This window comes from Leuresthes tenuis, unplaced genomic scaffold, assembly GCF_036924035.1.
Source record: "Leuresthes tenuis unplaced genomic scaffold, fLeuTen1.0.hap1 SCAF_24, whole genome shotgun sequence".
NCBI classification, from domain to species: domain Eukaryota; kingdom Metazoa; phylum Chordata; class Actinopteri; order Atheriniformes; family Atherinopsidae; genus Leuresthes; species Leuresthes tenuis.
Genome location: NW_027325378.1, coordinates 10872461 through 10944549, shown reverse-complemented (window position 1 = coordinate 10944549; position 72089 = coordinate 10872461). Strand labels below are relative to the sequence as shown.

Below are 72089 nucleotides of genomic sequence, written 5' to 3'. Positions count from 1 at the left end.
AACAGTGTCTGTTTCCTCCGAATGATATTATCTTGGTCAACAGTGCAAAATGTGAAAATTCTTACATTTCCGAGGCACGTCAATTCCAACCCTCAACACACACTCACCACCTTTGCACTGATTAAACAAAAATCTCAGTCTTGGGCCTATTAATCATAAAGTGGTGCAGTGCTTAAATAAAACCTATGATGCTGCCAGCATTAAAACTGTCTTTACCAGCATTCACTTATATATAGCTTAAAGCAAACTGCAAATTATTCTTTAGCAAACCTAAAGAATAATCAAAATCATTTAGAATTGCTTTAAAAATCGACTGATAATCAAAACTGTTGGCAGACACGCTAACTTTAATTATTCAAGCAATAAATATTGAAAAAGTACAATCAACTGTTGTGCTGAATTGCAAATCAAAAAGGATGGATCTTTGAAATGAATACACATGCTTATATCATGATGTTGGAAAGCATCATATCTGAAAGGTGCCACTGTTTATGTCAGAGCTGAGAGTCAGCCTGTAACACAGATCACTCCCTCCTACTGTAAGAGGCAAGCACAATTACCTGTTCTTGTCGAGGTATATGGGCCCTGTCAGCGGCACCTCGTGCATAATACATACCTGACATTCTGCAAACGTTACCTGCCACATGTAACCAGTCACACAGTAAAAGGTGTTTGTCTGCACCCCCGTCGCTTCAAATGCTAGATATTTTAAATTAATGGCAGAGATTAAGATACTTTAAACCCACAAATGGTATATTTAAATATTAAGTCACTTGTAATTAAGCAGGGAGAAATATTCATCCCTGTTGTTAGGGTAATTATAACAATTTCCATCAAGGGATTTCTCAGCTTGACTTTTGTTCTGAGCGATAGCGATTAACATTATGGTTAATTGAAGTCATTTTCCAAGACTTGGGGTATTTCTCATCCCTGGCCTTAGAAAAGAGGAAGCTGGACAGAGCGAAGGCAGTAGGCCTGGTGGAGTCTTAACTACATGATTTTCTCCTCTCGGGTACCTTCCTGTGAGCATATTTAACTGTGCATAGGGGGGTCATCCACAGGTGGCTGAGGAGGTCAGTTTTCCCCAGAGGAAGCGGCGATTCAGCGGACAGTCGGAGATGAGGACTCAGTGGGGAAACGCCACTTGGGTTAGCAGCCATTTCCTTACATCACTTAGGAAAAAAAGGGGGGATTTGATGGTGTGATGTCCGCCTTGTTGGAGATCAACACCTCGTTAAAACTCAACATGTAATGTTTTTTTTCCCCCATCAGGCCATCCTATCAAAGCTACACCAGTAATCAAGCTATTAAGTTAGTTTTGAAAATACATTTGAATGGAAATTTCCAACCTTGAATCTGACCTGCAGAAGTTCATAGAAGAGCATGTTTTCGTCAATTTAGAAGTGGATTGAAAGCAAATTACTTACACGGCTGTGATGTAAACAGTTCAGCCGACAATATCTGAACTTAGAGAAATAAAGGAGGGATATGCTGTATGTTTTTTGCACCTCATCAGATGAAATAATCACGTCCATGAGTTTAGGCTTCAGGTTACACCAGAGAAGATAAATCTTACACTAAATGCATACCGGACCAGACAAGTTGCCACAACGTTAAACAAAGGAACAAGAAAAATGACACGTACAGAGGCAGAGAAAATCCTTGTTAGCTGCACCTTGACATAATAAAGAGTTGTTTACTGCTTTACTCCGGTTCAAAATGTCATACTGACATATGGGGCTTTTAGATTCATACAACTTTAAATCTTCACTTCAAATCAGGGTCGTTGCAATATTTTGGTATTGATGATCATCGCAACATTAAAAGAGTAAAATATCAATACTGTTTTGATATCACACAAGTGACAATGTTTTGATTTGATATCAGCTGGTTAAATCCAAACCGTTTTTAAAAATTGTCCTTATCCTCTACATTGACTTTAATTCAACAACACCCCCCTAAAAGGAGACAAAAAAACCTCAAGAAACAAAAATCAGTTTGACAGCAATATATTTTCTACTGATAATGCATTTCTCTCATTATCATGAATACTTTTGACAGTAAATGCTTAGTGACATATCATTTTGCATTATAATGAGTCCAAATTCTGTTATTTGCCAAAGCAAGTCCACTTTCATTTTTTTTCTTTTTTTTTTTTCTAAATGGAAAACATATACAAATGGTTTTACCTCATGTTTCAAATCTTGTCAAACTTTTCCAATCACGACAGCTTTTGGTGCTCTGCAGTCTTTCTGTGTATCGATGTTCCTCAATATTTCACCAGCTTATCAACTAAAAGTGGGTGCAGGAAAGTGTGTGAAGCCATTAAGCTAAAACTTATTTTGGTGAATCGCCCGTCTGGTGACAAGTATGAGCATTTATTGAGAATAAAGTCTCAAAGCCTGTTACTGTCTTGTTGTGACCGCAGTATAAATCTTAGAACCAGCAGTTGTGAACCTTAAATTAGACGCCAGCCTCTAATCTCCCATTTTTATCTCTGTTTCATTCACAATTTGGTTATGTTCAAACAAAAAAGACAACTTCTTGGTAAGGCTTGAGAATCAAAACTACCAGGTTTGATTTCGGCAGAGATGATGGTTTGGGCTAAAACACCTTATTTCATAATATTAAAGTCAGCTTAAAAGATCCAACTTAATATGTAGCCTGGTTTAAATCTCCCGACGAGATTTCACATGCATTTATTGTCATGATAGCAGTTGCATAATTTTGTATAAATATAGGTCCTAAAACACTTTTTGACAAGATGACCAAACAGGTCAATGAACTGATCAAATCAACTGATTTGAGCTCTGACATTATATAATAAATGCTGAGTAAATTTGAGCCTTTTTTAAAATAAAATACTCCGCTTTCATTGGAGGAAGAGTTTCATTTGCCTTAACTATGGCGTATTGAAAACTTTGAAGTTGAGTTGCAGTTTCGGTGCTGCACTTTTACCCACTGCTTTATGTGGTATTAATAACTGAATTTTCTGTGCTGAGATTAGGTTTTGGAGGTGATGCTGAGTTTTGCAAATTGTGTGACGTGAGACAAGAGTAAGTAAAGCTGAAGCTGTCAGTCTAACTGACAAACTGTCATATTGAATTTCCATTTGAGCGACAAAGTTCTCCACTGGCATTTTGTCATTTGCCAAACTTGTTATTTCATTACTCTAAATCTGTTTACATGATGATTTGTATATCAGCTGATTGCTCTTGCGCAGAGAGCATGCTGTCAAACAGTGGCCCCTCTGTTAAGTTGCTCAAATCAAGATATAATTGTCAACCCATGTTCATGCCAGACAGTACAGCTCCATTTCCAAATCTGTCTTGGTGTAAGTAATATGCCTGCTCACTGTCATGAGTGACACGGGCCTCGTCTCTGCAGCGCCATGACCCGTTTTAAAGATCAACGCCAACCCATGAGCACACACGCAGCAGTTGTCCTCCCACTGAATGTTATTACAGAGGGAAGCAAGGTCAGATTGCAGACTTGATGATACATGGGAAGCACTTTTGAAATAAGAAAGTCTCCTCTCTTTTTCTTTTTTTATTTGCCGCTGTGTCGCATATTGACCTTGGCATTTCTGACAATAGCATCCATCACACACATGAAACCTTTCCAACAGGCAACACTGGTCTGCCGAGCAGCCAAGTGAATCAGATTAAGGAATAACACCAGTAGATGGATGCCTGACGTCAAAGCAGCAGACGGATCAACCTTCCCGTTCCTCATGCATTCCACTTCCTCTGCAACCCCCCACATACACACAGCCTGGCTGGGTTATGTTTCTCTGATTTTGACACTAATGATTAATGGCCACAAAATTACTGTGTTTTTGATCGATACTACAGCATTGTAGCAGTAATTAATTTAAAGGAGCATTGAGGGGCTGTCGACTGAATCGACTGCTAAACGCATGGTACATCGGCTTAGAAAAAACTGAAGAGTTTTTTTTTTTTAAAGAGTAAAATTTATTTTATCACAATGTACTATAATGTGAAAAGCTTACCTTGTAATAAAGTGAACTTGAGTATCTTTATGGGTTTCCCAACTCATCACTGCGGGACATCCCTTTTAGGACTAATGAAATACCCATTCACTGCACAAACCTTGCTTTCAAATATGTGGTTTGTCTGGTTTCAATTCCCTGAACCTTAATGGCTGCAGTATTGTGATATAAAAAAAATAAAGGATCTCACAAAGAAACGACTTATTTTACCTTGATCCAAAAGTCAAATTCCAGAATAAAGGACATTTTGATTTAAGCTTGGAAGCAGTTACATTTTGTAAGGTGAAACACAGAACATCCTTCAACATCTCTATGACAATAACAATGACACTAATCTCTGGGAAAATGAGTTGACTCCATTAAGAAGAAAAAAAATACATCAAGAAAGCAAACATGGACTCTTTATGAGACAAGAAAAAAATCTTCAATCAAATTTCAGGACACCTTCAGGCATATTGTTTTTTAGTAAAGGCAGAGTTTGGATCCTCTTGGCTGTGACAGTATATTTGTGAAACAGTTTACACCGATTATTCAATGACTGAGAACAAAATTTATTCAGCTAATGCTGGAGTTACAGAGAGACATGCAGGACATATTGCTCCATAGCTTTGCTCATGGAGGCTGCACGGAAAAAGACATTAGCACAGTACATGTTGCATGCGTGCATGTGTCAGAGACGAGCTGCACTGAAGTACTCAGTTGGGAGCATCCAGTCAGTGACCCCTGCATTTCCAACTGTGTGGAGAGAACTCTTCAGAGTGCATGCACATGTGTGTGTGTGTGCGTGTGTGAGATAGAGAGAGAGAGAGAGAGGAAGAGGAGTCTTCTGGACAGAAAGGCAGTGAAAAGTACAGCACAAAGAACAGAGAAGCACTGTGCAGAGTCGAACCTCCACAGGTCCTCTCCGAGCACCTCGTCCACATGCTCGAGGTGCTGAACCTCACTGGCCTTTGCACTTTGCTCTGACTCTGACTCTTATAGGGCAACGTGGAACCTGACCAGCTTTAACACTGTCCCTTAAACTGTGAAGAAACAGAGCTCTCACTGAACACCGTTTCTCATTTAATGTTTTGTACCCACACATTGTTTTTTTTTTTCCTTTGAAAAAAGAATTTAATTGTATGCACTGCATAGAAAATTTCAGCTGAAAATCCATCAAATGTATTCTAATATTTAGATAGTAAATTGTAGTAAAATGTGTACACTTCTGGATAAACACAAAATATCAAATATTAATTCATACTAAACATTAAATTTTTTAAAAATGAAATCAACCACCTGCTCTTTTATACAATCAGTTTCAAATTGCATTTACAAATGTAAACCGCAGTAAAATATGTTATCATTATTAAATATCATTTTCATATACTTTTCCAAGCATCTGATTTTTATTTCTTTTTAAAAACCAAATTACTGTTGATTTTTTTTCAGGCAATAATATGGACACCAGTTACACTGCTTGATAAGAATATGTACAGGAGTGCAATATACAAAATGATGCACTGTGTGAAATGTGATAAAAGTGTCTCTATTCTAAACAACCCTTACTGTCATTAATCAAAAATATTTTGTTCTGTTTAGATAAAATTAAATAAAAATAGCATTTTCTAAACAGTTTCTTTCCTGCTCTGCTGTTGCAACCACATTTAAAAATGAAAGCATCTCCTACTTTTCCCTTTATCAGTCTCAGCATGATGATGTTTTCCACAATCAAGTTTTATGGTGTGCCAGCAGGACACCGCGTCCACAGGGACTCTCTGGAGAAAGAGGTGAGTACCAGGTGCTGCATTCCCCCTCTCATGCTATTACCACCACACTGTCATGGCTTTCTGGCCCATTTTACCTTGCGTACACCCTCCCCCCAGCTTGCAAGACAACAGGATGGCACCATAACAGCTGCATGTTCTGCAGCTTTGTCCATTTACAACATTTTGTAGTCTTCATGGAAGCTTCTCCTCCATCAGTTTTGTGAAATGGAAACCGCAAAGTACAGAGGACTCATTTTGTGCGAGAAACTTACAAGCATTAAGACAAAACTAAAATGGAGAGGAGGCTTTCATTTTTTGGAGGGGGAGGAGAGACGCTAATGAAGGGTCGTAATGCACGGCACAGCATTTTTAGTCAAACGTGGGCTTGGAGCACCCTCTACACATCACAAGTCATAATGCAGGACTCCAATCCACTCCAGAGACCTCCCATTCCTACGTCTGTAATTGTCTGGGAGCCAGGCCATGGTCCCGCTCTCCAGAATTTTAACAGAAACCATGAGAAGGGAAGCTGCTTTAAAGGCTTCATCAACTGTGACCAACCGCCGTCAGCAGTAACCCATGTTATACAGGCTACAGTTATGACACCCTCAAAGGGCTACCCCTGAGGAGGCAGGCGACAGGGAGGGGGGGTACAAGGGGAACAGGGCCTCAGAAGTTTCCCACCTTCCCTTGAACCGCAGCCGCACACCCTCGGCAGGAGGTGGACAGGGCCAGCTTTGAAAAATAACACCTTTGTGATCCCTCGTGTTTGGGGATGGATAGTGGTCTGCAGATGGCTCTGGATACTCTGTGTGGATGTTTGAGGAAGAGAACAAGAGACAGAGTGGAGGAGGACATCAGAATGAAGTCTTTATCATGCTTCATCGTGCTTTTCTAATATGTGGATTGCTACTCCACTGTTTCCCATAAGATGTCCTCTAAATATCACCTTGAAGTATAATTAAGTTTTTGTTTTACACTCTGCTATTTTCAGGTCATTCCACTCGCAGCGTGTATCAAAAAAACTAAAAGCATATAAAATAGCCCAATCAATCGCAATAACTCAATAACACGTACACAGAGACTGTACAGCCACACTGGATGCAGTTTTACAAAACGCCTCCCCTAACACCATCATGACAATAAACATGGCCGTCAATTAAGAGATACAAAAAGCTGCCATCATCCTGAAAGTTCACACGTGTCCTGCATGTGGCCAGCTAACGGTCATGAGAGGCAGACACAGGAAGACAGAGCTAACAGAGTTTTGTACAGCGGGGAATAAATTATCATAGGCCAAGCAATGCTGACAGTGGGAGGAGAAAACGGTGAGCTGAACTTCTAACCCCGGATTGTGAAATCATTTTTAGCTTCAGTTGACAGTCGGTATAAGCGGCGCTGGACAGTAAGCTCTAGAGGGCTGGTGACTCTCTCCGGCGGCCCAGCAGGGGCCTCGATTGGTCCGTCCCACTTGAAAGGTGATCATCTGTTTTACTTTTCGGAGTAGAGCAGGTTTGATCCCCATTCCACCTCATTTATATCTTTCTGCCTTTCTCCCTTTTTGTTCTGTTGCAGGTATCAAGTCAAGATCCAGTAAGTGAATGAAAATGTCACAATATGAGTGACAAAAATGTTCTTTTCAAGCAAAACAGCTTGACAAATTTGAATAGTTTCACCTCTTTGAAACTTGAAATTTCACGTGGCCTTCATCTTGCACGGGTTACTACCCACAAATTTAACATTATGATTGTGTTACTGTATTCATCCAAGAACTCTGCTTACAAAGTCAGCGTGAGTGCCAGTCTGGGAGAAGACAGTGCCTCATGTAGGCTTGTGTTGCCTCCAAACAGCTGTGGTGCCTCTTTTGTGTTATTTGGAGGGCCTGTTGCCCCTGCTCTATTCAGGGCTTTCACACCAGTCTCACTCACTTCTCACTCCCTGGGTTCCTCCTCACAGGTCATAAATTAAGCGGAGGGAGGGGAGGCTTGAGATCAGTGGAAAAAAAAGATCAGTCAGGGCCTTATTTCAGTTCAGTTTTAACGCATAATTCTGAGATAGAACAGTTCAAAGTTTCCCGAGCAACAGTGAGAGGCAAACACTCCGCTCGAAGGAAAAACCTCCCAGACTGTGGGTTTGTGAGTTAAGTCGGAGCATTTGGGCTCATCCACTTGGGGCCACACTGCTGTTGACACTATATGTTATTGTAATGAGTGTTGCAGCATTGTGGTTAATGTGGCTACAATCCCACAGCTCAGAGGTGTATATATCTGTATGTGTGTGTGTGTGTGTATGAGAGGGACAGAGCTGCTGGGGAATGGGGGAGGGGTCGTCGCAATATGGTTATAGTGACAAGCGCTGGGATCACTCATACTGTCTCTCCTGTCAAAACAAAGATTGCTTGAAGTGAATGAGGCCAGCAGCAACATACTTACAACCTTTTGTTGCCAAAGACGTTTATTTTTCCTTCATGAGGTCAGATGGAACTAATTGTTATTTTCAGTTCTCTATTTACTCTTTTTATTTTTTTCAAAGTATCATGATGGACATATTGCATTCAGTAAGGTTGCCATACTCAACCAGCAATACATACTGTGACAATGACTTAATGGCATGAATAGAAGAAATATTGCACAGTTCAGTGGCTTGTACTGCACGCCATTATCCCTTTGTGATACAGAAAGATCAAAATTATGAAATATCATGCGACACATGTGGGATCTATTCAGCTGTATCACAAAACTCCCATTGAAGAACGGTTAAATGGCTTTGCGTGAGGCTGTGTACAGAACCATATGGACGCCTCCACATCTCCTCATTTCATACATGTTTCTTTTGACATCAATAATGCCTCGGTATCCAGTGGCGTTTGGAACACATCCAAAACAATTATAAAGTTGCCGTGGAAACTGAGGTCCTGTGCCAGGGTGAGGCATACTGTCTCTGCTCAGATAACCACATGGAAAGTCACAGCAAACAAAGCACTTGACAGGGGTGCAGAAATGAGAGAAATGAAGGGAGGGAGGGAGGAGAAGGATGGGCAGAGGTGGGGACACAGAGATGGAATAACAAAAGCAGTGTTCTTGGACAGGAAAATATACACACGTAATCTACATTTTTTGCATAAAGAGGCAATTTATACAGACATATTACACAAGAAAACTCTTGTAACCTGAATATTTATTAGACTAATTCTCCAGACCTCACTGGAAAAAGCTGATTTAAAGACTGAGGATCAATGTTATGTCCAGGTTTAGCTTAGGCAGGTAACAATACATGTGTTGGTGTGTTTGCTTGAATGAACATTATCATGGCAAACTGAAACACAGCCTCCTCGGTGACATGTGCAATTTTGTGCATACAATATAGGAGCTGGGGTAATGTATTGTAACCTTATGCTAACCTAATGAACAAGAGGATGAAAGCGGTGTAATGGAGGCATTTTTACATTCATCTTTAGGCTCCTCATTATGCGGCGAATCTGACAACCTCGTTAGGAGTGCACAAAAGATTACCCATGCGGATAAAGAGCACTACCTACAAAAAGAAAGGAAAAAAAAAAGAAAACACAAACACAGAGAAGAACTATAGAACAGGTAGGAATGTCAAGATCAGAGATTTTTACAATTGGTACACACACATTTGCACACACGCGAATATGATCCCCCCGGTGGGAGTAGCTGCGCTCAGGGAGTCAGAAAGACAATCTGACTGACTTTCAAAGACCCCTGACCGTCAAGTCTGTTTATTCAGATGAGAGTGGAGAATGCCACCATTTCAGAGTCACTGCTTTACTTTGTTTTGATCATACTGATGAAGACCATACGTTCCGTTGCTCTGTGTAGGCGGTTAAGATAATGATAAAAAAAAAATATCCTTAATGTCGCCAATTGTTCTGCTTTGTATCACATGTGATTTTGTTTATTTACAGCTGATTCAATGGAACACCTTTAATGTTTAAATGGATACTCCGACTTTCATTCATAACCTTTTATTTCGCGGCAGACAATACACTTATACTACACCGGGCCACTTTGTAGAACTGCTGTAACATGAATCAATTAAAACGTGTTTTAGGTGTTTGTGCCTGAAGTGTCAGCAGATCTCTGTGCGAGTCATCATTTGTTCTCATTAGTGTTGCTTGGAGAAATCAGTAGCGCTTGAGGAAATCAGGTAATTTGTATTCACAAATAAGGATGCTCGACCCAAACCACATCATGTCATTTGTAACACGAGGGCAAGAGTGTTTGTGTGTACGTCGGCGTTTCTATATTTCCTTTTGGAATGAAGAGGCAATTTCTGCATTAGTCTTAGAAACGGCAAATGGGCCGAGCATCATTAGCTCAACACTGCTCTCCAGTGGATGTAAAGTATAGCAACACACATTTAAAATTCGGTGTCAAAGTTATCTGTTGATTTTTGTTTGGTTTTTTAGTATTAAAGCTGCAATCATGGAGCTGTCCTGAGAACTTCAACAACATACTATATAAACACATTATACAACAGTGCAACATCTGATGACCAGATGGTGCTGTGGTCATTGTAATTCCTCCATTTTACTTTACAAAACGATAAGTGTTCAGAGATTGATGATCGACAGATGTTATCAGTTTTCCTCTGAACATACAAGTCTGACATCACAAACAGTTTGAAAGTCATTCCTGGTCCACTACGCAACTCGATATGATGTGAATTTTTTAAAGCTGCATTGCACAAACACTGAGAATGAACCTCCAGGGATGCGATGGACACATCTGGTATCCACAATAAGATTTGAAATATATATAGATGTCATCTGTTTTTTCTATGATACAGGAGGCATGCTGCAGAATGGGATTTGGCTTGTGTTGCTGAAATGAAGAGAAGTAATAACAGCTCCAAAACCTCTATATGTTGTATTGTATAGCTTTTAAAAGGGATGAAATCTCAAGCAATTACAACTGAAAATATTTTATAACATGCCTGGTGGGGAGGTTGCTCTGTATCTCTGTATTGGATGCTTTAATGTTATGGCTCTTCTTGTTGTGAGCCACGGAATCATATTTTTCTTTGCAAATTGTTTTGTGATTCCTTATGTTATACAGTTCTGTGCAAAATTCTTGAGCCAACCCTATGTTATTTATGATTTACTTCTAAAGAGTCAGACTTCATTGTAATCTTTAAAAAGTGCTTTAAAGCAACATTTTTCCAGGCTTTCTAATGGTCTTTCAACATTTTTTTTGGGCCATTTCACTTATTTTCAGGGCAGTCCTTGAACCCAACCATTTTCAGATTAATGTATTTTTTTTATGTTTGTTACAACACTTATCTGAGATATGATTCAAGCATAAAAACTAACTGAAGAGATGAACCAGTGTCGTGTCTATATACGACCGACAACTTATCATGTAACACATGCACACTGTCACAATAACAGTATCTGAATGTGATGTTCTTAAGAAATAGGCAAAAATCCACCCGACACAGGACCTGAGAGATTCTTATGTTCCATCAGTTGAATCATCTACTGTTCACTGAAGCGTCATCAGAAATGGTCTCCACGGAAGGTTGGCTGCACCCAGCGGAATAAAAGGCAGCAAACATCCAAAGAAGAGATTTGAAATGTCCTTCAAGAAGCCTGGAGAACTATTCCCGAAGACTACTTAAAGAAATGACAAAAAAGTTTCTCTATGAGGGTTCAAACAGTATTAAATCCATTAATCCATCCATGTCTGTTCATGTTTCAATAAAGTGCTGCACCTAGTTTTGCACAGCACAGTACTTACTTCACAGCTTACAAGTCATATTTTAATAGATGGTAGCTTAAATGGAAGGTTGGGATGTTTCAAACTTAAAAAAAAAGAAACAAGACAAGGTGAAAACGTAGTGTAAGGCTGGATGGCTGGATAGCATACGATCAAAATTACTTTGTTTTTAGGGATAGTCAGTGTCTAATAAGGCATCGTGATTATTCAGAGCCTAATGCAAATGCGCTGCCATGCAATCAAATCACAGACAACAATGGCATTAAGTCAGCTCTACACAGAGATAACAACAGTACTCTTACTAAGACTCTGTATTCAGCACTTTTGTTTGTTCTCTTGTTGCCGTGATTGGCTCGTTTTGCTACAGTTTTAAGGAAAAAAACAAAATCAGAAAATTAAGGACAGAAGTAACCCTGCAATGTTTTCTTGTATGTACCGTCTATGAATAAATATTCAACAGATACTTTAATAACAGTTCTGAAATTCAGTGTAGAAATTTGCCTTCTGATCAAAGCAGTACGGATAGAGCATCGTAGATTTTACACACAAAACTCAACAAACAAAATTACTATTTGTTCATGAAATCATCCAGGCATGTTTGTAATCGAATATCTGAACAAAGACTCAGTTAGGCTCTAACCATTTCACGTGGAAGTTATAAATTAACCCATTCATAAAACTTCATAAAAAAGGCAATGAACTCATTCTGGAAAAGTAGAGTTTTAAATTCTAACTAAACAATCAAATAAACATACCTCTCCCTTAGGCTGTAAAAAGATGTTCTTTTCTCATTAAGATTCCCAGGTAGAGAAGCCATTAAAAGTATGTAATTATCCTACTGTTATATACAATCTTCAGCTTATTGGTCTTTGCAAAGGTCTTCTCGCTATTATTCAGAAAAGTTCACTTCAACATGACTTAGAGCGGAAAGAAAAGACACAGAAAATGTCACACAACAGGGGAGTGAAGCTGACTTTCTTTTATTTCCAAACACTGAGTTAAGCTCCATCAGTTCCCATGTGGCTAACCCAACTCTGGCTGGATCACATCCACTGACGAGTCCATTCTTATGTGGATAATCCTGATCGGAAACAGCGGTGTTGGTCATCCATCTGGGAGAACCATGGTAAGGAAAAGAGTGGGTTTCTGCAGTCTCTCACCCTGGCTCTACGTGTTCAGATGTTTGTTGCTGCCAAAAAAATCATCCACTATAAAATATCAGTTCAGAAAATCCCAGAATTTAATCTCACAGAAAATGTGTAGAGATCTATGGCGCTGTTCTGTGCACACAGGCACCTGATGCGTGAAAGCTTTTTGTCCTTCTTCCCATCTGTACGCAGAACACCCGTTGGAGCCAGCGCCAGAGATGTCACATGCTGCTGGACCATGAGGAGACATTTGCTCCGTCTAACAAAACATGTATTTGACATATGTTTCTGCAATGGCGCCGTACTAGTGTTGTTTTATATGAAAACATAACTATGATGCATCACTATGGCAAAGGGAAAAATTGTCTGCATGTTGGAGCAGCCGATTGAGCTTTATGAAGTGTTAGTAACAGCTGGAATAAGACCTCAAAACCAGGCTGGCCGTGGAAGGGATGCCGTCGTAGTAAAGCAAAGACAAAATAGAGAAAAAGGAAGAAGAAGCTCAAACCACTTCTTCTCCTAATTCTCATGGGAAGTGTGAGCAGACTGGTGGATAAAACAGATCAACGCTGACAAGAGCGCAGCAGGAATATCAGGAAGGCAATATTTGTTTCACTAAGACATGGTAGATGTAACAACAACCTCTTTACTCAGCTTTCAGATTATATGGGATGACAAACACTGCAAATAGAGAGATGTTGAAGTTTTGGCTGAGTTTATGTCCATGTTGTCTACTAATCTGCCAACGCTGTGTGTGACTTCATCAGCTAAGTTGTTGCCAAGCTACGAAAACAGACCAATTCATTCATGGCGATCTCTGAACCTTTCTGCTGCTCTTCCAAAATGTTTGCCAGTTGATTTTTATTTGATTTTGTTATCCATCTATCACAAATCATATTTTTAAATAACACTTCACACTGTAGCAATATAATTCTCTCTATAATATATTCCAGGTTTTCTTCCACTGGTGTAACCAGATTCTTAGATTTAGAAGCCTCCCACAAAAAAAGAGGAATAAGAAAAGAGAGAAAAATGCTGAAGGGTGCATTTTTTTTTCTAGCAGGATATGTATGGAAGAAAAGTTCCAGCCAAACACCATACACTGTAATTCAACCCAAGTAATTCGAGCTTGAGGGCCTCCAATATGGGGTTACTTCATCTCAAAGTCCTCAGAACACAGTGCACTTAAATTCATTCCTTAGCCGAGGCAAAAGACAGGGTTTGTCTGTCTCCCATCAAGACGATGCCAAAACTACCAGCTTGTTTTTCATTAAACTTAGTGGGGAGGTAGTTTTGTTTTCCCTTCCACTTACCCATCTTTGCAGATAGGTTAAGTCGTGTCAGTATCACTGATGCGGGTCTGATTTGCTGGTTTTCTTTGCCGTAAGTTAAAGTTAACAGCACATTTTCCATTGTTCCTGTGTCTTCCACCACAGCGGTGTATCCTTTCACCCATCTGTGCGCAGAACACCTGTTGGAGCCAGCGCCAGAGATATCACATTATCAAATCTGCGTGTCACAGCTGAAGAGTGATGATCCAGGCCCATAGTCCTGTGGTGTCTCAGGTAACTCCTTTTTTATGAACATCAATATATCTAAAACTAAAGTGATGGTCATTGTTTTTTTTTGGAAGAATTACTTGTCCCTCTCCGCAGTGATGATCAGCGATCAAGCATTAGAGGTGGTACAGCAGTATAAATATCCGGGTAGTTTTTCGAGAACAAACTCGCTTATAATTTCAAGTGGATGCTGCAGTCAAGAGCCACCAGTGGAAAACTTTGCATCTTTAACGTTGGTATTTCATCAATATTTTATCTGTGTTTTATTAACTCAATCCTATCGTCTCCTTTGTGTGCTGGCTGGTGTTACTCTCCCTAAAGAACAAAAACAGGAAGCAGGGCATCTTAAAAATATGAAGCAAAACTGTGGGGATACTCTTAAATGACTTGACAAGTTCAGGATGAAAGAAGAAAATTCAGGTAGACCTCAGCCATTCACACTATATCAGGTTCTTTTGTCTGACAGTATGCTAAGATGTACAACAGATTGATAAACTCCCCTTTCCCACCTGTGATATCACTAAATTACTAAATTGTATACTAAATTATAAGTGAAAAACACTTCACTAAGTTATTATATTTGAGAAAACCTGCTGATTTCCCACCGATTGGTCTGGTGGTTGTATATTTGGCACAGAAAGTGACGAGGCAGAAAACTAATCTTACATTTCGATTCACGTCTGGGCAGATTACACAGCATATTTGTTATTACTGACTTTGCAAGGTTGATTTTTCAGATTTTACCGTTTGAATCAATTTTTCTGAAACGTTTAGGAAATGGTCTATGTTGCCAATGTGCACTTACAGGCTAGATGTAAACAAAGAAAAAAATGGTTAAATTAAACCCCGATTAAAATGGCACTTACTGATACTTTTGATTTGCTCTATTTTATTCAGTACTAGTCCGTTCTGCCTGCTTCTGTTGTACTTGGTTCTATGTTACCGTGTCGCCATTGGCGGATGGAGATAGGAAGTGTAATGACGCAGACCAATGAGATGTGTGGTTTATTCCATAGAGTTGGTTCCGTCCTGACTGGTCCGTTATTATATTAAGTAGCAGGTTAAAAAAAAATCCGGTGAGTATTTCTGCTTCTGACCTCACATTTCTGCGTCTTATTTCGTGATGTGTCAGCGTGTGACGTGTATAGATAGAATTGAACTTTCGAGTTGACAGTGACTCGTCGCTTTCTACGACTCTCCGTCTTTGAATAAAGAAGTGAGCATACCATTCGTCCGCGTGCGCTCTCCCGAGCAGCTGACGAAACGTTCACGGGCAGTAAACACATTTATCCCGATCTATCATCGATATCTGCACCGGTTGGACCCACACACTGAGGCTTGACTTGTCTAAAGGCCTCTTGCTTTGAGCGAAAACACAAGTAGTAAGAGGATTTCGGCTGGTGGTGTCTCCCTGTCAGAAGCTCGTCACTTCCAGATACAACCAAGAATATCTGTGTCGCCCACCAACACGAAGACCCGCGGCAGTAAGCTTCCCCCAAGCTGTGGACTCGAAGGCTGCTCCTTTGCGGTTCGTTTATATATGAAAAACACAATGACACTTAAGGCTGTTTTAGTCTGCGAAAAGAAAAATATGAAGAATCTGACAAACAAGCTGCTGAATGTTGTCCGTCTGTATCAGCATTTGTTTATGACTGTGACCTAAATAAGCACAAGATGGCGCCAGTCTTCTGTTTCAAATATTCCTCTCTTCAACAGGTCCTCCACCAATCTGACGACATGAATATGTATGCTGTGCCCAGCCCGGGAATACCAGGCTGTCCACCAGGATTAGAATACCTTACACAAGTGAGTCTTTTTATTTTCCTCTCCCCTCATAAAGGTTTAATGCAACTGATTCATGTTAGTACCGCTTACGCTGTCTATTGCTGGATTGAGTCTGAAATTGTTGCTCAGGCAATAAGGAAATTACAACTAATCACCTTCTGTTCCTCGTGTATTTCACATTAGCCCTTTTCATTATAGTCAAATAACAAACTCATAAAGCAGTAAACACTATCAGTCCCCCATTCTGATGTGTGTTCGGCCTCCTGTTAGATGAACATATGGATAATTTCTGCAAGTTCCAGCAATAATTTGCCTCTCCTTTAAATTAGATGGCTCATTCTATCACGACAATCCGATTCATTATGATGATTTGCATGTATACCATTCACTGTTTTTTCAAATGATGTTTTTTTTTTATTATTATTCCCAGAGCTACTGTTAGATGTCACAGCAGGAATTAAAGCATTACAGGAATAAATAGCTGTCTTTTTTTGTAGAGTTTCACAGTCTTGGTATTTTTACAATCTGATACACTATCCAGTCCATTAGAGTTCATTATTATGCTGCATTTGAGACACCTTGGCTGTCAAAACTTGAAACTAGGTTATTTTCAGCCTCTGCACTTGTTTACATGCTGTTGGGGGGAAAAGTCTGGCTTCCACCAGGTTAAGCTTTGTTAGCAGGTCTCAACTGGAGAAACGGGAGCACTACATGTTACGTTGACTAATCAGACTTCTTACAAGGGTTTGCAATCACAAAATAGAGCTGAGAACAAAACTCAGAGATCCTGCATTAAAAAACTGTTCAATGGAAGTGTGAATCCTTGGGTTGTGCTTCCTCTCATGTAGGAGTCGATTATTGTTTTTTCTGTCAGTTGTCATTTATATGATTTTGCCTTTACCCATGCTGCAGTCTTGCTCTATAGGCTTTTGTGTGTTTTATCGATCAGTCTTGAGTGGCTTAACGAGCTAAACTCATTCCTGTAAAAGATGGTGAGGTAGAAAACTTTGACAGACCTTCAGAAAGCTTTTGCACAGCACTATAAATCTTAATAGGATTCGTATGATGTAGCCTCTGTTACACATTGTGATAAGAATGCATTAGAAGTAGTACCTAAAGTGCTGTTTGGGGAATATATTTTGGACATCTCCAGCTTCAGTGATGCAGACCCACATCACAGCTTAGCGTAAGAGTTGTTGGATTCTCATTTGAGTGCTGTTGTATTTTCCTAAGTCCTTATGAATTTTCTCCTGCCGTCTTGCTTTAAACTCATGGCATTATCCACCGAGCTTAGGAAACAATGATCAGAGGCTATTTTTATACCCCATTTAAATTTTGGGATTACAAACCTATTCTGCTAGATTGTATGATAAAAATCTAAACGTAACTCTATAGAATTTAAGAAAAAGGGGAAACAAAAGTAGTGGAAGTAGGGTTTGGGAAGCCTATGTCATCTTATCTCATCTTATCAAGTAAGAAGTTGACACATGGAAGCGTTCTCTTTGATTTTTCCTGGTCGTCACTGAATGCAGCACTGGCAGAACTTGTGCTATTCGTGCGCTTGATGCGTTTGATTTTCCTCATTTATTATTCTTTATCGAAACATCTGATAACATCCCGTATCTTTTATTCATTCTCGGCTCTTGTTTTTTTTCAGGTCAGGCGAAGTACACGATAAATCTGTCACTCGTTTGTAGAAAAGCAAAAAGAAAAAGCTATCACAGGGACAGACGTGTTTTGTTTCCTCCGTTGTGAAATGAACATTTGGAGAGCTAAAATGCCATCATTTCAAGGTCTGACTTCCTTTAATAAGCATCAAATCCAGCATTTTGCCACACTGACACATCAACTGTCTCCCGTTAAATTGGGAAGCGAGTTGCCGCATCAGTCTCTCTCTCGCTTACGCAGATTCAGGTCATAGACGATGTAACCTGTAGACAGTTTCTCTGCCGGTGTATTCATACACCTTGCTTGTTGTAGCCACAGAAAAACACTAGACTTGTCCAGAGGTTTATCTCCTGCACTACACCCCGGCTGCTCAGTGGCTCACATTAAGACGTGTGTTTTTTTTTTTTACTGACTGGATGCATAATGTCTTCATTTTTAATAATGAATAATAAAATCGGAAATGTGAATCAGGTATGTGTGGGTTCTCTAGGTGGATCAGCTCCTCATCAAACAGAAAGTCGAGCTTGTTGAAGGTAGAGTACGTTTACACGTTTACTTAAGCACAGAAGCTTTTTTTATTTATTTTTTTGACAGCAGCAGCCACCCACTTTTTATTTTTCCATCCCTTTACAGCTCTTGTTGGTTTTGAAAGCAACAACAAGTATGAAGTCCGAAACGTCATGGGCCAGAACGTGTTCTATGCCGTCGAGGAGAACGACTGCCTGAGTCGACAGTGCTGCGGGCCCCTGCGCTCCTTCAACATCCACGTCCTCGACAACTTTGGCCAAGAGATCATCACCATCACCAGGCCACTTAAGTGCATGTCTTGCTTCTTCCCTTGTTGCCTACAGGAGGTGAGTGTCATCGCTGTAAAACTACAAGGTGATGATGGAGGTGCGTTTAATTTGCCACGTTTATTATTGTTAATCGTTCATAGTTATTCCAAAAGCAGAGACACAAATGACTTTCTTCCATAATGCTTCGCTCAGCTTGAGGTGCAGGCTCCACCCGGTAACACGGTGGGCTACGTGATACAGCAGTGGCATCCGTTCTCCCCTAAATTCATCGTTGCAAACGAACACAACGAGCCTGTGCTGAAGATCAATGGGCCCTTCTGTGGCTGGAGCTGCCTTCCAGATGTTGACTTTGAGGTGGGTTTACTTAAACAAAGACAATCCATTAAATCGGTGAAAACACAACGCTGTTACCCCTCTGGACATGGTTTTTGTTAGGGATACTATGAGTGCTCTGAAGGGAGAAATATGTTTCCAATCAGACTGGGCTGCAGCTCGGATGAAGTCACTGCCCAGGACACACTCTTGTTTGGTGCTGTGTGGCCATCGTGCCACGGCTCACATACTTTTATTAAACTGAGCTGCGAGGGGGATTTGGGTCAGTGATGCAGATCGTTTACGGAGCCCATAGGAGCAAGGAGCTGAAGCATGATATAACCATCATGGTTCCTTGTTAGAGTCTTTGAAGTCATTACAGGGAAAGAGAAGTCAAATTGCTGTGGTTACATATAAAAAATAAAAGTTGGAAATATGAATTGTGCCACGATCTCCTTCCAATAACAGCAAACAAGTTTACGGGCTAATCTGTAATCTAATGCAACACATCAGTAGTTTGTCTTTTCTGTCTCCATCTTCAGATTTTGACAATGGACGAAGTCAGTAAGATTGGGAAGATCAGTAAGCAGTGGACAGGACTGCTGCGGGAGGCATTCACAGACTCAGACAACTTTGGGATCCAGTTTCCCATGGATCTGGATGTGAAAATGAAGGCTGTGATGATCGGCGCATGCTTTCTCATTGTAAGCACAACACCAAACATTTGTTATGCACTTACAGTTGTGAATCAACGTGACAAAAAAAACAACATGGTGACCAGTAATGTTTAGATCTCGTTAAGGATGTAGTTTTTGGGCTGTCACATTGCAATTTGGGAGAAACAGCCGGCACAATGTGGCCACCGCAGACGCTGTAGCCTCAGATGACCCTGCTCTCAATGGGGATGTGTTTCTTGTCACTGGTAGTCGGAAATTTCCTACTGCCTACTAATTAAATTACCACTTAGCCTGCATTTAGTGGGAAATGTGACCTAAGATTATCCCAATCCCCACAAATGCAAACCATCTTGTCAGAGTTACTTATAATAGCACAAGGTACGTTGGCTAAATGTTAATCCCTGCACATGTTTACATGGGAATTTGCCAGAGACATATCAGTGAACAGCTCCTCTACCTTTGGCTGATAGATTTTATTACAGAATTAGGCTTTAAGTAGATATCCCTTTCATTAACACTTTCTTTGTTTTTGAATACAGGATTTCATGTTCTTTGAGAGCACCAACTAGGAAGTCAAACGAGAATTCCGTGTTACATTTCTGGAGGACAAAAAGGTCACAAAGCCATGACGATCAGTTCCAAAATGCCCTAGCATCGAACAACCTTCCCATGGACAGTTTACCGAGAGTACAAAAAAGTACCCAAATGTTGTAATATTGCATGAACAACGAAATAGAAGGTTTGTTTTAGTCTTAGCTGCTCAGGTTGATCATAAAGTCGTGTTACTGGACTGTGAGTGCACGATGCAAGTTTTTATTCATTTATTCTTATTTTTACAATGATTGGTTGGATTTTTTTTCTTTCGCATTTTGGTGTTTGTGCACATCATGGTGAAAACTAAATTTTAACTGAAGGTAAACATCCGTATATGGGTAAATGTAGAGGAAATACAGCCCAGTGCTGTTACACTGTGTGAAATAAATGATTGCCTGGATTATGGTTAGTATGCAAAGGGGTCTGCCCTCATTTGTACCTTGGTTATATAAATGTTGATTTAAATAATTCATTATGTTTGTACCTACATTATGTGAGAACTAAAGCACTCATGTAACGTAGTAGTTTATAGTTCCAATATTTATTGCCCTTATTTGTTTGTTGATTTCTATTTTTGGTCAGTTGAACACTTTGTTAGCTTAAAGCAAAGTGTCGGTGCACTGCTTTGTGCATGTGTTTGCGTGTCTGTGTGCTCTGTGCAAACACGTGTATGTTAAAGCTGAAACATAGTTTACCATACTTTAAGATACAAAGTGTTTATATTTTCATGCCACAAAAATGATGCATTGTCAACTCTGTATTATTATTAATATATATTTTTTTCTTATTGAGTTATAGCTTGACATGCCATCTCAGTTTTGACCACAGGAGGGAGCTAGATATTCACTTAGTATCTGTTCACAGTCCAAATGAACAATTTGAATAGCTGCCGATGCCATAGAAGCTTATCCAGATATTAGTGTCTGAGGACAGTTGTATATTTTTGGACAAACTCAGGTTGAAATGCATACTACTGTGTAATAGTATTTGGCTACTGATAGTTCTGGTAGTTATACGCCTGCACCTGATTCTATGGCTATAAAGACGGGTTTTTGTGGAGAGCGTTTTGCACATAAAATCATCCTAATATCAATATTTATTCTGTCACATTACACATGAGTCAGTTCTAGACTCCAAACAGATGATAAATTGTTAATTGTTTCAAATACTATTAGAGATTATGGCTTTGAACTGAATTAGAAATGGTGTAAAGTCTTAGAAAGAAGTTATATGACATTAATGCCAGTAAGTGTTTTTGTAGTCATGGCAAAATAGAGTTTTTCTTCACATCCATCTTATTTATCACTCTGCAGACCTGCAGAAAAAATGTCCATCTTAAGCTTCCTTTTTTTTTCCCTTTAACATATTAAGTCTTTAAAGCTTAAAGACTTTTATTTTTGTAGAAATAACTAAACACTGCCAGTTAGAAAAAAAAACTGATGTTGCCTGTGCAAACCGTCTGGTGTCTACAGTGTTTTATTCTGCCTTCGGTGTACTGACATGTGTTTGTAGAATTACCATAAGTGGATTTATATCACTCCTTTACGATTCTTGATTTAACGACTGATGACTAACGTGCCGAATTTCTTGAGATGGATGTTTTTTGATGCCCGTTTTGTTTTCATGGGATAAATTCTATTGAGCAGCTCCTCTGTTTTTGGTAAATTTGGATCGTAGCACTCCTTGTTTGTTAGAATGCAGTAATAGTACTGTGAAAGATGTCGTCCGCTCAAGGCTCTTTGATTGTGTTTTTTTTTTTTTTTTTTAAAAAGCAAATATTTGGGTCAGACAGCAAATTTTGCTATTTCAAGGTCAAAAGCAGTTAAAAAAAACAATCTTTACTCTGCCATTTTTGCACTAATACTATTAACTAACAGACTGTTTTGTCATGCAGTGAATGAAAACTGAGCTTAGCTTGAATTGTGCAAATAGTCCATGGACACACTTCAATAAAAATCTAAATTGTGCTGTCTGCAGTTCTTTTTTTTAAAACTCTTTTTCCATTAAGCATTAAAAACAAGTGATCTTCAAAAGTATGTGCCAGGGCCCTTCTTCGCTATAGTATATTGTAATTCTTATTTTACTTTTACTTTTGACATTTTACTGCTCACTTTACAAGCTGTTGAAATGTATCAAAGTTATGGTTTTTGGTTGCAAAAAACCTGGCGCAAGAGTAAACAGTCAGAATGATATCAAACAAAAATAGCACTTCAAATATAGCCATGTGGGAGAAGAACACCCTCTATCAATTCTAAGAATTTACACATAAGGAATTAATAGAATTAATCTGATTCCCTCCAGCTCTTAGAATGAAATACAAACAACCTCAGATGGACGCCATGACGCCTGTTATATGTCAATATCTGAGAAGAAACTAAGCCAAATGCAGATGCAGTGTGAGGAGAACTAGGTCTCGTCCATGATTCAGTAGCTTGTAGAACCACCTTCAGCAGCAGTAACATGGAAGTAATTATTTTCTGCATGTTATTCTCAGTCTCTTGCGCCACGAGGGAGGAATTTAGGCCGACTCGCCTTTAAAACATACTTCAGTTTATTCAGCTTTTTGGGCATTCGATTATGCACAGCTCTTTTAAGGTCCCTTCACAGCATCAGTCATCAATCAGGCTGCGGTCTGGACTCTGACTGGATCATTGCAACACATTGCAATCATCTTATCCCTTTTGGCCAGCCTGCTATAGACTTTCTGCTGTGTCTGGGCTCACTATCCTGTTCGAATGACCCGATTTACCAAAGTTTTAGCTGTCAGACCAATGGCCTTACATTTGACTCTAGAATACTGCAGAATACAGAGGAGTTTATTTTCGACTAAATGACTGCAAGGTGTTCAGGTCCTGCGGCTGGCAACGAGCCAAAATGATCACACCTCCACCACCATGCATGACAGTTGGTATGAGGTGTTTATGTTGATACACCGTTTAGTTGTTGTTTTTTTTACCAGAGATGGCTTTGTGCATCTTGCAAAAAAATTGACACACCTGAATGCCCCAGATGAGCAAACTGAAAAACACTTCTGCTTTTATAGAGGTGCTCACATCTGCTAATGATAACTTAATCAAGTGCATTTCATTAGCAGCATATGGCTGCTGCTTCCTCTCTTAATCCCTACTGAATAAGTAAGAATGTACTTACTTTTTCACACACCGCTTGTGCGCTCTGTCTCGACACTGTAAAAGTATCGACACTGTGAAATATGTTCTTTTGTTCATTCAAGGTCGTGTTTACCTCATTTTAAGACCTGGTAAGGACCAGGTGATGTTTCTTTCAATCAAGTCCTGGCATGTAAAACCTTGGAATTGAAAAGATGTACTCTTATCCATTATCCTGAAACTCCAACTTTTACTCCAATTCCTACTGAAAACAGACTTTTTTTCACATGCCTTTGAGAGGAAATACTTTGGGGTTTCACAAAGTGCAGAATGAAAGGCTATGCTGAAATCATCGCTTTTTTATTGTACAGTTTGGAACAGCTAATAGAAATTTCTACACAAGCTATTCAAATCTATGAAATAGCTGCTTTTCATTGAGAATACTTGCTGCAATGGAAATGTTGTTCAACATCTTAGTCTGTCTGTATGTCAGGAACATTGTCTATTTACCCTTAATAATAAAACAATTATTGTTAGAATAGAGACATTTGAGGCCATGGTTCTCTTACATTTTAGGTTTCATCTGAACAGACTGCAGTATTTCTTTGCCATGAATCACAAATTCCAACAATTAGCTTTCTTTTGTGACTGATTATGGAACATATGAGGCAACACATCGAGTGGTTTGAACGGCATGGAGACATGTACAGGCAGGGAGGAGAGGTATCGAGAAAAGACATGAGTAAGAATGATGTTTTCTTCCCATTTTTGTAATCATGAGAGCATTTAAATGCTAATGATGTGGCCACAGGGGACGGCAATGATGATGTTAGCAGAGCTGAAGTTGATAGGTGGTGAAAGTGGTGATCAGTCAGAGCTTTGGTCTCAAATAAAAAAAACTAAACTATGGAAAAGAGTGAAATTTGAGATTGTCCTTTATTTGGATTCATTTGAAAAAGAAAAAAAAATACTGGCATTATCATGACCCTCAGCTGTACTTTATTCGGTGGTAGTTAGCCGAGGTTTCTATGATAATGCACTAAACATTCATGGACTTGGTCTACACCTACATTCTACATTAAAGATGGAGACATTCACTGTCATGTGACACACCATTTACTGTGTTTCTTTGCTGAATCCTCAATTTTGGTATTTGGCTTTTGACATTTAGTGACCACCAGGCCTGTGTGGAAGTGGTTAAGGAGGTTAAAGGAGGTTAAAGGTTAAAGAGGTTAGATTGGCTGCTCGGGGGTGGAATCCTGAACAGTCAGTTCCCTCAGACCCTCATGTTAAAACGCCAAATTTGACAACATAATAATAATAACAGCCTCTGCCTCTGTTGAGGTTTAAAACTGTCATTTATCAAGGGAAAAGTTACCTTGAGCAACAGATAAGCGCCAAGGCCACAACTAATTAGGTGGACATCAGGTTCTCAGATTCTGAGTTCGATCACTAACTTCCATAGCAACAGCTAAATGCTAAACTAGTAGCTTTAAAACACTAGTCCTCAAACCAATCACTGATATGACAGACAGTATTACACGCATTATACACAGTATTTTTACTTTCATTTATTCATGAGCTGGGAAGTGATCCTTGGAATCTGATTGAACAAACATATTTGTCCTGGAGGCCTAATTTGTACTTACAGAAATATTTTCTAAATGACCAGAGATAGGGATCTTGGTGAATTCAGATGTGAGTGATGAACATATTGGGGGGGTTCAGTGTCTAACCGAAGGATACTGTGGTGGAAAAAATAATAATGATTATCCAAGCACTGTTAAGGTGAAAAGCACTGTTAAGGTTATTTTGAATAGTTCTTGTTCAAGAGAGAGCAAGACTTCAACACAGAGCACCTGTGTCAGAGTGGAGCTCTGACTTACAGTTTCAGTGCATGTCATATTATACCAAGCACAGGAGAAGGAAAAAATGTCTACGTATCAGACTATGCAAGCTAACCTCTTCTTATCTCTCGATGAGCCAGACTGCCTTGTGGAGTGCGCAAAACAGAATGAACAATGAAATGCAGAAATGTTTGATTGGAAACATCTTGTGACTGGGAAAAGGTTCACAAGAACAAAATAAATATTCTACTGGAGCATCTTGTGCATCTAGTGCCTGGGAAAGAAGATCAAGTCTTACAAATGGTTTAAACATGATGAGACACAAGCATAAAGCTAATTAAAGTTTTCCATTACAGTTCTCCATTACAACACGAGGATCAAACGCTGGCTTTCTGGTTGGAAGATGACCACTCCTCCAGCTGAGCCAATGGCACTCGGTAAGTGAAATTTGACTTGTAGTTTAAAGCTATTTGACTAAAGAAGCTCTCTCTATATAAATCTAAAATAGATAACAAGGAATATATCCCTCCAAGGTGAGTATTAAAGCCTACTAAAGCTGTGCATGCCCTTTCTGATCAGCGGAGAACTTTTTCCTCATTTTGAGTTCACTTTAAGTGCATTTTTCAAAATGATAATATCTTTCTATCAGACATCAGGGTCTGTTTTCTAATTTAACTTTTCATCATTGTAACTTCTAACTGTTTCTGGTTTCTGTATTCCATTTACCGTTACTGCCATTTCAATGCTGGACTGCCAACATCAACAAGCATTAAACTCTCACCTTTGAACTCGTAAATTCAAAGGTAAGTGACCTCAGATATAGAATAACTTGACGGGAACTTTCTGTCAGCACAGAAACAGCTGCTGGCTGATTGTTTTCTCTGAATTCTTTTATGTGTATCCCTTTCTCTCTCACACACACAGACTCCAAACTTCCACAGAAATCCCTCTCTCCAGGGTATGTTGTGAGAGACGCATACATTTCTGGATTTACTGCAGTTGTGCTGTAAAATGAGATTTTACAGAAAACCACTCCACATTTAGTATGAATTAGACACCCTGACCACACAGAACTGATGTCACTGAAGTCATTGCAGCAGTGATTTGCCATCCAAGATGCCCCAGACAGGGGAAAACACAGATTTCCAGCTATGGTAAGTGTGATTATGTCTGCTGCAATACCCCATTTTACAGGCTTTCCTTGTAATTAAAAGCATATTTAAGTTTAGTATCCCATAAAAAGTGCAACCCCTTTGTGATACAGTAACTTAAAAATGACACACTTGGTTACGCAAGTGAATTTGAAGCTTGGGAGTCATGTGATGTGAACAAACAGTACTACAAACAACTTGATCATGTCTTGTCAGTTGGGGCAGTCAACTGCCATATGTTACACTACTGACAGGTTCCCAGGCTGTGAGGAGATGTTTTTCTATTGTTGAACTCAATAGCTTTGTTAACTCATTGTATGCATCCTGAAAGATCCAAAAATTGAGTTTTAAATTGCATATATAAGACAAATTTACTTATGCACAGTTGGTGCTGTTAGGATTACAATAATAATTCAGAGATTTGAGCCTTCATGGAAATAGTTTCTGAACAAAATAAAACAGAAAAATACTATTTCAACTTCCTTTACCACTCAACCTTGTTCTGAAAAATACATGGAATGCAATTTGCTCGGATTTTTGATGACAGCTCTTGGTTACACTTCCTGGAATTCCTGGTATCTGTGTTTTAAGACCAATCTGGTAAACAACAGCTGGATCAACATCTGTGCAAACGCAGCCTGAGAAAACACCATATCATGAGATCATGAGTGAAAGGGGGGGGGGTTACTTTTACAGTGGTATAACAAACAGAGTGTCAAGGACCTAAGACATTTCAGACTTTCAATGCTCGAACACCAAAGTATTTAATGTTGTTTTTCATTTTTATTTTTATTTTCCTGCAATGCATACCCCTTGATGATTAAAGTGGGAATTATGTTTTTATTGATGGACTGAAGGTCCCTGTGGATGGTGGTCGGCTACATAATATCAAGTCCCCCTCGTGTATGGTAAAGTTATGGAGCTCAATAATAAGCATGAAGTACAACCAAACTCCAAAGAAAGTTGGGAAACCTCAGGCTTTACCTGAGAAAGGATTGGGTTAAAACCTGTACCTTTAAGCATCGATGGTGCCTTTCCAGATTTGCAAGTTTCCAAAGTTCCATAGACACTAGTGCACCACCATACCATCAGAGATGCAGACATTTGAACTAGGCACTGATAACAAGCCAGGTGATCATTCTCTTCTTTAATTTAGAGGATGCAATGCCTTTGATTTAAATATATATATTTCAAATTTTGATTTGTCTGACCACAGAACAGTTGTCTTCAGTGGCTTCAGTCCATTTGAAATAACCACTTGCCCAGAGAAGACAGAAGCGTTGGCAGATCATGTTCACCCATGGCCTCATCTTTGTATGACGAAGACGAAGATTTGTATGAAGATTTCTGGGTGTCATTATTGACGATCAGTTTTACTTCTCTAACCATATAGCACCACTCTGTTGGTTGTGCCACTTTTCTCTTAGAAATAATAATAATCAGACTGTATCTGACTGGATGCTAACCAATTCCTCATCTTCTGCAGTGCTGTTCGAGCAGGTCTCCCAGCATCCACAGTGAAACCACTACAGAAAGTGATGGCACGTCTGATGTTTGAACAACAAAAAAGGGCACATGCCACTCCACTTCTCACTGAACTCCACATGCTGCCTGAATCAAATTCAGATGACAAATGTCTGCCTACAGACATTTGAAGTTTGGTGTGCAGGTCACTTAAACTCAATCAAAAATAAGATGTGGGTTGGTTCCTCACAGTAGTGACATCTGGTACTGCCATCACTGCCTCAGCACAAGCCAATCTCTGCTCTGGCTACTCCCATTTGTGGTTCCATGATGACGGTATGAGCTGCCAAATGCTATCAGAGCTGGGCCGTTTCCCTCTACTTTCTAGAATCTCTTAATGACTCATCTCTTCAGAGAATACCTCTAATACACGAACATAGAACACAATTTTCTAAGGTCTTAAAGAAATGTATGAGGCATTGGTCAAAATATCTGTTGGTTTAAGTATAGTGGCCCTTCTCTCACCGTTACTGAAACTCCTCTACTGACATCAGGCTGTTTTGAGGGACGGAGAGTGATCAAAAGCTCCAGTGCGCAATGTAATGCAGCAAATGCAAACACAGTGAAGCTATTCCTCCGGTCATCACAAAAACATTCTAGCTTTTTTGATAGAAATAGATAATTACTCTCTTGATTACCCTATAAGGAACCAAGCCAGAGATGCACAGTGTAACTCGCAGTCAAACAACTGCCCTTGGAGCCCAGAAACATGCCAGTAATGCAATGCTAACATAGGGAGCGGTACATGGCATTCAATGTAGCGAACAAGAGTGACAAGAGGATTGGTGTTGTGCCGAAAACACACCTCATCCACACAGCTGTGGGTTGTATGAATGACAGAACCTAACCGCTAAACTAGAAATAATTCAATTAACAAATTGATGAACAATGATGTTCATCAAAAAGTAACAACAATAACTCCATAGAAGTTGGTGTATGCCATCCTAAGTTTTTTTCTCAAACACATACATTTCCTTCGTCTGAAGTTTAGGCACCGAGAGCCAGAACTGCTCCCCATTTTTGCCACAGTTAGATCGCAAGTCCAGCACTGAACTGGCTCAAGTTGTTGAAACAGTTTGATCTAAAGTGGTTGCAGCACATACACCATCTTTTAGCTCTCCTGCTGTAAGATTACTGTCAAATACAGTTTATCCACTGGGCTCTTATATCCTCTGAAGTTGGGGGTAGATCTAAGATGCATGCTCCTCAGCGCAGCTGGCAACAAAACATTTCCAAGCAAAGCTGGCTTCATCGGTCTTGCAGCTTGGATGTGAGTGGGTGGGCCTCAGGGCTCGAGGCGGAGGGAACTTTAGAAGTGACGAGAATTTACATTTGGGTTGGTAGTGACTTCAGACACCCAAATACATGCTCTCAATACAGACAAAAAGGGATTTAACTAGATAAATGGCACTCATTGCTTATGCCAAGGTTTCTTATTACACTAAAGCTTGAATGTTGTTCCTAACATGTACCTGCAAGTTGCTCTGGATAAAAAATTAAATAAATCAGCTAAATGACTGCTAGAGATGGCAATGGAAAAAAAATCATAATAAAGTCAGCATTTTGAGTAAAGTTTAAGGCTTTAGCAAGAAACTAACTTCACAGAAGCTTTCAAACAACATTTCTCAAGACTTTGTCATGAAGCCCTAACAACCCGTGGGCCCTGAATTCTACAATCCATTGTTTAGGTTGAGCTTTGCATATCTAACCACAAGCAACCCTCTCCCTATGACCACTGAGATATATAAAGACATCACATGTCAGATAGACTGGAACAACTGCTGTCACTGAATGGAGTCAAGGCACCAATTATCTTTCCTCCAAAGTGTACTATGAAAAGCAAATTAGTAGTGTATGAAGGTTTTCCAAAGCGATGAGGTGGCACTGGAGGGGCAGGTTCTGTGCAAGGTTGAATCTTCATTTCCTTGACCTACTTCTGGTATGTTGAGGTAAAGCCTTGTGGTTTTAACATGGCTACCTAATGATGACATTCAAATGACAGGCCAGCCAAAGATCCCATTATGTGTAATTTTAAAGGAACACTGCCCAAAAGCACCAACCTATATAGGGATGCAAATTTACACAACTGAGAATGACGCATATTTAAAAACTGCAAGCATCATCCATTGTGTACTTATGATACCTTGATGATAAATTATCTAAGGTAATCTCAAGCCCTTTTTCAAAGACAATAGATAAGGACCGACTGTGATCAGTGTGAGTTAATACATATTTAGCCCTTTCTCTTTGTGGTGTCAGGCTCTCTGTGTACATTGCTAAACATAGCACATACATTTCAAAGTGTTTTGGTCTTTAATCAAATGCAGTGTGGATGAAACCCCCTCAACGTACCCCCTCCAAGTAGCTTCTAGACCACACCCTGGGTCATTGGTGCCTTGCAGCCCCATAAATATGACCACAGCAGCCCGAACTAAACCGGGGATGACGCAGTGATGGGTACTCAGGAGGATGAGCTGATACTCTTTCCACTAATCTGGACTACTAATTACATTTTCTGTAAAGTGATCAAAGCATTTGGGACAAAAATATAACCCATTCTTCTACAATTATGGCGCAATTGTAGGTTCTGAAGAAAGGTTCAGGGGGACAAGTTTCTAGGATACACTACTCACCAGCATAATTGCAAAACCATCCAGTTCAACCACCAAAAAGAGGTCAAAAATAGAATTGAAAGTAGAGTGAAATTCATGGTGTTTCCTAAACGGCGATAGACATGTGCTTTTGGCTTAGATGTTGCCTAAAATTGTGCACTGACTCATATAAACTGGACAACGGCACTTTTTACATTATATACCCACCATTATTGATGAAAGAAAAAAACATTGAATTTAGTGGGGAAGAGTTTCAGTTGTATTTTTCCATATAACTTTTTGCTCATTGAGTTTGTTCCTAAAGACTGTTTTGGTGATTTATATAGAGAATTGGGCATCTCCTTTGGAGTCTGCCTTCCTAATGAATCATCCGTGTCTTTTAGCTGCCTGATTAGACTTAAACAGTCCAGACCCACTGTCTCCACAACAGCACCGAAAATAGAGGGTGGTTTGCAGTCGTCAGGAAGCTACAACACTGTTTAGTCTTTAATTCAGGCAAGGACAGTGAAGGCTGGAGGCTTGTGTGTTTTATTTGGCACAAGTATAAACCAAAATAAAAATGCAGACTTAAGAACACGCCACCTGTGCAGTGGAAGGATTTCCAGCGGTATGAGCTTCGTTTTACATTTGATAAACAGCTGAATTCAGCTGTTCATTCATGTGTGCTCTCCGAAGTGAACTCGCATCCACTGATAGTCAGAGTGGGGATAATTGTGTGCAGGTGTGCCTCGTTGTCCTGATGAGCTTCATGCTTTCCACTATGCCCTCACCCCACTCACGCAGCCGTCTCTCAGCTACTGAATCTGCCAATTTTTGTGTAATTAAATGTAATTATCTCACCCACAGCACACATACCCCTAGGTTGAAACTTGCCATCAAACCCAGTTCCACCACCATGGGCACTTACTACTTTGTCACAGTCCTGAAAGCACCAACTTAGAAAGCTTACAGCCTACAGAAGGGCTTGCGATTCCACCAACTCTCTATTCTGCCTTACGTCTTTGCAGTGCAAAACTCCGATTAGAGGTTGTACCGTTGAAATTACATTTACATAGTTTGTCAGAGTGTAACCAAATCCAGGGAACATTTCATGGCTTGTCTAAATAGTTGATGAGTTCAGAATTGAGCCAATGAAATGGAACAAGACAAAGTGGGTCCCCCTTTTTTAACAAACTGCCAAGATGCAGCATCAGCTTCTACACCACAAACACTTTTATTTTCCAGCAGCAGAACGTTCCCTCACAAACCACAGAGTAAAAATCGCTGTTCGGTGTTTGTGCCAAGTTGTTATGTTGCAACTTTTTTTAAGGCAGCCTTTAGCTGCAAATATCAGGACTGATAGTTATGTGCAGCTGCTACGACAAGGGTTAGTGTGCTGATGAATTGAAGTTTGAGTTTTACAGTGGGAGGGATTACTTTTCTTGGATGTACTGCAGTTTGAGACCGACAGCAAGTTCCAAAGTGGTGATTTTCTCTTGGTACACTAATTTCCATAAGCGTGCCTTCACTACGTTCAACCTAGTGTCAGCTGCACGCTCAGATGCAGTAGAAAGAATGGCTGATGTCCAAGGCAAGCATCACAGATTGAGTTTTCTGGCACATTTTCAGGCTTTATAAGGGCTTCACTGGAAACAGGCAATTTAACACAAGAAAACAAGTCCGACTTCTAATAACCATAAACACAGTGACGTCATTACATAAAACAATCTGCAGGCAGTCATCACAACTGCCAGAAAGGAATGGTTAGAGCTTGAGGGGGTAGGGCTGCCTCTCTTTTTTCTTCCGAAACCATCTTCTGTATTTATCAGGTTTTTAATGGCAAGACGTAATCTACCTCATACAAAAGTTTTACTCCTTACGATTGACAGTGCATTCAAAACCATTCCAGCAGATTGTTTTACTTAAAGATGTGATGTCATTACGTAAAACAATCTGCTCGCAGTTATCACTGTTTCAATGAGTGTTTCCCAGCAAGGAAAGTTTTTACCCAAGGGAGGGCAAATCTTTTCTTCTGAATAAGGAAGGAGAGAGGCTAATGGGTTGCAGTATTTTGTTTCACGGTCAGCTGAGACACAGATGTAATGTGACTGTAAATGGAAGCTACAATCACTGCCTGGTTTCTGCTTTTCTCATCCATTCCCTCATCCAACCGGGCACAGTCTAGGGGCCAGAGAAATTGTGGGACCCCTAGTTTTATCCCAAAAATATGATGCATATCCCAGAAAGGGAGACAAAAGGAACACCGTGAGATACTAATGAGACGTGGAATGATCAAAACGAGACAAAAAAGTGAAACACAGCAACCATAATGGCCCTTTCAGACAGTGCGACGACAGCGCGGCAGCGCTCTGAAGGCCAATATTTTCAATGGTTTGTGCCACGCAATTGCTGCTGCTGTGCTGAACAAACTGCACGCACAATGTGGCACATAGGCGGAGAAACATGCCAGGCGGAGAAACATGCCAGGCGGAGATCCAGAAGTTCAGACTCAAGGAAAAACAGACAATGTGTGTTGAATACCCTGAACTATATGATAACCTTGGAAGCAAATACAAAAACAGCCAAATGATTCACAAAATGACAAAATATATGGGAAGTATAAGCAGGGGGAACTTCTACATGACTGGCCCAGGAGCTACTTGTTTAAAGATTTGTCCCTGGGTCACTGTGTGCACACTGCTGTGGAAATGCAGCAGCTCTGACATTTGCAGTATCAGTGGATCGCTTTGTGTCATTTGTCAGTCCATCTCGCTGATTTTAGGCATGTCTTTAATTTGAATGTAATATCATAAAAAGAGCGGAATGCAAAACCATTCTAAAAATATATTAAAAGGGAAAAAAATTGAAGAGACAAAAAAAAAAGTAAATGAAGCTAACTGAATTGAAAACAGGTTCAGTGAGTAAACCATGTGGTACTCCAAAACATGTGCACATCAGGTTTACTGGTTTCAGAACCCATTCTAAATGGACCATGGGAACATATGAGAGTGAGCATGGTTGCTTGTCTTCTGTTGGCCTTGTGATGGACAGATCACTTTTCCAGGGTGCACCCAGCCTAATTCACTGTGCTCTCTTACCAAGATGTTAGTTCCATATCATGTCGGCTGTTCCTTTTCTTTCCATCTCTGGCAGAAATATTGGCACAGGGATGGGGGCAGTTGTATGAGAGGCCAATCTAATCTAATCTAATTTTTTTTTTTATCACTATGCAGAGGCTAAATGTTGAGAAATGCATACTTTTATTTACTTCTTTGTGGTGCTTTCCACCGTTGTCGCTATGAGTAGGGTGTAGTGTGCTGCTGAAGTGGAGCAGTGTTGGTCAGCCAGAAGCCTCAGGGGGAGGGGACCGGGGGAGGGATATTTAACAGTTAGTAGGTGCGGGGGGTGGGGTGATACAAATACAGCTGTGTTTGGTCCCACTTTCGCTCAGGACGCGTCTGTTGTCAGGGGTGAGCACCGTTATATCCACCCTCCTCCACCTCCTCTCATCACAAGCTTCACCGGGAACCAGAGAGGCTGTTGCTGCAATTAAGGAGCCACGCCTGCTGCTCTCTAATTTTCCCGAACTGTAGTACTTATACCACCATTCCCTGGTGCTAAAATAGTTTTCACAGGGGGTTCGAGACCTGCTCCTCCAGAAAACGCGATACTCCTTGATTTCTACCCCCCTGCTCTCTTAATTAGGCTATTCTATTATCGCGAGAGCCTGCTGTACGACCCTCCGGGGCTGATCTTGACCACCGCTGTCGGGCTGGGAATTAATAGCCCCGTCGGGCACTTTGTCCGGTATAACACATCGGAACTATGGAGTGCCTCAAGTTTTGTTTGGTGCTTTCATGCTGGATCAAGTTTGCAAACTCTGTCTTCTCTAGTGATGCCAATCAGGCTCCTGCGACCACTCCTATAGGTAAGAAACTAACTTTTTGCCCCCCCCCCAACTCAAATACAGACTTCACACACAGCCTAAAGCTCCATCCCGTCTTACAACGTTTTCATGTGTGATGTAGCTATTAAATTGCATATGTTGTGGCTGCGCTTCAGAGCCTTCATGCCGACTGTGCAAATAAGGACAAGTTTATTTTTACTAATATGTTCGAGTTGTAATTTACCGGCTGCATGATGTCACTGTCTGTGGAGGGCAGGTTGCATGCCTGCAGGCTCCCTGTGTGGGAATCCGAACATGTCTGTGGCAATGTATGCCGGAGCGTGAAATTACACGATGCTGCTCGATGCATAAGGAACCGTCTGCGGTTTGTCACAGTCGTGTTTTCATTCCATGTCGTTTGACTGTGCGCAGCACGGGCTTTTGTACATAGAAGACAGGCTGCAAAGTTTGTTCATTATGTATTATAACACGTTGGTTGTGTGCAATATCTGTTCAATTTGTCTTTGATCCTCCTTTTTAGTTTTCTGGCAAACAGTTCTCGTTTCTTTTCCAGTTAAAGTCAAAGGAAAAGACATTTTTCATGTGAAAACTTAGGTTGGAAAGAGGGCTGAATACTGTTCTTTAGAAGAAGGTCAAATAAAGTTTTAATTTGTGCAAATCAAAAAGTACAGTCTGTTCATGCTTTTTGTAGAGGAAAGATGCTGGTCGTCATAGTGAGCGGGTTGAGCTGAAATAGCGTGTGAATGAGGCACAAGTCTTGATTCAGACTTAACTCATATTCTGCTTCCTCTTCTCCAAATCTTCTGTGAGAGCAAACCGACGGTGGCTGTAGGTGAGATACAAACTGAGTGGTTCAGCCATGAAAAGGTACAGAGGAAGAAGCAGGAATGCAAAGCGCTGTCCACTTCTCACCAGTGCGCACCTGGCTGGTCACCGGGAACAGCAGACGTGGCTGCTGGTTTGTCAGTTTTGGAAAGTTGCAGAAATTAGCCTGCACAGACCCCCTTCCACAGCCACCTGAAAGGAACCTTTCACTTATTTCTGACTGTTCAACCAGCTCGACTGAGAGTATGGGAACTACCACGCAGCTTTTATGGTGTGAGGTCGAGCCTCCCCCATATTTCAGACCAGTACTCAGTATGTGTTTAGCCAAGACTTTAAAAGTCTGTGACAACAGATTGTTAAACGTCGACAGATTTGTGAATGCTGCGAAAAACTTAAGAAAAAAATAAAAGCTTCCATAGACGTGTTATATTATTGTGTCAAAGAAAGATTAATGTGGGACCAAGTAATAAGAAACCTATTTTAGGGATTATATTGAAAACTATTGATGCTCCAGTTTTCTCTGAGGCTTTATTCCAAATGTTTTGCGAGCTGCGAAGTTAAGACATAAAGATGAACCTGGTCCACCACTGTTTCCCATCAACAGAGAGATGTTGACATTGCTAAGTTGGATAGCTTACAGTTAGTCTGACACATTTATTTGTGAATGTTTGATGAAGGCTTGGATAACGCCATCGCTCATGATCTGGTGGACGGTTCCAGCCTCCCGTGGACAAGGCCTCTTCAGATTAGACCTTTCCCAGACATCACTGACGTGTCAGCAGGGAGCACTTTATAGAGGAGTGAGGGAAACTCCAACTAAGGCTGCCCATGTCTTATTTACACTGTATAATGGCATTCTCTGCTGCCTGTAATGCCAGTCTAACAAACTCACCCTCACCACAGATCACAGATCAGAGCTATCGATTTGATAGTCAGGAAAGCATGTGACTGAGTTATAGAGAGGTGCCCGTAAGCTTGTTGTAAGTGACGAATCACAAGTTGAACAAAGCACCCCCTCTTGCAACTACTCCGCTGCAAAAAGTCAACCTATACAGAGTTACACCTCACAATGCAACCCACGTGTCATAGGTTTTATTGACTTTCTTGGAAATAATCCCCCTATTAACATGTTGCTGCAGTTAAACTGCTCTAAATTACCCAACACAGTCACTGGCATCTTGTAAATTCTATAGGTAACAGCACAAAAGCCTTTTTTTTTTCTTTTAAATGCTTTTAATGCACATGATATGGCAACTTTTTGTTTTAAGTAAGTCTGGACTTCTGATACTAAATAGTTCTTTAAAAAAAAAAAGCCTTTACTGAAATAGTTCACTCTGCAGTTGCCTACATCTGCAACAACTATGTTTTGTCATCTGGTCTGGACTAAGTGGTAATCGTCCAAACAGTGGCCACATATTTACAAGAGTTAAGTTGTTTGCCTGTGAAAGTGTTGGTATCAGGAGCATCAATGTGATTTTATGACGTTGAAGGGCAGTGGTGTGTGTAACAAACCCACATGTTGGCTGGCATTGTGTATTATACACTTTGGGATTTTCTCTTGCAGTTTTGTGATGTCTGGGCAAAAACTCATTGTTTAACAAACTGATTGCCCAATCAAATTCCCGATCCTGTGGGTCAGAGTGATAAGTCTCGAGAATCTCACATATTCATTATGTATTATAACACGTTGGCTGTGTGCAATATCTGTTCAATTTGTCTTTGATCCTCCTTTTTAGTTTACTGGCAAACGGTTCTCGTTTCTTTTCCAGTTAAAGTCAAGAGAAAACGCATTTTTCATGTGAAAACTGAGGTTGGAAAGAGGGCTGAATACGCTTCTTTAGAAGAAGGTCAAATAAAGTCTTAATTTGTGCAAGTCAAAAAGTTGAGCTGAAATAGCGTGTGAATGAGACACAAGCCTTGATTCAGACTTAACTCATATTCTGCTAAGTTGGATAGCTTACAGTTAGTCTGACACATTTCTTTGCGAATGTTTGATGAAGGCTTGGATAACTCCATCGCTCATGATCTGGTGGACGGTTCCAGCCTCCCGTGGACAAGGCCTCTTCAGATTAGACCTTTCCCAGACATCACTGACGTGTCAGCAGGGAGCACTTTATAGAGGAGTGAGGGAAACTCCAGCTAAGGCTGCCCATGTCTTATTTATACTGTATAATGGCATTCTCTGCTGCCTGTAATGCCAGTCTAACAAACTAACAAACTTCTTTGGCAGGTCAAGGGTGTAATCACCCCTCAGAACATTGTCGCTATATCACCACAAGGTTGGTTCAGTGCCTTCTTTTCAACCTGAGGTGTTGTGCTGTTTTCTTTGCTCTTTTTTAACTTTGCTGTGGTTTTTCTGCCTACTGTATTAGATAGCAAAAACAGAGAGTGAATCTAGCTCCTGTGATGCAAAAGATTTCCCTTAGGCAGTGCTGAAACCAGTTAACATTTCAGTACTGGTGTAAGTATCCCGTTGTTTTGACCAGGGAAATGAGCTGCTGTTAATCTCTGGCAACAGCTTTGCTGGTTGGATGTTGCATTATTACAGTTGAACATATGCTGCTCTCGTTGCTTCAGATTGTTCAGATGTTTGTTTTAAATTGTATGAAGTATTTATCGCAAATTTACCAAAAATAGAGAATATCAGAATTTGGGAGAGGCACACTTTAGTTTTTTGAGGACTCACGTGCCTTACTACTATACATTAACTCTGGAGGGAAAGCAGTTCACTGGACATTTACTTGTTTTTTTGGGTAAGTCATACAATAAGAAAATAGATTTTCTATCTGGCAAAATGCAGGATATCAAAAACACAAAGAATAGTACAAATAACGTGTTTTTTCTGCCCTTATATGAGCCTGCAATGTCGGTTTGTATAAACTCATCACTGAAACTTGTTAATCAAATCATCTAGCTCTAAACATTTGCCCTACAAGCCAAACCATGCATTTGGGTAGCAGCCATTTCAGGGTAACTTTTTTGTTGTTGTTGTTGTTCAAAGTGCTGGGCTCATTTCCCACTTGCAGCAAATGTTATCAGAGTGCAACATCATGCCGGTTGTGTGGGTTTTTTTCCTTTTTCTTTCCACTCGCAGCAGTCATTAACAACACATCAGTTCCGTTGAATTATTGGTACGTGTTCTTTAAAAACTGTTCTAATCGTTGCACCCCGTAGCACAATCATGGGTGTTTTCATTAGGTAAAAGAAATAAACCATTCCTGATTCGAAACGACGTCCGATGAGAATAGAAAATAGTTTCCTGGATCAGTGCTGGTGACATCATGCCACATCCTAAGGCTGAAGTGCCTGTGGTTTAGCACGTGTAATTGAAAACACAGCTTTTTCTTTGTGGGCACACTGCTTTGCTGTTGTGTGTTGGTGTGTTTGATTAAATAAAGTGACATTACAGCGTCACCAGAAAAATTAAAATTAAGCTAAATTAAAGTTGAACAAAACGGTCTATGAACAACTGTTTTTTCTAGTCCCTTGAGTATTCATCCCTTTAATTAGCTTTGTAAGCCTAATAGCTAACACATGGATCACTCTGCTAACAACAAGTCAACAACAGTCAGTTTCTTTGCTGTATTACTTTTCCCTATTTCTCAAGGACATCACTTTCACAAACTATATATATGCTCTAGAAAGCTTTTTAGGCCTGTCACCTCTTCTTTTGTCTAACTTGTCTGGTAAGTTGTGTAAACACATAATTGACTTGAGTTATGTGGCCTTTTTATGCTTGAATGATTAACAAGTCCATGTTGAATGGCTCTGAAAATGGTCAAGTAAAAGGACTGAGATGAAAATTTGTTATAAGCCAAAGACAAACTTTGAAAGACCTGCAGAAAGTCTACAGAACCATTGCTAGACCTTTTATAAAAGAGTAATTTTATAAATATAAAGAATCGAAAGGTTGTGCTGGATTTTTGCACAGCTCTGTGACTCTATGACCATTTTTGGAGACAATGGTCACGTTTGCATGCGAGCGTATTTAAAAATAAAAATTTTGGTTAGCCTCGAGTAAAAAAACAAAACAAAAAAAAACTTTTATTTATTTGGATTACCAAAATAAAACGGGTTTGTGTTCACTGGCCAGGACAAAGACAATCCTGTTTCGCTTATGTTCAAGGCCAGGGCACATTCCCCTCGATACCCCTTTCCTTTCTGCAAGAAGTGCTTATTTCAGCTAAGCCCCAGCCAGTGAGTCAGAACTTTTGCTCACTGAAGTGTGAAAGTTTACCTAGACGGCTGAACCCTATTTGGTACAGAGATAGAGTGCAAAGGAAAGATCTTCAGGCATCAATGCCTTTCTTGGAGAAGAGTTTCAGCCGCGACGCTTGAGCTGCATTCCTCCCCTCCTGGACTGTTCATACAGCAATGCCAAGAGAATATGCTGTGTTTACCCTTGCTGGACACTTTCATCCTCTAAAACCACAGCTGTAATGAAAACCTCCCTTTTTTAGAGATTATATCTGTCTCTTAACTATACTTCACTATCACATCGATTGTTTGATGATTCTCAGAGGTTTCTCACCCCTGAGGCTAAGTGAAACAATGGAGTGCTTATTATGCATTTGTGTGCAATATCCCCTCATTCAGATACATTTGTTTTCGACCAGTAACTTGTCTGAATAACAAAGCCAAATCATCATGATTAATAAAAAAGATTATACTATATATATATATATATATATATATATATATATATATATATATACACACACACAATATCATTTTGTTTCAGTAAATGAGCACACTGAGACAGACTCCATTCCTAAGCTCTGTGCAATAAAACATTTTTGAGCAACCCAGACCCCAGAGAAAAATATTGGCATTTGAATTTTTTCAAACCACAAATATTTTTTATCTGAATGTTTGTGGACCAGAGGAGGTTGGTCTCACTCCCATATCATCACATGCTGACACTTTGTCAGGCACACACGGAGGTTGTGAAAAGCTATATTTACTTCCAAACCAAATCGCTTTTCTTCTTCTAACCAAATGGTGCAGTTGGTGGAGTTTCAGAGCCTTCCGCTGTGTTCAACAATAGCATATGTGGATCTGCACTGGAGTTTTGACGCTGAAGAGAAAAAACAAGAAAAAGAAAAGCACAAAGACATCACGGACCACAGTCTCATAATAATGAGCCTGACAGGCATCAAAATGACCAGGAAAGGCAGGGAAGAGGAAAAATAGCAGTAATCAGAGAGAAATGTATGTGTGCAAAAAAGAGAACCAGCGGCGAATTGAGCCGGTGTGCTGCCAAGTTAGCAACATAAGCTAATAATTGCTAGTTATGAAAGGCAAACTATTGAATTGGAAAACAAGACTTATAGCACACAGTCCCCTTCTGTTTGGCCATATCTCAGCATGCATCGCTCTGGTCCGTGTACACACTGTCGAAGCAGCTGCACAGTACGAACTCCATAACATTTCCAGGTAAATTAACCCCCCTCCCCGTGTAAAATGACCACCACACATGGTCGTGTATGTTGCAACAGAAGCATAAGTGAAGTCCCATGTTTTTTACCTTCACAAAGTGCTCGCAGCCCCTCCAGTTATTATGAAATATTATGTAGCCAGTTTACTTTGTGAATAACAAAACCTGCAACCTGCATATCAAATCCTTCCCATGGCCCTTCCCACGATGTCAATTCAAACCGAGGGTTCTAGCTATAGTTCACATGAGGTGACAGCAATTCAAAGGAATTTTTTTCCACCAGGGGTTGTGTATGGAAAAGCCACAAAAGAGACTTGCCAAAGTGTTTGAATAGTGTATGTAGTGTCAAAACTTAATTGTATGTCTAAGCCCTTTAAATCAAAGATGGCTTGCATCCCCACGGTGCACTTAAGTGCGGGCTTGCTTGTAGAGATGCACTCATGTGGCCTGTATGTTTATGACAAGAGTCAATCGTGTTCCATAAGGTCAGAGCTAAGTCACAGAGGGGTAGTTGGCTTTAGCCGTACTTTCTCCCTATGGGAAATGTCTGCATGGCATAAAGAGCAACCCGGGTTGCCTTCTCAGTATGGCTGCTAAAGCACAGCGTCTCGTAATGTAGTGCTGGGAAAATTAGAAGAACTGAATTTATGTGAATTTAATAGAGCACTCAACACAAAAGGCAGCACACCACTGTCTTTCATTTCAAAAGTTCAAACGAAGCTACTGGTGATAAAAGTCACATTTTACAAGAAAAGAAAAAATAAAAGGACTGAACATGTGTCCTGGCTGTAATCACCGTATCACACAGTAGAGAATTTTCCCGGAGGTTTTCAAATTTTGCCAAGATATCCCAGACAGTCACAGTTAAGGTGTCTGGGACGTCTTAAATTGGTCAAAAAGCTTCAGAGTCCAGCTGCAACTTTCGCTTGTCAGCTGTGATGATTTATTTCGGACGATTTGTCTTTTATCATTCATTTTCCTGTCACAGAGTTCTTTCTGTGTGTGCATTAGCTGCCAGGAGAGTGTGAAAGTGTCAATCTCCATGTTGAAGCAATATCAAAAAGATAAAAAAAATGTTTTCCTCCAAGCTTGGCCTACAATTTGTTTGATACAGCGCAGAAAGATGCAGTGTCAACTTTGATTATTAATATCTTTATTTTTTTTGCCAGAAGCATCAGTGTTTAAGCGTCTTTAAGTGTGCGGATGTTGTTTGCATGTTGCATGTCAACCTGTCTGACCTGAGCTGTGCTGGGAAACTGGACACCTGAAGATCTCTCTTGTAACTTTTGAAATCATGTGTTTTACAGAGTTGTTAGGGAAATGTGTTTTCCAGATGACGGAAATACTCCCCCCCCCCCCTTTCATGCTCCAACAGCTTCTTCCTTCAAGCCAAGAACAAGAGCAGAGAACACCTGTTGCTCAGAGTGAGCGTCCCTTCCTTCTATGCAGCGCTTAATGAGGAACTTCAATTCTTCTAAATTGGCTGCGTTCTTCTTATGTCATGTGTTGAGCAGTGCCAGACAGGAACCATTTCTAACCTGTAACCGAACCTTTGCCTTTGTGTTAGAAAAATGCTATAGCTACGGCTGTTGGAGTGATGACGGGGCCACAGACAAGGCTGAGATGGGAGAATGGCTTAGTCATGTTTACTGGAAAGGGATACAGCAGAGGCTGGTTGTTACTGCTGCCAGTTACTGGTCTGGTTTTGTACTTCACTGGTGTTAGCCCATCACAAGCTGGGAAAACAAAGTAACTTAAGTCCATCTTATTAACACATATATATATATATTTTTTTTTTTTCTTTTTATCCGAATGATTGGCTTCACTTCATCATGGATCCTCAGGTATTTTCAGGCAAGATTAGATACACAAACATTGTTGTGAACTAGCCTGGGGACTCCTCCCCGCAAGGCACCTGTGGGGCATCCTAATCAGATGGTCCAACCACCTAAGTAAGCTCTCTTTATCCCGAAAGAGCTGAGGCTCAAGTCAAAGCTCCTTTCATAGCCACCCTATAGGGAGCAAACGTATTTCAGCTGCATGTATCCTAGATTTTGTTTTTTCTGTTACTATAAAGACTGTGACGACAGACAGTTACACACCGTCTCCTCCCAACCGTCATTTTTACTTCACCGTAACAAGACTGCACAATGTTGTGGTGGTTAGCACTGTCGCCTTGCAGAAAGAAGGAAAACGGAATACATATTTTCACTCATTCTTTTATATATTATTCACATGGTTGAATACAAAGTATCAGACGCCATGTACCGTCTACAAGAGAGAAAAAAAAACATTAACAGAGTCTTACGGAGTCAAATAATGCTGTGACAAAGAGCTGGAAGTTATATCTCCTGGAAATGCCACATTATCACTCCTTTTGAACTACAATCCTGAATGATTTAATTTTGTGTGTGGATGGGGAAATTGACAAGGCAGTCAACAAGTCAAAAAGGAAATCCAGGCAAACTGAAATTGCCACGTTATTATTTGTATACGAAAAGTGTAGCACAGTTATCTATGTTCTGGGGCAGAGTGCACTTCTGAATTAGGTCCCCTCGAAGCATTTATGGGACCATGATTTGCTCTCATTCAAACTCCCTGATCTAACTCAGTCTATGTGCCAATGACTAATAAATGATTTACAAGAGCTTTGCGCTGTATATTAAACAGATGGTAGATTGGCTGTTAAAACATGAAAGGAAAAGTGGGATAAGTGTTCAAGTAGTCCTATAGAATGATCTTACATTTTTGTTGGCCTGTCTGAGGACAATCACACATTAACATGTTGTAAATTTGTTGTAAATATTTCAGATGGGGATGATTTAATGCTCTCCCCTCATACAATAAAATGTTTCTATGAGCAGAATCTGGAGATCTCGAGTACTTCCTTCCTTGGCTCACAACAACAGACGGAACTTTTCTGATTAAAGCTGTGGAGCTTGTTTTAAAACGAGCTTAGTGGGCGCAGTCTTCCTCTCTCTAGCTTCACATTAGACTATGGTGTAAATTTGTATTTGGTTAACCCTTTGTCAAACCTCACATTTCACCACTCATGGCCACTGGAAATGTCCTAGAGGTTTGTGGGAGTTGTTCTGGCCCAAGAGGGAAGAGATTATTGAGCCCGTCTTTGAAACGATGCTTCTGTTTTTGAATCAAATTAAAACTACAGTAGTCGTTCCTAATTTGAGACATAGGTTTAGACTGCTAAACCAAACAGTTACCAGTATGTTGACATTGGTTTGAGGTTTACAAGGGACATGGTTCACAGAAGTGGGAATCTCAATACTTATATTTAAGCTTAAAACAATATACACAATCCTGTGGATATCCTTTAACTGAAGCCAGAATTTTTGCAACTTCAAATGTCTCAGTTTTCACGTGGAAGATTTTATTCTGTCATCTCCATAATTTGGTCGCCATAAAATAAGTGATTGTAAAAAATGTATCTTTCCATACTGTTCAGGAAAACTCCTCGTCTTAACCGTGGCAACCGAGGAAACAGATGGCTTCCGCCGCTTCATGCAGTCTGCTAACTATTTCAATTACACTGTGAAGGTAAGAAATCAAAAATCCTGCTTTTTGTCCTTCCATTTAATGAGACTGCACTCACACACAAGGCAGCAAAATGTTTTTCGCACACACTTTCCAGAACTGATTGGACCCATTAAAAGAAATGATGAAATGCAGTAAGCCATATAAACATTTATCCTGAAGGGATACTCCTCAACGTAGGTCCAGAATTCCCCTCTGCGGTTGAAACAAGTTGTAAAAAGATTTTTTTTCTCCCTGCTCAATTTGTGCCCTGCCTGCATTTGCAGCCTCAGATACTCCAGTTTCTAAACTCTGTTCTTCAGACAGCCATTTGCTAGGCCTCACTCGAGATGACCCGCGTGGCAAACCTTTCTGCAATCCCAGTTCCGGAAAAGCTGGGATGCGGTGAAAAATGTAAATAAAATCCGAATGCAATGACTTACAGATCTCACAAACCAATGTTTCATTCACAACAGGATATAGAAAATATATTTTAATGTCGAAAATGAGACATTTTAGTATTTTATGAAAAGTGGCCCAACTTGAATTTGATAGAGGCAGCAAATGTGAAAAAGGCTGGAACGGGGCTATGTTTACCATTATGTTTGTCATAAAAGATGCAGTGTGTGCTTCAATATTGTCTTGCTAAAATACACCAGATAATGGCGGTCAGAGAAGATGATGGACTTGGCAGACGGCACGGTGAACTGTTTTCGTGTACACGATTTCCAATGTGGCAATTCCCTTTGAAGTATTTCATGAAAATAAATAACATATATTACCCTCCACTGAAAGAATTCCTAAGACATGGACTTATAAACAAATTATGGTGCATGTGAATTGATTTTTTTAGTCTTTAGTCAGTTCTGCAGCTCTACAATTGTTTTTGTATCAGGTGTTGGGGATGGGAGAAGGATGGAAGGGAGGTGATGTGGGTCATTCCATTGGTGGAGGCCAAAAAGTCAGACTACTGAAGGAGGCCATGGAGGCTCTGGCTGACCAGGAGGATCTTGTTGTTCTCTCCGTGGACAGGTAGGTTGACAACCAAAGTATATATATATATATATATATTTTTTTTTTTATCTTTTTTGCTCTCTCTCTTTTACATGACATATTTTAGCATCATCATTGTGACCTCAGACCATTGCTACATTTTTATTGAATTAGGCTTTAACTGTAGCCTACCAGAATGTGTCTATCCCTCTTCCTCAGTTTCTGCCCAAACATCACATTTATGGACCTTTGATCCGATTTAAATAAAAAAAATTGGCCCAAAAACAGATGCAAAGCGCCTTTAATTGCGGCATACATCTCATTTTCACAAGCACAGACTTTAATAACAGCTTTGAAGGCCATAACTCATGAGCGAGAGGTGTTTGTGGATGCAAAAATAACACAACTACTCATTCAGGCAAAGGCATTATTATATGTGAGGAGAACAATTCTCATCTGCAGGTAAGCTGATTTATGATTTCTGAATTTGAAGAAGAATGAAGAGTTTCACTGAGGTAATGTGAGTGGTTTAGAATGATGATGGCTTTGCAAGACACTTTTCCTTAAACAGAGCGAAAGATGATAATATTTACTGTACCCTGTCACATAAATAATGTTTGCCATAATTGCTGTGCAAAGCTATCACACCCTTGAAACAAGTAATTGGAATGTCATTTTCTCTCTCATAGAGGAAGTGATTGTAGTCTAATAAACTGCTTCTGTGCTTCAGAAGATTACCATTCTTAGCCATTCAGATGGATTTTACCATCTATAATCCTGCTGGGCCACCCAGAGAGGCAGTCACTTGCTTCACAGTCCGTCTGTGGTAAAATTTTGTCACTAAACTCTAAATGATCATTAAACTCATTCACTGTGTAAGCCGATGGCAAGAAAACCCATACAAATGCAGAATAAGTGGAGACTACAGCAATTTACAGGCAGAGTGCTCTGTGTGAGTTATACATTGTCACTATGCAAACTGGGAGAAAACTGCCATTTGACTCTTTTTGCTTTGGCTTTCATCGTGGGAAGTTAGATTTTCTTATTCATAAGCACCACCTTTGTAATGGCAGGATGAAATGGAGATTCAATGGAGAAAAGGAGATTGTGGCTCCCATTTATTTATTTTTTCTTCCAAAATCATACTGCAGGCAAATAACTTGGCTCCTCAGACAACACCTACCTGGTGGGCACAACTTGGGTTAAAGCCATTGGTGAAACTTGAACAAAGCAGTGACAATTCACTGAATAAATACTATATTTCTCCAAATATATGCTGAACTGCTTCGCACATCTTATATAGTAACATACACGTCAACATAGCGCATATTACGCCTCCTTTTTTTTTTTTTTGACTGCTGAACAAAACCATTAGATATGAACTGAATTCATGTCGCTAACAGCAGTGCAAAGACAAGTAGAAAGTAAAACAAATATGACTCAAAATAAAGCAATTTGTGAAGAAAATAGGTGAAGAGAGAAGTTAAACAAATGAAACTATATGCACATACTTCCAATTAAAAGAAGGATCACAGAAAGTAACGAGATCAGCTAACAGTCAACCTTTAAGGCGTATTCAGCTCATGTGTTCTTCCACTGAGCGGGACAGCAATAAGAGAAGAGAAAAACATGATCTAATAGGACAAATGACTTATCCATATCAGGCACCTAACAGCTTTCACGTCTTTATTTTTAACACTCGTTATTATAAATTGACTTGTTATGGTGGTGTCCCTCAGTAGATGGCACCCTAGATGACTGCCAATACAGCCTATGGCATCGTTGCTCACCTTGCTGCTGGTTTACACTGATCTAAAACATGAAGAACGGCTCAAATCAACAATTCATTTTACACGGCACTTAGTCGCACCATATTTTATATCCTTTCTGCAAATGCAATCTATCTTTACAGCGATGGTTACCCATCATGGATGGCAATTCAAGCAGTACAGACAAAGAGAATACAAACAGGCATTACTATAACTTTTCTGGCCAGATTTGTTTTGAATTTATTTCCATCTACTTCTTTGACATTTACATGCATGCTTTAAAGGACTGAGGGTCAATTTATACAAGAAAGAACTATGATTTATGAGTTAACAAGTCACGGGGGATATGTGTATGAACATGTGTTTGCCAGATGTGGACAGGACATATAGACTCTCACCTACATTAAACTTCCCCTCCTCTCATGGCCTGACTTTCACTTTTGCTCCAATCTTTTATAGTACAGTTCTTTCCTTTTGGATTTTTGGACAGTGCATACTAACAGAGTCAAAGCTACGCTTGATATAGAAGTTTTATAGTCGATGACGAATGACTTTCTGTCACCATAATGATGATTTATGTCTCAAAGGAATAGAATCAGCTGATATATAAGGCGTTTCCACATACTAAAATATCCGCCCTTTGAGTAATGGCATCCCTTGAAACAAGTCACTGCAGCATGTTTCACCACAGTAACGTTTTCCCGTTTTTGTGTGTGCTGAGAGAACTTGTCTTTGCAAATCCTTAGGAATGTCTATTGTTTACATTTAGATTGCTATCTTTCTCAGGCAAATGAAAGCATAGGTTGTGTGTCACTTACACAATGAAAAAGAGTGCTCGGAAAGCATAAATGAACCGATCATGATCTGTTGTATTTCATCTTCACGCCTCCATTTCAGCTATGATCTTATCTTTGCCGGGGCACCAGAAGAGATTCTCAGGAAGTTCCAGCAATCCAATCACAAAGTGCTCTTTGCCGCAGAGGGGCTGATATGGCCAGATAAACGACTAGCTGAGAAGTACCCCTCAGTCCGCAGTGGCAAGCGCTACCTCAACTCTGGAGGTGGGTTCCAAAAAGTTTGAATATGTTCAAAAATGCTGAACTCTTTGTTGAAAGTCTAATCTCCTACAGGGTTCTGTTAACACTAAGTAAATGTGACCCTTAGACTTCCAGGCATAGGAAGTTAAAAAGAACACTGAAACTGACCTTAATGTAAAAGTGTGTATATACTAAAAGTTGCAGTGGAAGGAGGCTCTCCTACACTTCCTAAATTAAATTTGAGATTTTCTAAAAGAAATGTATGCACACTTTGGTCAGGAAGGTTTTCATGCAGATACTTTGCATATGAGCTCCAGTGCAAATATGTGTATTGCCAGGCACTTTGTGACAAATAAATACCATAAATTCACCTGCATCACCACTGAGTCTCCAGTCCCATGCATGAACTGCCGCATCTTGGACTACAGCTGGAGAGTCCTTGCTCTGCTCTGCAGTTTTCATCGGCTTAATGACACATCAACCAGTTCTCCACCTGCTGCAGGGTCTGGTTGGAGTGACCCTCTAGCCAAAAGTGGATCACCTGGAGAGAACAAAGGACCAGAAACAGTCAAAGGTGGTGGAGATCCACTCCAGCTGCAAGACATTCATTGCAGAAGCACTCGAATGACATCAAGGTCATCCACAGCTGTAGCAAAACATCACAAATATCAATGTATGGGAAACGTTCTTATCGAAGGTGGAATGCATAAGTGTGTTCACACAAAAACTACATCCCATTTCCTGTAAACAAACTGGCATTGATAAAGAAAGAACATGTGGCGAGTATGTGGGCCTCGAATGCAAATCCTAGACCATGCACAAAGTTTTTGACCAATTTAATGTGGGGGGGGGGGGGGGGGGGGGGGGGACAGAACATCAATATCAAACAAAACAGACAGTTTTGTATTTAGAAAGCTTTCTGATCTTCTGGCGCAAGATGATCCTGCTTTAGACTGTTTAAGAAGATAGTCAACATGCCATGTCTCATGTGTACACAAGGGACACATCTATCCAGATAAAGCAGGAGTTACCGACTCTCTTCCTGTAGTTCTCATTCTGTCTTTGTGTGGGCTGTTACAGTTTACAGCTTGTTTGGTATCTGAACATTTCCTTTCTACCCCTCGAGGGTCCTTTTCCTGGACAGGAAGTGAGTTAATAACCTCTCTGCAGTTTTTAATTTTTATTTAATTTGTGAACTCAGGCTTAATCAATAAAACCAAGTTTTAACCAAGGGTTTCGGTTTTACATTCAGTAAAACTGTACTTCTTCTTCACTGTTGTTTTCATTATTGTGACTTTCTAGTTTAAGGAAGGAAGACTTTGTTTTTAATATCTAATCGACTAATTAGGGGAGAGTCAGCATCCGTACATGGCTAAAAATGGAAGTGAAATTATAATAATAGAGGATAATTTCAAGGTGATTGAGATTTATATAAAAAAAGAGAACTATGCACACTCACAGAGCTTTCTAAAACGGTCAAAATGGATGCACATATTTTCTTTTTTCCCTTCACACAGTTTTAGTCATCAAACTAAATACAGACTTCTCTGCGCAGATTGAATAGCGGCGCTATGAATATGCAAATTAAATCTTTCTGAACAGCTTCCTCGCCGCTCTCTTTCTGGTCTGCCTACATTATGCATTCCCTGTACACACACTGTAGCTGCTTCCACCCTGACACACGTTTAACCCTATTTGACAACATTAGCCGTAAGATTTCTCAAAACCTGCCGTATGCATATATTTATAATTATCCGAGTTAATTCTGTTGGTCAACTGAATGAGACAATGCCAATCCCAACACAAGACAAAGATAAGTGAAGGAAGGGTTACTGCTAATATTTGTTTAAACAATACTCATTATGTTTGTTACGGGCCTAGATGTTGTATTCTGGGGTAGAGCAGTGTTTGAATAACTTGGCTGGGAACCAATCTAACCCACTCAAATTCTGAGGGTGAACAGGGGTTTACACATTCCAGCGTCAGCTGTCAGACTCTGAAGACTTGCAGGCCTTATTGGAATTCAGTGGGCCAAGCAACAACAGGTCGTCAGTGTTATTAGTGTGAAGAGTGGTAGAGCAACGTTGAGGAATGGCAACAGACTTGTGTTAGTTTTAAAACATTTAACCCTGGGATATTTTATTACTATCTCATGGTTTGAAACTCAAGTATATTTTCCCTGTAAACTTGCCCTGTGAGGTATTTCCTGTCCACAGTGCACAGGATGTGGGTGAAGCCCATTTATGTCAATATTAACTGCTTACGTACTGTGGATATCTTTAGCAATCGCCCTCCCTGTGGATATCCACTTTACATGTGCAGATGTTTGTAGGCATAAAAATTAAGTTACAACACGTACATATTAGGAGGCTGAGCGATGAAAGCTCTGAATACATGTAGATGCTTTAAACAAGGAGCAACAGTAAATTCTCATGCATAATTCAAAAAGCACAACTAGCTGCATCCAGCCGAATCTTCAGGACACTGAATTACTGCTTTCCTTGTGGTCATCAGTCTGGTCTGACCTCCCATAGTGGAGCCTAACTGTCTCAGACTGATCAGAGACTGTTTTTAGCAATCATTGTCATTGACATGACATGTGGATTTGTCTTGGGGCCCCCGAATGTGCCACAGTTTGTAGAAAATTGTAGGCTTTGTTTGTGTTCCTTTCGGTTACCGCCCAAGTGACCAGTGGGGAAAGCTTTATTGTATTTGGACACACACTCCTGTGTCACAGAGAGTACAGTGTCTCGGAGATGGAATTGAGATACAGAGAGGTTGTGTTTGTGATCAGCTGTGAGAGATTATCTAAACAGATTAACAAAGAGGTCACTTACTAATTAAACTAACAATGGTTGAAAGTAATCACCTCAGGCCACAGAGGGTTTAGCACTTAAAACTCGCGGGGCTGCAAATTAAACGTCTCATGAGTTTGTCCAGACACGTGTACCTTAAGAAGAACAATTCTGACTTTTCTAAGTGTCTGTGTTGCAACTTTGGAGTAAAAATGTTTAAATGTTAACTGGACTTAACATTTAAAAATGGAGTTTTCCAAAGAGATTCAGTGTTTTCCCAGGAGCTCGTGAGCCGGACCAGCTATAAACAATATAATCTGCATTCGTGATTTCCTTTGAACTTCTTCGCATTCCTGCCATTTAGATTATGTCATGTCTATCCGTCGACTTGTTTACAACGTCTGAGGTTTTTTCTCAAATGATGGGATGCAAAACGGTGCACATAGCCAGCAACATAGCCAAACCCTGCAATCTGTAGCTGTGGTCAGTGTCCTTGAGCAAGTGAGGGCAAGGGAAAAAAAGAGACTGGAGTAGACCTTGCCATGAGAATGTACATTTAGAGTGTGCAAAATGGTAGCTCACACAGTTCCAAAAGCTCAGATCACAGTGAGATGGTCACAACAGATTGCAGCTTTGTTACCCGTTACTTTCAATCTACTGACCGTGGGAAGGGAAAGTCCTAGCTTGTGTGCTTGGGGTTATTGCCAAAAATCACACTTAGTTTAAGGCGTTCAGCCTCCTCTGCGTGATGTCTTTAGACCATGAAGCCAGCAGATATAGTATAATTGTCACAAGCAGCCTGCCAGTTGCATATGACTCAGTAAACAGCCCTTACCCTATACTTTGCATCTTGTTATGTGTTTCACACTGTTGCTTGCAGGTATAATCGGCTACGCCCCGTACATAAACCGAATCGTTTCACAGTGGAGCCTCCACGATAATGACGACGACCAGCTCTTCTACACTAAGATATATCTGGATCCTTTACAGCGAGTAAGTTTATGGCGTCTACCCCTACATTTAATCTAAAAATACTCATTTTATATGTGCGAGCAAATTTCCGTGTTTATATCTCACAGGAAACACTCAATATGACTCTGGACCACAAGTGCCATATTTTCCAGAACCTGAATGGGGCTGTAGGTAAGAAATCAAAGGAAATACATTTCATAATTTAATTTCTAGGTGATATGTAAAAGTTAGACTCATTGTTGTAGGGGAGAAAAAATTACATTAAACAGCTTTTGCTGTACTAACTTTAAACCAATACTTTATGCTTTTGTAGCTGGAAAACGTCAGTTTGGCCTGACTAAAGTCTCAAAGCTCTCGCCCAATGTGGCACTTCAATTTTCATTACCTGTCCCAGAAATGTCTTGTGTTCCCCTTTTTGGCAGATGAAGTGCTCCTCAAGTTTGGAACAGACCGAGTCAGAGTTAGGAACATAGTGTACGACTCTCTGCCAGCCGTCATCCATGGCAATGGAAACACCAAAGTGAGTAAGAAATTTTGCCCATGGGCACACCTAACATTGTTGGCATATGGCACATTCTCACTACTTTTCAATTGGGTGTTATGACCAAGGACACACGCCTTGAGTTAAATCATTTATCTCTTCTCCATCATTCGTTTCATCAAGCTTCATCTGACCTCAACCTTTCTGATCTCTTTTTAAGATATCAGTCATAATGAAGTAAGATTAAGTTAATACATTCTGACACATTCAGAAACGAAAAAAAAACCCATACAGCTCATGGAATGGTTGACAGTTACCGCTGGCCATTAAAGGCCTGCTCACCACTCATTCAGGTCAAGGCTTCAGTCCAAGCATCCCCTATTTGCTCATTGCCATCGGTCTCTATACACCAGGGTAAGAGTGTCACTGAGTTAAAAACAGGGTGTTCGTATGATACTGCTATCAGTCTGTGGAGCTTTTTTTTCTGGTGTTTTCCTTCCCGTAACTTATAAGTTCTCTTCTACCACTGGCTGCATGTGTCTGGCTGCATGTGTCTGGTTACCCCTGGTAACGTATCAAATCCACCCAACTATTGAGTCATTCTTCCCAGAGGCCCAAACAGCCGTACGAGAAACTGGTACATGAAATAATCCATGACCTAGCAGTGGTTTCAACCACTGGAGCTAACCAGCTGGATGTCTGGCCCTTAGTTTATTATTTCCAATTTATCATGCCAGGCTCAGTCACAATCACATTGTAAACGTCTGCAATCAGATAGGTAAACAGCAGCATCCAGGAAATGATATGTGACTATAAAATATGCAACTTTAATGCGCACAACACAAAGCAGCAATGGTTGGGATTAAAATATGATGACATTTCCGAGGAACACTGGGGACCAAAATAGCAATTGCTTGCCAATTTTGAAAATTTATGATCCTGAGGTCTGAACTCCAAGTAATTTCTGTCCAATCATCCCATATCCAAACAAAAAAGCAAAACCTTTTTTTATGGTATCTCAGGGTAGGATGTTCAAAACACATAATAACAATGTTTTATAATATTGGTCAGAATTATTTGCATGCCTGAATTACAACCACAATATTTAAACTAAATATCTTTGGATCTAAATGGAAAACTTTGATATACATGTAAGGTTTATTAAAACAAGATTTATTAAAGTAACGTGAACAAAAATAGTTTTTTCATGTTTAATTAAACTGAATTGTTTTCTTTGAAATTATACCAGAATATACTTTGAATTCTGTACTTTCACCATGTGTTATCTGAACAGACTTTTAATTGTCCTCTGCTGAAACATAAGAAATGTCTCTGCTCACCTGCTCTGAAATTCTTTCCCTCTACAGATGTATTTGAACTACTTGGCTAACTATGTTCCCAATGCATGGAACTATGAACATGGCTGCAGCCACTGTGAGGACGACATGCTGGATTTGTCACAGTTAAAAGTAGGTGCTTCATATTTAGCCTTTTCCATTCATTTGCCATCCTTGTTGGCCCACTTTAAAACAGCTGCTGTGGAAAGTTTGTGTTTAGTCTTCTTTCCTGTGGACATTGGAAAGGATGAAACATAGCCTGGTATTCCAGCATGAGCCATCTGTCTATTGTCGACTGGCTAGACAGTAGGATGAGAGCCTTACTTGTCTAATTTCAACAGATAAGCAAGAGTGTTGCTGCTGTGCACTCTCTTTCCAACAATAATAGGTCTGTATATTTGGACCCTTTTAAAAGGGCAAAAGAGCGAGATGAACTGCTCGGGGGGAAGAGGAAGCACTGTGCGGCTGTGTTGCAGGATATGGCTTCTGAGGTTTTGACAAGGCCTCATTTAAAGGGGTGTCACTGTCGACCAGCCTGCCTTTTAGTGGGCTCCTCAGTGTGGCTTTTATCCACAATAGTAAGTTATAGTGGTTACGATGAAAATTTGTCACGAAGTTCAGCCAAGGCTGGAAAATGTATAGACAGCGAGAATGGTAGGCACTAGGAAACGTCTCCAGCTGTGTGGTTGCATCTGACATGTTACCAAACTTCTTTCCTTTTTCTGGTCAGAGCACTGAAGCCAACGTGCCTGATCTTTGTTTCTGCGTTTTTCGGAAACATTTTGGGCAACAAAATCAGTCCTCGCAAAACAAAATCATCAAAGATTTCTCTTGATATAATCTGCAGTACTGCAGGCACAAAATGTGCCACCGTCACACCAATCCTCAAGATTTACTGTAATCCTGTAGGCTCCATAAATAATTGTGCTCTAAAAGTATTACTGGAGCTGATTCAGTACAAACCCAGCTAGCTTGAAATGTATCTCTTATAATAAATGGAAAACACTGCTTCTCGTAATAGTAATAATAGGCAAGTCGGAGCAGACCTTTCTTTCCACTGTGTCCCTCTGTTTGTTTGGGACAGAGACTTCTGGGAGATCAGGTCATGTGGAAACACAGTTCTCACTGTGTCCAGGCCTTTTTTGTGGGTAAACAAAAGTTAACAGGCAGTCCTTCCTGGCTCTCTGTGTACTTTGGTTTTGAACAGTGTTGATGCACGACCAAGTACCAGTACTGTGCCAACCACACAACTTTTTTGTCTAGTGTAGTTACTTCTGCATTTGGGTGTTTTTTCTCTCTCCCATTATAAATTTTGTAGTTTAGCTTTTCAATGCCCTCCTTTGCAGTTTTACTTGTCTGCCTGTCTACTGTCTTGGTGTAACATCGGCTTGATGCTTGAGGTCCCCTTCTTGTGCCTGAGATGCAGTCACTGTGGAACTGGCAAATTAGATGGTTCTTCTTGGATCGCTTTTCATCCCTTGCCCAGACCTTTGCTGTGAACTGGTCAAGAGGATCAACAGTCAAGACTGGGTTGTGTGGGCTGGAGCTGTGTGTCATGGGAAAGTCTCTCCTCCTCTCTGTCTCGTCCTTTTTTCCTCTCTATACCGTGTCATCTTTACCCCAACTGTCATTTTAAGCATGGGTCTTTTACAGTATGTGTTGCCATGTTACTATCATTGGCCGGTCTGTAGGAGCAAACGATTCCCTTTATCATTTTATTGATAATTTAATTTTAATTGTAAATGTGAACACTATGATGTCATTTTTAAACATGCATGCAAAACAGTACAAAGTATAATGGTCAGGATCACAGTTAAATGAGCTGCTAGATAAGAGCAAGTCGGTAAAAGACATCTGCAGTTGCTTTACTTTTTGTTTTTGTGAGAAGCGCTAGTGTAAATATCATCGTGATTTATGTCAAACAGTGTTTTCCAACTGAGGCCAGCTGTTTAACACAGAACTGATGTATCTTTCCTCTAATCTAAACAGGAGTATCCGAATGTGTTGGTTGGAGTGTTCATTGAGCAGCCAACTCCATTTCTGCCTGAATTCTTCCAGCGGCTTCTGACTCTGGATTATCCAAAAGATAAACTTAAATTTTTTGTTCACAACCATGTGAGTGTTTGCAGCTGCTCTCATTTCTTTTTTTTTTTTTTTTTTTTTTGCTACACCTCTTCAGTGTATGGCTCCCCCTAACCCATTAATATTGGCTTCCATTCAGGAGGTTTACCACGAGAGACACATCGAAAAGTTCTGGGAGGAGAACAGAAATGTGTTCAACAGTTTCAAGGTTGTGGGACCAGAAGAGAATTTAAGCCAAGGAGAGGCCAGGAACATGGGCATGTATGTGTGCTTAATCATCAGTCAGAATATGTGATTTTAAGAATATGTTGAGTTAACTATATATTACTTTAAAACCTCTTAATTATGCCAGCAGGATTTCTGTTTAGAAAAGTCATATGTATTACTGAATAAAGCATAAGAACTGTATTTCACAAGGTTAGTGTGCTGTTACCAAGGTAATATGTAGGTGCCTGTAGTGGGTCTTTATATAATTTCAGAATAAGTTGTCACTCACTGGCCTTTTCAGACAAAGCAGGAAGTGGCTTGATTCACTGCTGAATTCAGCACACAGATAGAGAAGGGAAGTGAAGGGAAACCTGTGTCCAAGATATTACACATACTGTATACATATATACACACAGAGGGAGTAATTTGGGTAATTCAGATTCACACAGTAGCAGTTTTCCCTCCATCTTGCTTTCTGTGATTGGATGGATGTCTATTGGCAGCATGGATATCCCTTTAACAGTGACTGCTGCATCACCGAAGGCTGCTAACCTCATGAGTTTTACTCAGTGCGGCAACAAGACCATTGTTGTGCTGTACAAGCCATTGAAAATGAGGAGATTCAGAGTGCAGTAGTGTCGTTGTCGCATTCTGTCAGAGAGGGCCTGAAGGCATCATCAGAGAGATGCCATCTAAAGTCATAATGTGTTCTGAACTGAGGCAGGGTCACATGTTGCACTCATTTTCACTTAACCCCCCCTCACTCGTGTGACTGATCTCTGTCAAGCAGTTCCAGCTGTCATCAAGACAAGACTCCCTCCCATCATTAATGAGACATCATGATACTCGTAGCTGTTGGTGATTTAGTCTATTTTGAAATGATCAAACAAGCCAGACAGCCAATCAGGGATAAGGATAAGAGTTGAAGTTTTCAAAGATAGGGATTAGTGACCGCCGATTGAACCCCCACTTTGCCTCAGATCAGGGCCATTTATCTGCTTTGTGAAAAAAAAATACATATATATATATATATATATCAGTTGTCAATAAATCTTGTTGTCTGAACTAGGCTTACAACTGAATTATCCTTTGAAAGTTAAAAAAAAGTTTCTTTGAGAGACCTTGAAATTATATTTAAAAAAAAAGATCTTTCACTAAGAAACTGTATCTTATATTTATTAATCGGATTTTGTGACATTTAATTGACTGTTATGTGTTTTTAATTTCATCAGGGATCTTTGTCGTAAGGATGCCACTTGCGACTACTACTTCAGCATAGATTCAGATGTCATGCTCACCAACAGACAGACACTGAAGCTCCTCATTGAGCAAAACAGGTAATCATACAGTGACTTCAACAGAACTCACTTTGGAGACAATTCAGCAAGCCTTTCTCGGTAGCTGGCGTGATCATTGAACCATTGCATTCATCCCTCAAGTGGCAAAACCACAAGAACATTACAGCAGAGTCAATTAAAGTTTTAAAATAAGCTGCCCTGGCTTCCTGTTTTTTCCTGGCCAGATGGAAGCACTGAGAGTCTGTAGTACCAACCCTGAAATGCCACTTAGCATTATACAAAAAACAAACATGCAAACCCTTTTTTCCCCCTCTGCAGCTCATAATTGTGAAGAAACCTTCCCATAAACTGGATGTCACTGTGGCTGTCGCAGTGGAACTGTGACCAACTGGGAGCATGCAAAGCAAAAGACTTTCTGGGATATTTAAAGGCAGCATGGGAACACTCTGCTGGCAGTAGTGTTGTGGGAGGAAAACCAAGGAAATTTACCATTAGTCTACTGTACTGAACCTATTTGCAGGAATACCGACCATCACTGAGATTCATGGATACATTTTTAAAAGTCTGCCCTGTTAATTTGTTAAAAAAAACAACATAACATGATGTTTTTAATTGACCTTTTTTTAGATATGAATAGAAAACCACGATCTGTCAGTGGCTTGGTAACGCTACAGTTTCACCACTAAGACAATCAGTACATTAGGTGGTTAGCTGCCTGTGAGATTTACCCCAGTTTTATATGTTTTGACAGAAACACAATCTCTGCTCTGTCTCCCGCTTCCCCCACAGGAAAATAATTGGTCCCCTTGTCACCCGTCACAGCAAGCTGTGGTCCAACTTCTGGGGAGCATTGAGTCTGGACGGTTATTATGCACGCTCAGAGGATTATGTTGACATTGTGCAAAGGAAACGTGTGTAAGTCACAAGCGTACACAAAGCAATAACTTTGCATTTTCTATGGTTCCAACACACCTGCATGTGCGGTTTGGATCTATCAGAGTGTCTATAACTGTGAATAAGTCTTGTTCCTTTGTGCTGAAACAGTTCTCATCCATGTTTCGACATCATCAACAAGAGACTTTATTATGAGCTTCCATCCTACAATGTACATTAGAGAGTGATTAAAACTACAATCTACCTGGGCAGTGATTTAATACTGAGCAGTGAAGCCTGAGGCATGAAAATGACTGTAGTCAAGTTCAACCCTTTTCTCTGATTGTTCATAAAAATAGCATTAAATGGGATCCAGATGGCAAACTCCCACACTCACCCACCACAGCACATTATATCACCCACAAGAATTATCTGCCATGTCATTTTGACCAAACAGAAGCTCCTTAATACCATATTTAACATCCTGCCTAATTTCACCACATAGTTCTCTAACACAGTCTATAATCATTCCTGAATCTTAAAACATGGATAGTGTAAATAAGAAAAAAAAAAAGTCTCCTCTAGAATTCCAAGAATGCAAATTTAGAAGGTTATAGCTAAATGAACACCTACTTTCTCTGTGTCTTGTTGTTTCAAGGGGTGTGTGGAACATTCCTTACATGGCACATGTATACCTCGTCAAGGGCAGTGTTTTAAGGAATGAACTTAAAGAAAGGAACTACTTTGTTCTGGAGAAACTGGACCCAGATATGGCTTTGTGTAGAAATGCCAGAGAAATGGTAAGAAGGCACCAAGTCCTGTTTCGGACCTTCAAACATTGAAAGTATGTTAGCTTTAATGCCTTAAAAATATGCATGTTTGGATAAGAACTTAACAAAGAATGTAGTTCTGTATTTATATATTGAAAAGGCTCAGCACAGCTATTTGTAGTTTAAGAATAAAACAAATCTAACTCATGACAAAGTAAACAGCTCGACGGAAACCAAAGAAGGGCAAGTATGAGTGTTTTGAAATGTCTTTTGTCTGTCATTGAGGCATGACTCTCCTCTGTTTGTAGACGCTCCGTGGTGCATTACGGTTCTCTGTTCCACTTGTATCCCATCATCCTTCACTTTCTCTCACCTTAATGGTCATGATCTCATTCACATGTAACGCCTGGCTTGGGAGCTGTTGACAGTGGTCTTGTGTTTTATATGTTTTTCTTTTCACTCATGAACTATTCTCTCAGCCACTCTGTGTCACTTACATGCCGCCTGCACTCAGAACTGAACAGCTACCCTTACCTGATCCAAACTCGGACTACTTTTGGATTGATTTGCCTCTTTCCCAGCATGCATTCCTTCCATACTAACCAACAAAGACATCAGCTTCAGTGGGAATCTTGCTCCTTTCTCATGCAGGCGCATTCTACCAAGTTCTTATAAATGTGACATGTTTATTTACTTTAACTGTCACTGCATCTTTTAATCCTAAATGATATCATTCATTTGATCCTGTTTACATGATGCTTCTCCTCTATTTTAGACCAGTCACAGAGAAAAAGACTCCCCTTCTCCGGAATCATTCCATATGCTCAGGCCCCCAAAGGTCTCCATTTACTTTATTCTGTTTTCTGACACATGCATTTCCAATGAGTTAGCACTCAGAAACTGAGTTTTAACTGGTAGGCCAATTTTCACATGCAAAAAGACTGTTTTAATTTAAGATTTCAGCTTAAAGTTACATTCTTACACAGATTAAGTGGAATGTTGTGTTCGCTACAAGCCATTAAAATGGTCTTAATGTAACATACTAAATGTTAGACTACTGTGATGTTGACCATTACATGTGTTGAGTTTACATTTAAAAGCAGATTTGTCTCTACTAGAGCGAGAAAGAGCTGTTCTCTGTCCTGTTTTTTTGCAATCGTTTTCAAAACAACACTGAGGAGACAGGCGGCTGAAGAGTCAGTCCACATGCAAGTCCCCTGTCCTGATGCTTTACCCCGAACAGCCAAACCTCACAGCAAACACATGTAACCAAGCTGCTCCCTCTGAACACACCGACTGATCTCAGACTAGGCTCCCTCAACATTTCCTTCCACCCATGTAAAGCAGTTGGTGTAAATCACAGCTTTCACAAGATGATTTTAGGCATTTGGAAACTTGCAAACGAGTGTGAAAGAAAACATCGCTAATTCATAAGTTTTGCCATTAATAAAGCCTAGTCTGACAGTGAGTCTAAATTCTCCAAATCCACTCCTACATAGCAACCTCCCCATGCTTTACAGTATAGGGAATATTGTTCCTGGATCCGCTTTGTCCCAATGCTGCCCCTCTGTTCCCATCTCCTTCCCCAAGTACTTCACCTTGTCTTCCTCCCAACCCACCAACAAACCTGCAGCCCTCCACCCACCGCCCATAAATAATCTCAGATTATTTATATGACACCTGTGTGTGTGTGTGTGTGTGTAAGAGAGAGAGAGTGAGTTAAACATACCTGATTTCAGTGTGTTTAAACACACTGAAATCATTTTTATTATTCTATTTTATTTCTATCTTTATTTCTCATTTTGTCTATGTTTACCTCTAATGAGCTTACTTTGCTGTAGATCTGAATATAATGCAGTTATGTCAGTCTGAGCCCATTATAAGTTTTTTGTCCCTTATTGCCCCTCTAACTTGTCTGAAACTGACAGAACTTTCTCCATTTGCCGCAGGGAGTCTTCATGTATCTAACTAACCGTCACGACTTTGGGAGGCTCATTTCCACAGCCAATTATAACATTTCTCATTACAACAATGACTTGTGGCAGATATTTGAAAACCCTGTGGTAAGTCATGATGACTGATTACTCTTCATCCGCACAAACAAAACAAAACAAATCTTATTTTTCTGAGCAGCTCTGATAAAAAACAGCCTCCTGGAAAGGTTTTTACCCATAATGGAAGCATTAGAACATTTAAGACTAACTCCAGTCTGATGGGGCTACTGCATTCGGCAAGCTGGAATCTGCCCTGTAGGAGAGGGGATTAGTTCTGTGAGGTATGCAGGTCAGCAAACGGTCCAGAGAAATGCCTACTAATTTGAAAATCTCTTTACGTGCAGGACTGGAAGGAGAAGTACATCAATGAAAACTACACTCGAATTTTTACTGAGAACTACTTGGAAGAGGTTTGTTTTTCTGTGTGTGTATCTGCATGTCCTCAAGGTACAGACACAGACTGAGAGACAGGGAAACAGGATGACATAATGTCGCTGGGAAAACCTAACATCTGGTTTTAACATGTCTGGGTATTACATTTCAGTCACTACAACTCCAGGTGAAGGTGCGATTCAAGTCTACTCTCAGTGGACTCTATATTTACGTGTAATGTGTGTGTATTCCAGCCTTGTCCAGATGTGTACTGGTTCCCTGTCCTCTCAGAGAAGGCCTGTGATGACATAGTGGACGAGATGGAGCACCTCGGTTCGTGGTCGGGGGGCAAACACGAGGTCAGTACTGTTGGCTCAGGCTCCCTGAACACAGAGCTACACTACAGGCACAGTGCTGTGCTTTTATGTCCTCTAATTTTTGCTGTCGCACATCCTAATGAAGGCAGGATTGCGTTAAGAATAACACAAAGCCCGTGAATGGCTATTATTTGATTCTGTTGTAATTATCTTTGATTAATAAATTAAACAAAAAAAGTCAAACAACACTGACAAATATACACCAAATGTTGCTAATGATAAACATATGTCATCAACTCATAAATGCTGCCAATGTAGTTTAGTTTTAGCGAGCATGCTAACATTTGCTAATGCTGCAAGTAGAAAGTCATCCTAACTTCTGGAATATTACTTGTTTTTTTGGTGTTTTTTTTTAACTGTTCCAGGAGCAATATAGTGTAACTCAAATTCAACAGAGAATGCATTTCTTTGTTTTCTCTCTTTCTTCATTTGTAAAATGTCTACAGGTAACCAAAACCACCACAAACAGATTGCCTGAAATGTCCCGTTGTCACACTGTCAAGTGTGTGAAGCATATTTCCATTTAGACACCTTTGTAAGGGCTAATATGTTCAGAAAATAATAATTAAACTGAAAATTTGACATTGATTAAGATTTATTTCACATTCTATTTAAAATATTGTAGTTATTTGGCATCCCAAATTGAAAGGAACTAAAGGTATACCCTTCAGTGATTTACTGTGGCTGTTTGAGGCTGGTGCACCGTTGTAAAACAGACCCAAACAATGACACAAAAATAGGTCATGACTGTAACTTTCTACCTTCCAAAACCATTTGTGAGGTTACACGTTAGCCAGATGTAGTGAGTGGAATACTCCCGTTTAGCTATAGTTTTTATATACGAACTCACATAAAAGCATAATTAGTGTACAGACTCAGTAAACGGTTCTTACCACCAGCCCCAGCTTCAGTTGAGTATAAAATGAGGTCATGAAGATGTGTTTTATTTTTAAACTGCCTAATTCATGTGACCTGTTTTAGAGAGTTTTCAGTTAATATGTCTCTAAGCTTACCTAGAGAGCTACATGCACACAGATACTTCAGCTGAGACAGTTTGAGAAACGAATGTGCCGCATGGGTCATTATGTCTCAAACAGACAGACAACAATTCAGCCTGCGGCTTTAAAGGCACACAAACATCATCACCATCATCACACTGAGAGCTGTGGTCACACACTTTGAGAATGCTGGAATGCCTCACTTTCTGCTTTATTTTCTCTCTTTTCTCTCAGGACAAGAGGATATCTGGAGGCTATGAGACGGTGCCGACAGACGACATTCACATGAAGCAGATTGGGTTTGACAAAGAGTGGCTACACTTCATCCGAGAGTTCATATCACCTGTCACTTTAAAGGTTTTCTCTGGATATTACACAAAGGTTAGTGCGACCGGGTGGAGAAATACTGGCCAGATTAACAGTTAACACATCTGCTTTATCCCTGAAAAGTTAATTATTTACAGTTTTAGGACTGTAACAATACAGGATTTACACTATGCACAAGTATTCACAATAACAATAATATATAATAAGTTATTGATGGAACTGTGGGGAAACAAATAACGCTACTGGCTACATCACCTTTGTTTTAATGTCTATTGTCTAGTTTTTTGTTTTTTTTTTGGTAATTGAATTACACAGATGTGTCTGTGGATGCACAGATACATCTGCCAGTTATTCACTTGTACATTATTTGGAAATATGACACACAAACTGGTAATTGGGTGGATTTCTGACCCTTTATTGCAGGGCTACGCAATAATGAACTTTGTTGTAAAATATACACCAGAAAGGCAAGCATACTTGAGGCCCCATCATGACTCTTCCACCTTCACCATCAACATCGCTCTCAATAACAAAGGCATTGATTTTCAGGTAAGCAGGCGTGTTAAGGGGGAGGAATCGGCTCTCACTCTTGTGTTATCTTCATCTCAAACCTCCATAAGCTCACGACTTTTTTTCAAAGTGTCCGTTTTATATATTTGTCAGGGTGGAGGGTGCCGTTTCCACAGGTATAACTGCTCCATAGATTCACCAAGAAAAGGCTGGAGCTTCATGCACCCAGGACGACTGACTCATCTCCACGAAGGCCTACCCACCACTAACGGCACCCGCTACATCGCAGTGTCCTTCATCGATCCTTGAACTATTTGTTCATATTGTACTTCTTTTTTCTCCTCCCTTTACTTTTTCTTTAGTTCGATTTTTTGTTTCCATTCAAAATTTTGTGCGCCAGATTTTGTTTTTGCTGATGCGATTCTTTCATTTTTTATTTTATTTTTTTTTGAAGAGAGTGCTTTAAAAGAACAAACGATTAAAGGAATCTCTGTCAAACAGAGTGTAGAGTGGAGAGGGAAGTGACAAAACTAATGAACACACACAAATTAGTTAAAAAAAGAGAAACTGACGCGCTAGCAGAGGACGCCGTTGCACCAGATTGTGGTTTAAAGCGTTATTGTTCTACCCAAACCCGACACCGTCCCTGGAATCGTGTACTGTAAGGTCACCATGATTTTCACAATACTGATTTTACATCGTCATGGTGACCATCACTCATACACACTGGTAGCTTTACTGATGAGCCGCTGTACCACACAGGTGAGCAGATAGCCGTTGTGTATCTAAATGTGTTTCTGTCGCGTTGTCACTGAAAATTGACTACTGGTGCTTATAGACTTTATCATAGTCTTGCATTCATGTCCTTATTTGTGCGTTTGTGTGTTTTCTACCCTGAAGCAGCTCATTTGATTTTTTTTTTCTTTTTATGAGACTTTCTGTCCAGTGAAAAGGAAATTTATTTTTCTAATTTTGCACAGCTGGAGAAGAGGACGGCAGAATTCAGTGTTAGATCTGTTTGAATTATGTTTTTACTTGAAAGGTTTTTCCCCCTTTCTTCATTGAAAAGCGCAACATTTGCTTTTGCTGAAAATGTTTCCTTCACATCGATTTGTGCGACTGGATTTTGAAACTAAGCAAATTAATTGTTTAACTTATTGTCAAGTTTGAATAAAACTTTTGAAAAAAAACTGCGTTATGATGCATTATTTTGATCACTGGATCATTAAGACATCAGTCAGTATACTTACATGCACAGTAAAGTGTTGCTTGGGTTGACCTGACCATTTAATGGGACCACTGCCTTCGTTTCAGTGTGCACGAACAGGAGGGGGATTCAGGGGTTCCTGACTGAACAATGTCTTTGGGACTTTGGGAGAAAACGTTTGAGACTTCCTGCCACACGAGCAATTCAACTCCCACCTTCATTATCTGTGTATTCAGTCAGGTTCTGAGAGCTTTGATTTTTTTGGTTGGATTCACTGAATAATTTGTGCCTTCAATTTCTTCAAACTTATGCCGTGTAGATTCTTTCTGCAGATGCAGAACAGTGTGTTGATGTCGTAACCTTTTCAGACAGACCTCTATTGTTTTTGTAATTGTGTCAGTTCATTTTCCAAGTCTGAACACATCACATGTAGAATCAATCAGGACTGCTGTTGCTCTGCTGCAGGGAGTAACTGCGGAGTGTTTTGGGGTGTGGTGTGATGATGTACACCAGTGCAAGCGTTGTTCAGTGTACCTTAGGGCCTGTGTGTAAAGATGTACATGCAAGCTAATGAAAGCTGTACAGATGGGGCTGTAAGACTGATGGCAGAACAGAGAGTGGATATGTGGAGGATGGAGCTTACCGAAATATTATCATCCTTAAGAAAGCATTTTCAGTGCTCATTTCTATGTTTATATCTGACTAATGTTTCACTCAGCAGATATGAATCATGAACAGCTGCTGAGCACAGAACATTCAGTCTCCATCTGTACTTCACTTATCATTCGTCTAAAGTCTTACCTCCCTATCAAATTTTGTTTTGAACCCGCAGCCTCTGGAGACTTACCTCCACCCCTGAGGGCCATGTTTTCACCCTGTAAGGTGGACTCCCTGAGCAGGCGTGCGTTTCAGCTCCTTGTAAAACCCAAGATGAAGGCTGAATGTCTGAATAGCTGTTATGAAGCAGCGACGGCGGGGGGAGAGACGGGGGAGATTTAGGTCAGACTGGGGGGAGACTCGCTGCTACTGAAAGAGCTCTTTGTGGCCATCATTTCCCCTGAACTGCCCTGTGTCCATACCCTCTGAAAGGTGACATTGATTCCAACCAGCCGTGCAGGAAAACCTCCATACCGACCAAACTAGCACTCTCACAGGAATAGCTTTATCAAAAGGCAGCAATGGATAAAAATGTTCTAAACCTGGTTTGTTTCAACAGGATGAAGCAGACTTCGGGTATGTGAAATTTAAAAGCAGGTTGTTTCAGGTCTTACCAGCTTTAACCCAGTGAATATCCATGCTCAGGGTAAATGGCCATGAAGGTTGGAATTAAGATCTTATACCAAAGAAAATTCAAATGTGCCACTAAGTGCAGGCTGCCCAGCACAAGACAGTGATTTAGCCCTTATGACAGCATACACTCTGGTCCTGACTAAACAACGGATTTAAATTAAGTGTTTACAGTCATGTAAGAATTGAAGTGCCTGAAGCCAGTTACAGTAGTGTGTGGCCACAGCTGGTGCCCGTGGCTTAGATTCAATCCTATGTGGCACTTAAAAGTAGTTTCTAGCAAATGTAGTCAGCACCAGATGTGCTATTTACCAAGCCACCCAGGGAACATTTAGGGTAAAACAAAGCACACCTGCTATGTGCCTCAGGTATTTTGGAAACCTTTTTTAACAGGATGCTTAATTGGTCCTACGGTTAGTGTGCATTGTACTTTGTTGTCTTCTTTGTCTCCTGTTGTCCCAACAACATTAGATGTCTTTTTTTATGATAATCCTACTTAGTTCTGCCAAATGTTCTTCAATATTTCCTAAAAAATAAAAAAATAAAATTAAACGAGAAAACAAAGATAAATGATGCATCCCTTAAAGACTGCATGGAAAATGTATTAATAATGCTAAACAGCTGAAATTAGCATGTCTGTGGCACACAGGGCCAATCAATCAGAATGAATTCACAAGCCAATGAAAATTAGTGACGAATATATAATGTTTTTAATCTTATTTTAATTTTCTTTGCTTTTTGTTCCAGCTTATTTGTTTTCTTGGAACTGCAGTTAGTCAGACTGTCAAAAGAAAAAGAACTTTGGATAAATACTACGCATTTTGGACCAGAACTTTCATGTGGAGCTAAATTGGAAATAAGAAACACTGCCTTGATTACACCGACACTAACCCAGTGCACAGTGACTCATTTATCAGTGACAGCACAGATAAATTAGTAATTTTGGGCTTAGACTTTTTGGTGCCAATTCACTGCTGGTTTTGGTATTCTCATACAGCCGTTCTAATGGAAAGCTGTAAAATGGGCATGAATTTAAAAAAAAAAAAAACATTTAACTTGGGCCATTAGACAAAACTGTGCCTGGCTGTATACAAACGATGGACCGAGCCACTGCGACTCATTGGTTTGTGAACTGGCCATTCTAAAGTCTTGAGTTTGGTATTTGCTCATCAGATGGGAAGATGACCTCAGGTCTCAGTCATCAAGGCAAGAGTGGGACTAATTCCCAGCCAGGGAGTTTCATGTTCAAGATGAGCTCAGTTTACTCATCAATGAAGTTGCAGCACAGAACACTGAAGTCATATATTTCAAATGTATGGGCTATATTATTCTCAGAGAAAACTAAGAGAAATGCGTCCACTAGCACAAAAAAATGAGATTATGTTTTCAGATTTGATTTGATGATTTGTTTGCAGCCTCATTCATCAGGGGCCTTACAACCAAGATTAGTGGCTTTACAAGGTAACTTCAGGTTAAACTCTAAATTTTCAGTATGACAGTGCAAATTCTGCTAGAAACCTGACCTCAAGAGTGGGAGTTAGTTTATGGGATAAGAGATCAGCACATGTAAAAGCTATATAAAAAAAAGACGGTGCGCGGTCAGTGAGTCTCTGTCCATCACACCTAAAGTCAAATACTTACTACACTGCTTGACTTTTACTGAAAAATTCTTAAAACCTATAAAAAGACCTTAAGACCTATAAAAAAAGACTGATTATTCTTAAAAATACAGAGACCATGATAATGATGAGATTAAATTGCTCATTTACATCGTCGTCATTTGTCAGTTTTTAGTAAAATTTTCTTGCTGCTTATGTCGCAGAAGCTGTGCTGCATTTCAGCTCGCTAAAAACATTTAATTGTGACCAACCGATGCCAACTCTCTCCGTTTTACATGAACTCACACATACCTAGAGTCGGACAAATCTGGGTTGACTTGATGAGTTGATAGCCAGTGTTGTAGTACTGTAGGCTTGTGAAAGTTCTATTGTTTTTATTTAGTTCAGCTAGATCCTAGATATGTTGATTGCAGCATATGAAAGTGGGCCAAAAATGTGGAGATGTATGACACAAATATGCACTGCATGGCTGACTTGCTGAAAATTTCTTTAATTATCTTTGAGGAGGAGGGCGAAGGGGTGGGAGGTATCTGAGTTCAGACATAGTGCAATTATGAGTTAGTGGAAAAATACCAGCATGGGAGACAGAGAGGAGAAGATTCATCAGTGAAGCTGTGCACTGGAGACTAACTGTGTATATGTCGTGCATTAATCTTTACTGGTGCGAAAATTAAAGGCTCTTACTGTTATCAACACTCATATTTCACATATTTCAAAGTTCAGGGAACCAAAACTTTGAGAAAATTCAAGGTTTGGAGCAAAAACCACTCTGTATAATCTGCTAAATCTAGCAGTACAAGACTTCTGCCACAGAGCTGCTTTTTACTGAAATGTTTTATTAATGGAAATGTTGAGATGAGGCCTGGTCAGATACTGGTTCATCAAGTGCACCAGTAACACACCAAATCATTGATTTAACCAAAGTTGTGATTCCTTATTATGAGCCCCACTTTTTGTTGAAAGTTCATTTTTATGCATTTTGAATCAGACCAGGTTTACAAAGATTCAAAAGCAGACTGTCTTAAACAGCTCAGAACAGTAAACATAACCGCAGACAAATTACAAGTATTTACTTTTAAGTCTGTATTTGCTTATGACTAAAATGTATATGTGCAGTGTGAAAAGGAAGGTTTAACTGCTGCAGGAGCTGGAAGGAGGGAGAATTTCATCCCTTCATTTTAGCATCATAAAACTACTGTTTCTAGCAGCAGCAGCAGCTGTTGCTGCAGCTTTAAAAGACTGTAAAAGCTTTACTGGACTCTAAAAATAGATGCTGAGAATCTTAAGCACTGCATGCAAAATCCCTGTTAATATTTATGTGTGAGGCTCCCTAACATTAGGCTAATATCTATGATTATACTCAACACAATTTTAACTCAGACTTGTCAGGCGTGACAAGAGGTGGTGAACGTGATCCATGTGATTAAACAAAATTATTATGAGCCTGACATCACCCCCATCTCCCAGGTAATCAAATACATTCAAAGTCCACAATACCAATTATAGCTGATTGTATGCTCTGAAACTATCAGCACACTCCCTTTTCCCAGCCAGACTGTTTACCATCTCAAAGTAAACTGGGTGCACGTACCATTTAGCCAAATTATACAGCAATGTTCTGTAAAAACAATCAGCAGCCCCACACCCCCAGACAGATATTGATTTATGGAGAAGACAAAAGTGGAACAGAAGATGGGTGGAGGATGGGGAGTTGTCAAAAGCCACGTGAGCTCAGTTTACTGTAAGCTAAGAAAGCTCTGAAAACATGTCTTTTATGAGCTATTTTGGAGACTTCTGAATGATCTTTCACAGTGTTTAGACTGGTTTTGCTCCCTCAATCAGAGCTTTGTATGTTGAACTGCAGATGAAAGAATGGCAGTGTGGGGCATTCTGGTGTCAGGGTGTGTGTGTGTGTGTGTGTGTGTGTGTGTGTGTGTGTGTGTGTGCTGGAGTGTATGTGGAGCCGACGTGTCTTAGGTCAATAAGAGGGTAAGCAAGAAGAAACAGGAGGCTGGTGTTCAGACCCTCAGAGCCCCCATGTGGGTGGGTACAAGCCATCATTTCAAGAGCAGAGGCCAAACACTTTTTTCGTAATTGAAGTTATGAGGCTGGATATATGATCTTAGATTGGAGAATGTCCTCTTGTGAGATAACAGCAACCAGTCCATCCTAGACAAAAGACAATAGCAAACTATCCCTTTTATTGGTATCCACAACTTCAACCGCAAAGTGAGACTATTTCTGCTTGAAACGGTCTTGATGACAACGTTTGCTGCGATGCTTGTTTGCCAGCAAACATATCCTCTGTCACGCTTACATGGAGGCCATTGCCTTGTTACTTTCACCAGAGTTTGTTTGTGATTCTTGGCAAATTGTCTGAGATGGCCTCCCACACTCATCATGTCATCAGAGAGATCTGGTGTCTGAGGCCAAAATAAGTCGCAGATTGATAGTTTTGCTATGTTAGTTGCTAAAGTCAAGCAGGAAGTGACAAAAGTGTTTTTATTACTGCAGCTGCTGTCTGAGCTGTACTTTACAGGACCCTGTTGTGGGTCCTATTTAGGTTCATCGTTTTAATTTGAAGACTTGTTTAGACACAAGAGCTCTAAACAATGTCTTGAAGCATACAAAAAGGTATTAAACAAACTGTAAACTCAGTGTGAGATTACAGTTTGTTTTTTGCCTTCTGGATCCTATGTAGCCCTTTAAAGTCCCTACCGAACAGTAAAGTTTACCAACTGTAGTATGTCTGTTACACCAGCAATAAAAAAAATAATAAAATCTATGTGTTTCGTCTAAAACATCAAAGATGTCAAAAGAAGAACTGAGGATTTCAACATGTACAACACACACCGACTATCTCTGAACCTATGAATTTAGTGACAAAAGACTGTGGGTATTAGCCAGCTTCATCTAAGTGAACACATTTCGTAATTTTTCAGCGTCGGAATCTGTATTTATGTCTCCTATAAATTCTGGGAGTAGCTGGAGCACCACAGAGTGTGTACATTCATTCATAAAGAGAAAAGAAACAAGCCTGTTGCAGTGTTCGTGACATGAGAAAATTCCCATAGTTGGTCTGGACCTCATTCCATAGAAAGCTGTCTACCAGGTTCCTGTCTATCCACTGGTTTGATATAATTCTATGTTCCCAGTTATGTGGCTCTTGTTAGATTTGTACTTAGCACTTCGTCCTCAAGTCCTATCAGACACTAAAGCCGAAGAATCCCTCAGGGCGTGTTTGTTTGTTTTGAGCCATCCATGTGAACCTATTGCCCTCCGAGGAGCCGGAGGCTGCACAGCAGCAGACTGGCAATCTGGTAACCACAGCACATTAAGACAAAAACCAGTTTTGACCCACCCTAATCCCTCTAATTGCCCCTTTGGCTCCAACTTAAAAGACCAACCACAAGTGAAGGATTTTTTTTCCTCTTGGATACCTCTGTTGCATGTATAAAGAAATCTTCCACACTGGACTTTGTGGTCTGTAACTTTGTCCTGTGGCACTCTGCCTCAATCTGGGCATTCTGCCTTAGCTTTCTTTTGGTTCTGACTTTAACAAGTTTACATAACTAACTATCCACTCAGTACTCAGAAAGGTACACATCATGTATTCAGATACTCTATATACACATATATATGTTTTTCTTGTCAGATTCCCTCCAAAGTTCGTTAAATGATTCATAAAGATAACATTTCTTTCCACAGCCCGAGCAGGAAAGCCAACAGGTTTTTGAGAAAAGAAAAAAGGTTTTGCTCATCAACTTGATTAGGATTGAGGATTTATTCTCTGGAAACCGTGTGTTTTCATTAAAAGAAAGACAAAAAAAACTTAGAGCTGCCAGTAATCCTGTTGATGAAAATCTAGTATTACCAAAGTCAGTGAAGCACCTTGAAATCTATATAATGAAATAAAGACATTGTACAAACCGATTCTCCTCAATGACATTTGCACATTCTCCTGTTCAGACCGTGAAGGACGTTAATATAGAATAAAAAGGAAAAAAAAACTTATGATATATTGAAAATAGAAATTAATGTGGAAAACAGCATTGTGCGAGTGTTCGTAAAGCGTGTTTTCGGGGGGGTGGTAGGAACACTGTTGGGGTGAAACGCTGGTCTTTGGTGTTGTTATCTGTACCATTAGCGGGCAGCTTTAGTCTGCTTGTTCTGTGAAATGTGTAAATGAACACAACCATACCTACTCCCTCATTCTTCTTAAAATACCCATAAGAGCACAGATCAAATCTCTGCCCAGCCTGCAGTGAAAGTATTTTAATTCTATCAAATGCCGAGTAATTATGTTATTCGTCCCACGGGGAATCAACCACCACTAAGAAAAAAGAAAAAAAAAAGCTGAGTCATTTCATTTCTACTTAAAATTAATTTCTACAATAATAAATAAGAGTACTCTAGACATCAAGGGGCAACAAGGAATTTGTTAGGTGCTGCTCTGTATAACAGTAGGGTTGGATGGATAGAAGAAAACCCAAGCTCAGCAGTGGGTCCTCTGTGTGAGATGGCTGAGTAGATTTGGTATTAGAAGGCGACAGTTTGATTGAGAAATGAGTATGCAGCCCAGTGCCAAAGTCAAATTGTGGTCATTTGAAGGACACATGGGTGTTCTGCCCCCCCACCAGTACTGCGTACACACATAAACACAGAGGTTAGAAACCACAGGGAGCTGAGAAAGCTAGAAATCACCCAGCTTTCTCAAGCGACACAACCTCAGAGGAATGTGTAGCTTAAGACTGCCTCACAAGGTCAAAAGTTCTCTTCTTCCCTCTACCTTTTTCTGCTCGAGTTCTGTATAGCCGAGAGAC

General features: G+C 40.0%; 2 protein-coding genes across 5 annotated transcripts; both read left to right on the top strand.

Moving 5' to 3' along the window:
- The first annotated feature begins 15233 nt into the window (after window positions 1-15233).
- Window positions 15234-22007, top strand: LOC140284757 (phospholipid scramblase 1). Of its 3 annotated transcripts, none has more exons than XM_072378746.1 (7): window positions 15234-15284; window positions 15925-16014; window positions 18152-18194; window positions 18295-18515; window positions 18651-18812; window positions 19313-19474; window positions 19987-22007. In XM_072378746.1, exons 2-7 carry the CDS (start codon window positions 15946-15948, stop codon window positions 20014-20016), a joined length of 687 nt encoding a protein of 228 aa, XP_072234847.1. In that variant the 5' UTR covers window positions 15234-15284; window positions 15925-15945; the 3' UTR covers window positions 20017-22007. The 3 variants fall into 3 exon arrangements, with proteins under 3 accessions (XP_072234847.1, XP_072234846.1, XP_072234845.1); XM_072378745.1 differs by lacking the exon at window positions 15234-15284 and adding an exon at window positions 15323-15692; XM_072378744.1 differs by lacking the exon at window positions 15234-15284 and adding an exon at window positions 15657-15736.
- An 11696-nt stretch (window positions 22008-33703) lies between these two features.
- Window positions 33704-63701, top strand: plod2 (procollagen-lysine, 2-oxoglutarate 5-dioxygenase 2). Of its 2 annotated transcripts, XM_072378473.1 has the most exons (20): window positions 33704-34189; window positions 43894-43985; window positions 44857-44993; window positions 47621-47784; window positions 51436-51548; window positions 51635-51698; window positions 51950-52047; window positions 53376-53477; window positions 55335-55460; window positions 55567-55688; window positions 56867-56971; window positions 57722-57847; window positions 58464-58605; window positions 59351-59413; window positions 60525-60638; window positions 60914-60979; window positions 61196-61300; window positions 62551-62697; window positions 63067-63192; window positions 63307-63701. In XM_072378473.1, exons 1-20 carry the CDS (start codon window positions 34087-34089, stop codon window positions 63460-63462), a joined length of 2271 nt encoding a protein of 756 aa, XP_072234574.1. In that variant the 5' UTR covers window positions 33704-34086; the 3' UTR covers window positions 63463-63701. The 2 variants fall into 2 exon arrangements, with proteins under 2 accessions (XP_072234574.1, XP_072234575.1); XM_072378474.1 differs by lacking the exon at window positions 59351-59413.
- The last annotated feature ends 8388 nt before the right edge of the window (window positions 63702-72089 follow it).

What these genes read in the sequence shown, in the direction of transcription:
- LOC140284757 (XM_072378746.1), top strand. Translation starts at nt 15,946, where the DNA reads ATGAATATGTATGCTGTGCCCAGCCCGGGAATACCAGGCTGTCCACCA. An exon ending in GATTAGAATACCTTACACAA is followed by an intron (nt 16,015 to 18,151) that starts GTGAGTCTTTTT and finishes TGGGTTCTCTAG; the next exon opens with GTGGATCAGCTCCTCATCAA. An exon ending in TTCCAGATGTTGACTTTGAG is followed by an intron (nt 18,813 to 19,312) that starts GTGGGTTTACTT and finishes CTCCATCTTCAG; the next exon opens with ATTTTGACAATGGACGAAGT.
- plod2 (XM_072378473.1), top strand. Translation starts at nt 34,087, where the DNA reads ATGGAGTGCCTCAAGTTTTGTTTGGTGCTTTCATGCTGGATCAAGTTT. An exon ending in GTTGTTCTCTCCGTGGACAG is followed by an intron (nt 44,994 to 47,620) that starts GTAGGTTGACAA and finishes CCTCCATTTCAG; the next exon opens with CTATGATCTTATCTTTGCCG. An exon ending in GAGGCCAGGAACATGGGCAT is followed by an intron (nt 55,689 to 56,866) that starts GTATGTGTGCTT and finishes TAATTTCATCAG; the next exon opens with GGATCTTTGTCGTAAGGATG.